The 60,335-nt window shown below is 49.9% G+C and overlaps 2 protein-coding genes and 1 non-coding gene across 3 annotated transcripts; 2 read left to right on the top strand and 1 right to left on the bottom strand.

The window, feature by feature from the left end:
• The first annotated feature begins 5,503 nt into the window (after positions 1–5,503).
• Positions 5,504–9,635, top strand: Brf2 (BRF2 general transcription factor IIIB subunit). The gene is made up of 4 exons (XM_026404684.2): positions 5,504–5,762; positions 6,398–6,457; positions 7,386–7,707; positions 8,898–9,635. Exons 1-4 carry the CDS (start codon positions 5,609–5,611, stop codon positions 9,622–9,624), a joined length of 1,263 nt encoding a protein of 420 aa, XP_026260469.1. The 5' UTR covers positions 5,504–5,608; the 3' UTR covers positions 9,625–9,635.
• A 2,081-nt stretch (positions 9,636–11,716) lies between these two features.
• Positions 11,717–48,179, bottom strand: Adgra2 (adhesion G protein-coupled receptor A2). The gene is made up of 19 exons (XM_026404683.2): positions 47,843–48,179; positions 35,976–36,047; positions 24,646–24,717; positions 24,312–24,383; positions 24,074–24,145; positions 23,646–23,809; positions 22,973–23,186; positions 21,975–22,139; positions 20,484–20,682; positions 19,865–20,014; positions 19,577–19,738; positions 18,635–18,859; positions 18,230–18,446; positions 15,757–15,956; positions 14,894–15,021; positions 14,456–14,579; positions 13,809–13,954; positions 13,243–13,332; positions 11,717–12,998 (listed from the first exon to the last, which is right to left on the bottom strand). Exons 1-19 carry the CDS (start codon positions 48,103–48,105, stop codon positions 11,726–11,728), a joined length of 4,008 nt encoding a protein of 1,335 aa, XP_026260468.1. The 5' UTR covers positions 48,106–48,179; the 3' UTR covers positions 11,717–11,725.
• Positions 25,006–25,080, top strand: Trnaa-agc (transfer RNA alanine (anticodon AGC)). Its single transcript has one exon. It is a non-coding gene; the product is annotated as a tRNA-Ala (tRNA).
• Positions 48,180–60,335: the final 12,156 nt, after the last annotated feature.

The following is a 60,335-nucleotide window of genomic DNA, read 5'->3' as shown; positions in this document are numbered from 1 at the left end:
CCAGAACCTTGCACATGCTAGGCAAGTACTTTACCACTGAGCTACATCTCCAGCCCCAAAATAGCTTCTCTTAATGAAGAAACTCAGCCATATAGGTTTGGTTAAAAAAAAAAAAAAAAAATCCCTGTACAACACTTCCGTAGCATGTGTGAAGCCTGGATTCAATTCTCTGTACTGGAATTAAAAAAAAAAAAAAGGGAAGAGGCTTCTAGGTGAAGAGTCTCCAAGGAAGAAAAGCTTACACAAATGACCTCAGCTTTTCTCTTGTAGAGTCTTTCTTTTGCTTTTGGAATTCTCTGTTTGGTTCCTGCTACTGCCACCAAGCCCAGCCCCATTTTCAAAATCCAGGGACACAAGTCTCTCTTTTGAGTCCCCTTAGTCCAGCTGCTAATAACAGAGCTTTTAAAAAAAATACCAAGAAAGTCAGGGAAATGAAAATTGGGTATATGAACAGCATAAGAAGGAAAACATTTACAAATTCAGAATTTTGAGCTGAAGGAAGTCGAGCCCCAGAAGTCTAGGGGCTAAGTAGTCCCTACCCACTTCCTCCAGGTGGCACAGGTTCTGCTTAGCTGATCTAATGACTTCTTGTGGTCCATTCTGGAGCAGCAGAAAACACTGTTCCTCCCCCTCCACTCTCTAATCCATAGGCTCAGCTTGCAGATTTTTCTAAGTAATATCATAACATGTTTGTAAAAAAGTAAACAGTCAAAACTTCCCCCTACCAAGAGGTAACCACTATTATTTTGACTACTTGTCCTAGAAATTTTCCTCTGATACAAATAGATACACTTTAAAAGGAAGATACAACACTTGTGGCTTGGATCTTAAATATCCCCCAAAAGCCCAGATGCTAATGGCTTGGTCACCAGCCCACAGGGCTTTTGGGATGTGGTAGATCTTCTAGGAGGTAAGACCTAATTGGAGGGAGTTAGGTCTTTAGGGGTTGTCCTAGAGGGAATTTTGGGACCTTGGCCCCGTTCTGTCTCTGCTTCCTGGTGGCCTCGAGGGAGGCAGCTTTACTCTACCACATACTTAGCTATGATCTGCTACCTTGCCACAGGACCATGATCCATAGAGCCAATGGACTAGGGACTGAAACCATGAGCAGAACAATGCAGAAGGGGAAAACAATGTGAGCAAGGAGAAATACCAGAATTTTGGAAGTCCTGGCCAGGTTCTATACTGTGTATCTGTGGCTATCTCACCAGCAAGTGCTAGAGAATGAATGTCCACCAAAGAGCTGAGGTGGTAGAAAGAAAATCCAGTCAGAAAGGCTCCAAGGCCTGAGGCAGTTGCCAGGCTTAGTGTGACAATGAGTCAGTGTATTCAAGGCTCAGAGTGAAACTGGGTTAGAGTCAAAGTTTCAGTCAAATGCACTGAGAGCGCCCAAGGTTGGAGCCGAGTTACAGACCTCAAGAGCAGCCTGACTCTCATTGTTTACTTGCTCTGGATTAGAATGATTCTCCCACTGTGGAATTCAGTCCATCTGGTGCTTCTGACAGTCCCACCCGGAACAGGTATTCACAGGAGTTGGGCCACTTTTTTCTGAGCACCATCCTCAGGATAGGAAAGCCAATCTTTCTGACAGAAACCTGGAATCAAAGGGAAAGTGAGACTGGCAAACAGCTCACCAGAATACACATGGCTAACCAAGGGAGGGTGGGCAGAGGGCTTCCTTCAGGCCATATCTTGCTCTCCTTCCATGCTGTCCTTTTTAATGTACCTTCTAGAAAGGGCCTTGGCCTCAAAGTCAGCATTGCACATCTGGAAGACATCTGGGGCTGCCTTTTCTTTCTTTCTTTTTTTAAAGTTTTATTTCTCAGTTGTTGATAGAACTTTAATTTATATATATGTGGTGCTAAGAATTAAACCCAGTGCCTCACACATACTAGTGCCCTACCACTGAGCCACCACCCCAGCCCCTGGGGCTGCCTTTTCAACAGCTTCCCCGGACCCCCAGCAGCTCTAACCCAGCCCACTGAGCACTCAGCTGAGGGGCATCACTTACACCAACAATCCCTATCATGAAAGACAATAACACTAAGAAGAGTCAGTGGTAGGGCAAAGCACACTGAGGATGATGTGTCTGTCCTGCATTCTTGCCACAAGGCAAATAAATACAAGAACGCAGGACAGACACATTTCCAAATCAATCGCTTTCCTGAGAAAGTGGAGACTGCCCAGACTTAAATGGCTTAGCAGAGTGCGCCATCTTCTGACCTGGATTTTACCTTCCTCCCAGCCTGTGTCTGAGGACAAGGCTCCATTATGGTACCAATACACCCATCTCTTGTGACTAGAAAAGGGAATGACATTTCTACCTCCTTACAACTGCTATTTGGAGGATCTGAGAACTGCTCTCCCACCTACAATGTATATATAGTTGGAGAAAATGGAATGTTGAAGTTCTGTAAACCCCTTATTTTTGATACTGGGGATTGAACCCAGAGGGGCTTAACCACTAAGCCACATCCCCAGCCTTATTTATATTTTATTTAGAGACAGTATCTCACTTAGGGCCTTAACTTAGAGTCTTAGAGCCTCTCTAAGTTGCTGAGGCTGGCTTTGAACTCATGATCCTTCTGCCTCGGTCTCCTGAGCTGCTGGGATTACAGGTGTGTACTACCACACCTGGCCAAAAGCCTACTTTTTAATATTTTTACTTTATTTTATTTTTTGTGGTTCTGGGGACCAAACAACATGAGGCTATACCAGTGGGTCACACCCTCAGCCCTTTTTATTTTTTATTTTGAGACAGGGTCTTGCTTAATTACTGAGATTGGCCTCAAACTTATGATGTTCCTGCCTCAGCCTACCAGATAGCTAGGATCACAGGTGTGTGCCACTGTGCCTGGCTTTTTATTTTTATTTATTTATTTTTTAAAATTTATTTTAATGTAGTTAGGTTCAAGATCTGCACAAAATTGGGAATCAGATAAACATGATTCTATTCTGTTTAATAAAGTAAAGAATGACTTCCGATGATAATTATGTTGCCTTTAGGTACATGTTTCTTCTCCCCAGCAGGAATGTCAAGTGTATATTGTAAAACTAATGGAAGTCCCTGAGATGTACATGTGTTCTCCCATACAAGTGTGTCTTACTATTTACCTGCCAGACAAACAGAAATAAATCGTCACCCAATACCTCACTCTGGTGAGGAAGTCTTGAAGACAGGGGACTTGGAAGGCCATAACCCAGATGTGGCTGTTGTGCTGAAGCCCAATTCTTGTATGGAGTTAGGGCAAGAAATTCAAATTTAAGTGAAGATTAATTAGGGATTATTATGTCCCTTGATTGGGGGAATGTCTTCTAGTATGATAAAGCCCTGTGATAGTGGATAGGTTTTCTCTAAAAAAGGAGTACAGTGGCCCACACCCATGAACCCAGGTAAGGAGGCTGAGGCAGGAGGACTGCAAGTCAGAGGCCAGCCTGAGCAACTTAGCAAAACCATGTATCAAAATAGAAAATATAAAGGCCTGGAGATGTAGTTCAGTGGTGGAGTGCCCTTAGTTTTAATCCTCAGTAAGGCAAAACAATAAATTTTATTCTTGCCCTATGTGATTGTGCTCTTCTGAAGTCCCAGTCTCTCAGGAGGCTGAGGCAGAAGGAACACCTGAGGCCAGGAATTCAGGGCCAGCTTGGGCAACTCAGCAAGACCCCATCGCTTAAAAAAAAAAAAAACTTTATTGCTGGGTGCCATGGTGCAGCACCCAGCAGCTTCAGAGGCTGAAGCAGGAGGATCACAAGTTCAGAGGCAGTCTGAGCAATTTAACGAGACCTAAGCAATTTACTGAAACCCTGTCTCAAAATGAAAAAAAAATAAATAAATAAATAAATAAATAAATAAAAAATTCTGGGGAATGTGGTTCAGTGGGAATAGCCCCTCTGAGTTCAATTCCTTGTACCAAAACCAAACCAACTTTATTTATTTATTTGAGATACTACAGACTGAATCCAGAGCATTACACATGCTTAGGCAAGCACTCTTACCTCTGAGCTACATTCTTAACCTGCCCCATCACTTTTTAAATTTTATTGTGACATAGGGTCTTGCCAAATTTCCCAGACTGGCCTTGAATTTGCAATTCTCCTGCCTCAGCCTCCTGAGTAGCTGGGGGTCACAGAGGTTACCACCTTTCTGGCTTAAAATCTTTACTCTGCATGAATACAATTAGAACTTACCTATAAGAAAATATACTGTTGGGTGGGGGCTGTGGCTCAGCAGTAGAGTGCTTGCCTAGAATGTGCGAAGCCTTGGGTTCGATCGTCAACACCACATAAAAATAAATAAATAAAATAAAGGTATTGTGTCCAATTAAAAAAATAAATATTTTTTAAAACAGAAAATATACTCTTTTGTTGATGTTTAATTTAGACTCAAACATATTCATCATGTCTTAATCTTTGTGCTGCTATAACAGAATACAGGAGACTTTGTAAATTATAACTAACAGAACTTACTTTCTCACAGTTCTGGTGCCCAAGAACTCCAAGATCAAGGTGCTGGCAGGTTTGAAGGCTGTGTCCTCCAGAGGAGATTAATCCCATGTCCTCACATGGCAGAAAACTGAAGGGCAAAGGGACCAACATCTCTCCATTAAGGCCTTTTATAACTGCATTAATCCATTCTCTTTTTTAAATATTTATTTTTTAGTCATATGGACAAATATCTTTATTTTTATATTTACGTGTTGCGGAGGATCGAACCCAGTGCCTCATGCATGCTAGGCGAGCGTTCTACCTCTGAGCCACAACCCAGCCCCCATTAATCCATTTTTTTTAATACTACTTTTTAATGTGAAAATTAAGAACAAAAGGAATAGAAGATAAACCAGAAACTAATGAAAAATATTACCTCTGGAGGTTAATCCATTCTTAAGGGCAGAGCTCTCATGATCTAAACAACTTCCCAAGACCCCACCTTATAACATGTTACATTGGGGATTAACACATGAATTTTAGGGGACACATTCAGATCATTGCACATTTCTACGTGTTGGTTTGAGATGGGCCTTCTTGCACCTTCCAATTTGCCAAAAGCCTCACTACTGCCTATTATTTCACTCCAAAGTCTGTTAGACATTCTTTGCAATTTGCCTGGGGAAGCAGCTCTGAAAAAGAGAATAAAATTTCCTGCTCTCTCACTACATTACCCTTGTAGCAACATACTTTGCACTCCGGCCAAAATTAACATTCGAAGAGAAATGAAGAACCTGCGATTCCCAGTGCTTTAAAAACAGGGTGGTTCAGGAGTGGCAACAATTTCTAGTCTGTTATACGTGTCCATGTACGTAGAAAGTTTCCCAAATTCAAACCCCACATGGCCCATCTCAAACCAACTACAGATAGCAGAGAATGTGAGACGCAGTTCAGACCAGGAACCTCCTCCCTTAACTCGTGTTTCTAACGGAGCCTGAACAGGCGAAGACCGGAAGTGGCGCGCCGCCGTGGGGAGGAGCCAACCATTTATGCCGCAGTCGTTCTGGCCGGAAAAGAAAAGTGCAGCCCTTATAAGGGTCCCCTCCTAGTCTGATAACACAGTTGCTGTTGCGGACGGTGAATTGAGTATCCAAGGCTTCAGCGACGTTGCGCAGGTGGTGAGATGCCGGGCGGAGGCCGATGCCCCGACTGTGGTTCTACTGAACTCGTGGAAGACTCTCACTATTCGCAGAGCCAGCTGGTGTGCTCTGATTGCGGCTGCGTGGTCACCGAGGGGGTACTTACCACCACCTTCACCGATGAGGGCAACCTCCGAGGTACCTGTGTTTGCCCTTTCCTGGGCCCTGGCAACAGCCTGGGGCGGTGGAGGGATTTCTTCTTTTCTCCCCCACTTTCCTAGACGCGCGCTCACTTAATTGTGGGAGAAAACGGCCTAAAGTGAATAAATGAGCTGAGGACATCAGGGACTGCCACTCATCTGTGTTTTCTTAGTACCTGGAATGATGTCTGGCTTATATTGTAGGTATAGTCAATCTTAAATTTAAGTGAAATTAAGGAAGTTCTACCTAGATGCCAAATCAAATGATTGTTGAAAGATTGTGGGTAAATTCTTTAGGAATACAGCACATGCCAGTATCCCAAGTAGTTTTAGCATTGGTGAACATCTCTTTTTTATTTTTCTTTGATTTGTAAGTCCCTGATCAGTGCAGCCCTCAAAGTATTCAGCGAGATGACTGTACCTTCCTCGGTCATTGTGCATTTGATATTGCTTGTGGACACAGAAGACCAAATGGACTTTTACCTTTGCATGCATGGGCATCTTCTGTGAAACAGGGAGCAGATGCACAATGATTTGAATTCTGTTCCCTGACCTTGTGTGTGTGTGTTTGGGGGGTGCAGAATTCTGATGAATAGAGCTTAAGCCTGATATTTGTTGTTCATTATTTTACAGAAGTAACATATTCTCGAAGCACAGGGGAAAGTGAACAAGTTAGTCGCAGCGAGCAAAGAGGTGAGAATCACTTTTATGACATAATGGCTTTAAAGAAAATTATCCTGATGGCCCAGCTCTTCTGTGTGCTTTTTCTGCTTTCTGCATTAAGGTAAAATATAAGAAAATAATAATTAGAAATAAAGGTTGGGAGTCAGGTGATGGCACACACCTATAATGCCAAGCTACTCAGGAGACTGAGATTGCAAGTTTGAGGTCAGCCTGGGCTACTTTGAGACCCTGTCTCAAAATGAAAAAGGGCTGGAGGTGTAGCTCAGTGTCAAGAGTGCTTTTTTTATCCCCCAACCTTTTTTTTTTTTTAAGTGGGGGACTTAAAAAGAAAGGTGGGGGTAGTTCTGAGAATAGGAGAGAGAGAAAAAAAGAATAATAAAGGTTGGGAGTGGTTGTGAGAGCAAGAGCAATTCAGTATAATATTTGGATATGTTTGTATAGAGTATATCTGAGGTAGCCTCAGGGAGTCTAGGTAATACTTTGGCTTTGGGGTTGAGAGTGTAGTTTTGTGGTAGAATGCATGCTTAGCATGCGTGAGGCCCTGGGATCAATTCTTAGCACCAAATAAAGAAAGAACTTTACAAAAAAGCTTTGGCTTGACCATGAATCAAACAAGCCTCCAAAAAAGTGGTGACTTATTTGTGACTTCTTTTTGCAAATGTTTCTGTACCTTTAGAATGACCACATCGGAGCTGAATTGTAGCTCAGTGGTAGAGATCTTACCTAGAATGTGTAAGGCCCTAGGTTTGATCGCCTGTACTCGGGGTTGGGTGGGGTAGGGGTAGGAGAGTGTTCTGTCCATGCAGAAAGGTATATCATTTTTGCATTTGGTATCTGTGACAGGTTTAGCAGAACTGAATGAAACCCTAGCAGAACTTGCTAGGAGATACACACTAGTTCCTTTGACCTTTCTAACTCTTGCTGTGGGTTTTCCTAGGTCTCCGCCGGGTGAGAGACCTTTGTCGAGTTCTGCAGTTGCCACCAACGTTTGAGGATACAGCAATTGCTTACTATCAACAGGCATATCGGCACTCTGGCATCCGAGCTGCTAGGCTGCAGAAGAAGGAGGTGTTGGTTGGATGCTGTGTTTTAATCACCTGTCGGCAGCATAATTGGCCCCTAACCATGGGAACCATCTGTGCCCTATTGTATGCAGATCTGGATGTGTTTTCTGGCACATACATGCAGATAGTGAAGCTCCTGGGGCTGGACGTGCCATCCTTGTGCCTGGCAGATTTGGTGAAGACTTATTGTAGCAGGTACCTGCCTAGGAAGAGACATTGAGATGGGTTTTATCCTTATACCTAAATTCTTTTTAACTGAAGGGTTTTTGTTTGTTATCAGAGCCCAGTTAAAAGGATGTGGAAGAAAACTATCTTGTGCCCACTACTAATAAGATTAATACTGTTATATATTTCTAGAATTTTATAAGTTTCAAATTTCATTGCTTTCACAGCAACCTTAATGATTTAGGAAAAGTAGTTCTTAACCTTGGCACAAGGCTGCTGTGTTGCATTACTCCTGTTACATGCTTTATGAATGGCAGTTCTGGGAATTGCATGGTGTGGGGCATGTGTGGCTGTGTGCATTGCCCTGCCTCAGCAGGATCATCTGTAAGTGGAGCTGAAAGGATATTAGTTAATGGAAGGACTGGGGTTAGAAGCTAAGTCTTTTTTTTTTTTTTTAAGTAGCTGTGTTCTTTTAGTTTGTTTTTGTTTTTCTTTGGTATCAAGGATTGAACTCAGGGGCACTTGACCACTGAACCACATCCCCAGCACTATTTTGTATTTTATTTAGAGACAAGGTCTCACTAAGTTGCTTAGGGCCTTTCTATTGCTGAGGCTGGCTTTGAACTCTAGATCCTCCTGCCTCAGCCTCCCAAGCCACTGAAATTACAGGTGTGCGCCACTACACCCAGATTATTTTTTTCTAATAAGTATAGTAGATTCCCAGCAGCAGCACCACCACTACAATAACAACAAAAAAGTAATGGTTAGGGGTGTACCCCTGTGGTATAATGCTTGCCTAGCATATGAAAGACACTAGGTTTGATCCCCAGCACCTAAATATATATATGTGTGTGTGTGTGTGTGTGTGTGTGTGTGTGTGTGTATAAAATAATGGTTAAAGCTTGATTACTTCCTAGCTAGATGACTAGGGGCTGAGTTTCAACTCTAAATGCATATAACTAGGTACATTTTTATGAAGATGAAATGAGAGAACATTGTAGAGCACTTAGAATAGTGACTGACAGGGAGGTGCTCAAGTGATAGTACCTTGATGCTTTCTTCGACTACCTCTATGAATTTGCTGTCAGTAAACTTGAGTGTTCCCAAGAGGTCAGAATAGCTTTCCCTCCTTGAGTGGCCTGCCCTTCCTCATCCTGACAGAGCAGACTACCCCACCAGCCATCATCATTGAGAACTGACCCTTATTTTGCTTATTTCAGCTTCAAACTCTTTCAAGTCTCCGCATCAGTGCCAGCCAAATACGTGGAAGACAAAGACAAGATGCTGTCTCGAACCTTGCAACTGGTAGAACTGGCAAATGAGACGTGGCTGGTGACTGGGCGGCATCCCTTGCCTGTCATCACTGCAGCTACTTTCCTGGCGTGGCAGTCTCTGCGGCCTTCAGATCGTCTGACATGTTCCCTTGCCCGATTTTGTAAATTGGCAAACGTGGACCTCCCATTCCCTGCTGCATCCCGCTTGCAGGAGCTGCTGGCTGTGTTGCTGCGGATGGCTGACCAACTGGCATGGTTGCAGGTTCTGAAACTTGACAAGCGGTCTGTAGTGAAGTACATTGGTGACCTTCTTCAGCACCGCCACATGCTGATCCGCATGGCCTTTCGGGATGGAACAGCAGAAACGGAGGAGGAGAAGGAGCAGCAGGGGCAAGGGCAGGAGCAAAACCATGGAGAAGAGGAGGTGGGGGATAGTTCCTTAGATCTGCGCAAGGGGAAGAGGCCAGCTAGTCCTGCCCTTCTTCTCCCACCCTGCATGTTAAAGCCTCCAAAGCGGATCTGTCCCGTACTCCCTGTATCCACAGTTACTGGAGATGAGAACATCTCTGATAGTGAAATAGAGCAGTATTTGCGTACCCCTCAGGAAGTTAGGGACTTTGAGAGAGCCCAAGCTGCTAGCCAAGCTTCCACAAGTGTCCCTAATCCTCCTTGATGCACAGCCACTGGAGGTACCTTACTTCCTGACAGCAACTGAATAATAGGCGTGTCAATTTCAAGGAAATAGGTATATACAAGCCCTTGGATATTGTCTTGTGTAAAGGGATCAAGAGTGGTACTACAGTTAGTTGGACTTGAAGTCCTGGAGTAGAAGCTGGGAGGAGTGACTATAAGTGGGAAAGAGTCTCCCTTGGTGCAGATCAAGTTGCATATGTTCACATTCTGTGGGATGTGAACTGGCTTCCTCCTGATGTGGAAATGCCAGCCTCTTTTGCATTAAACACATCGATAGTTTTGCAGGCCTAGTATGGCTGCCTTAGTGGCACTTCTGTGGGGTGGCTGGTACTGTCAGTACTATCCAGCCTCAAGAGCAATAACTGGAGAATTCTTTGCCCCATATCCATTCTAGGTACTGGTGGGTTTGTGTATGGTGTCATGAAATCCTCTACCTCATTAACAAAAGGACTGTGTGTGGACTATGGCTATAGCTCAAAGGGTCTTGCAAAATTTTAATATATTAAAACAAGAGGCATCTGCTAGAAAACATTCTATTGTATAAAACCCGAGCTTTTAAAAACATGTTTTCTTTGGCACTTTTCATTCCCTCCCTCCCCTTTCCCCAGAGTATTGCAAAAAGCTCTCCAGTGCTAAGGCATTGGCAGGGTATGTAAACAGCAGCCAGCATATGTGGAAGAATAATACAAAGCTTTTTTTTTTTTCCCCCTAATATTGTCTGTGCAGCAAGCATAAATAACAGGACACATATCAAGAAGCATGGGTTTCTCCCTTCCCCTGTGTCTTCTTCCACTTGGTGGTCAGGCCAGGGGGATATGAAGACAAGGAGGGGACTTGGACCAGATTTGGGTTCCCTGTTGCTATTCACAAGCCCCAAGGTTCCCTTTACTTCATTTGGTCCTGTAGTAAAAGACTGGTGGTTGCCATTTAGGTTGGGGAAAATATGGGTGCTGAAATTTTAAAAGTAGTGAAGGCACTGGCCCTTGATGAGCTGCAGGAACCCTAGCCATTACCTCTAGGTTGGGTTTGGGCTTCTGAGTCCAGGAGCCGGTTTGACATTTGGGGGTTTCTCCCTACTGTGGAATTGAGAAAGAGATTATGGGGTGACTCTTCCATGTGGCTCATGGAGGCAAGGAGATGTTCTTCCTTGATGTTGGAAGGTCCAGACTGGGAAATAGTTCTTAATTGAACAATAAGTGCTTTTCCAAACACCACCTGCAAATGTTAGGGTGGAGCTGCACTTCAGAGCATTTGTAGATTCCACCCATATCCATGTACCAGCTCCCTCCACTTTCTTAAGCCCCTGAGGCATGTGGCAGAGTCAGCTTCTCAGGTATATGACCTAGGCTTTGTCCTGAGGCACTGCTGCTGAGCCCTGCTCTAGGGTTTGTGTACCACTCCATGGGGATGGTGTCTGTCCCTAATTGTGCACCCCCTCTCCCCTAGGACTAGCTGATTTGCAAAGCTGCCTTTTACACTGCCCCCTCTTTATTGCATAGTTAATCCCAAAAAGCAGCACCTGTTACCTGACACCTGGCTCATCTGCTAGGATGGCTCCCTCAGCCAAAACCTGGGGAGGAAAGAGGCCCAGGATCTAGGCAGTGATCCACCCACCTTGCCAGAAGAGGGCAATGAGGAATAATATGGTTCCCAGGCTACCTCCCTTCATCTGTGTCTCTCTAGTAAGGCAGTGTGGATGGGACTGTGGGGAGAACTTAAAAGCCCACCTGGGCTGTGTGGTGCCCTTCACTCTATTTGTGGGTTACTCCATAGACTGATAAGGCTTTCTCCCTTTTCTGGGAGGCCACCAAGAACTTGTCCATCAAAACTGGCCTGAGCTGGACGGACATGTATCATGCTTGTTTCTAGGATTGTCTGTCGCTACTGCAGTGGTGGCCCTCCAGGCATGTGGCAAACATCTGCCAATCTCCTCCAAGCCTCCACGAGACTAAAGCTGGTGGGCTCACATGCAGCCATCGGGATGGCCACCTCAAACCTGTTGACGTACCGGTAGACGTCTTTCAGGGCCCCGGTATGAGCCCTTGTGACCGGCCTATACTAAAGCGTCCCCCGCCCCTGCCCTAGACGGTGGTTTCGCTCTTCCAGAGGCCTGTCTTCATGCAACCGCCCCCAGCCACCTCTGCGCCTGTCATGTTGACGTCTTCGTACTTGCCCCCCTTGGGGGCGCCGTTCAGGTTGGCTGTGTTGAGCGGGTACGAGCGGCGCTTGCTTTCTTTCTCCAGCGCGCCACCGCCTTTGAGATTGTCGCGGCTGGCGCTGCGGCGCTGACCCGGCCGCCCGGTCTCGGGGAGTGGTGCGACGCTGGTGTCACTGCCCTCGGATGGGGTGAGCATGGGCTCGCCCTCCAGTGGGAGGCCGGCGCCCGGGCTGTTGCGGCTGCTGCCTGGGTAGCTGTCGGAAGGGCTGTTGTGCAGGCTGCCGCTCTCGCTGGATAGCAGCTCTGGCGCCCCGGGGGCCGCTCCTGCACGCAGGGCCTTGAGCCGGTTCTTGCCCCCAGCTTCCCCCGCGCGGTACCCCTTGGCCCGACTCTTGTGCACTCGGCGCCCATGGTGCAAGTTGTTGGGGTGGCGGGGAACAAGGCTCCCCCGGGAGCCCGTGGGCTCTGGCTCCCCTTCCCCACGTGCTGCAACCCCTGCCTCGCACACCTGACTCTGGGCCAGCTGTAGGTTGGTGAGCTTGCAGGGGCCCAGTGGTGGCATGTGGCAGCTGCTGCCGCTGGGAGAGGATTTGAGGGAGGCGGGCCTCTCCCCCAGCACTGGGGAACCGTCCTCTAGGGGGGCGGGCAGGGCTCGGGGTGGGGTGTGGGAGGCCGAAGGCGAGGCAGGAGGACAGCAGGCACGCCAGGAGGCCCTAACGTCCCTACGCCTGGCACAATGATGCGTGAAGACGAAGAGGCCCAGGGCAGAGGCCGCCACCCCATACAGACAACTGCACACTACCCGGGGCAGCCAGCGCTGGGACACTGCCAGAGCCCCGCAGGCCCACATAGCCAGGTACAGGAAATGTGTGGTCATCAGCGCCCCCAGCTGGACTCCCGGAGAATAGAGGACGTCACCGTCCTCCAGGGGCCCAGGAGTCGCCACTTCAGCGCTCCCGGTAGCCAGAAGGGAGCCTGAGTCACTCAGAAGGGCACCGCTGCTCCTGAGTCTGGTGGAACCCCTCATCTCCTCTCCAGGCTCCAAGGAGATCCTGCTGTTGCCTGCCTTTGTGCTCTGTGCCAGAGGACCCCGCAAATGTAGCCCTGCACACAGGAAGTAGATCCAGGTGATCAGCAGAATCAAAGCTACCGGGATGTAGAAGGCTCCGAGGCTAGGACGCCACACCAGCCAGCAGCTGAGGGGAGACACAGAGGCAGTGGATGAGGAGGAGGAGCAGCACATCTGACATGTGACCCACAAGCGGAGGTGGTTGGGGAGATAGGATATGGGAAGCGCAGAGGCAGCTCCTGGCTTAATCAACATGCATGAGTTTAGGTGGGGTCCCTGGCAAGGTAGGCCTGACCAGTTATGCCTCCCTATGGTATAGAGGGCATCCAGCGACCATGGGTAGGTTTGGGGCAGAAGGAAGTGGTGCTCACTAGGGACCGTGGTCCCGGTAGTTGTGGATGTTGACTGCAGCGGTGATGCCACAGATGATGAGTGGAATGCCTCCAGCAATCAAGTAGAACCTGGAGGGGAATGGGGTTTGGAGATCAGCAAGATGGGAGAAGGAAAAGGAGATCCAGGAACTCCGAACCCTGACCTGATATCTTTGTCCCAGCCTCTTTCCCCTTGAATCTTGTCAGAATTGTTTTTGCCAGAGATGCTGGCTTAATAGGTTCCTAGAGGACTTGACCAAGAACAATCTCGCTCTCTCTGACCCTAAACAGTGTAGAAAAGTCCCAGCTGCCACTCAGGTTTTCATGATCCCTGTCCAATGTCTTTTGGAGTTACCTCCTTCCCTGACCTTGTCACATCTGAAAAGCTTGCAAGATGCACCCACTCCACAGCCCGTGTAACCTGTCTGCACCAAGTGCATTGCCTCTTCTGTCTTTGGAGAGTGATCTCCAAGGATCTTGCATCTACTCTGCATCCACCCTGGGAGCTTTGCTACACCAGCCTGAGTCCCTCTCTGGTTGCAAAGCTGACAGTTGAAAGTATGTACCGGAGCATGGGGCGGGGAGCAGGCGGGGCAGGGTCCCCTTCTTGTGGAGGGGGTGCCCTCCAGGTGAGCTCCTTGTGCAGGACTCTGGCCTTCACCCCCATCCAGAGCAGTGTGGACAATGAAGAGTAGTGCAGAGTGATGCCCACCTGCAGGGTCAAGGCACTGAGGCTGGGGGACCTGGGCTGCTATGACCGGGCAACCTCAGAGCCTCCGCCCTGACAGTATGCTCCCACCCCTCCCAGTGTTTCCAGCCCCCACTCCCACAGCTCTTTCTCTTTACCCAGATCATGACCTAGATACTCACTAAGCTTCTGTATCTGTTGCTATTCCCTTTGCTTCCACCCAGGGTTCTCTCCTGCCCCACATATTTTCAAGCACCCTGCCATTGCTGTCTGGCTTGTCCCTAACCCACCTCCATTGTGGATCCCCACTCTCCACTTTGAAGCCCTATCTCTTATTTTCTCTGATCTGGTTCTTACCATGCCTTCTCATTCTCTATGCCACCTCCACCCACCCTCCAAGGCTGGCACAGAGAGAACAGCGGAGCTGGAGCCTATTCCCATGAGCTTCTTTATTGCTGTACATCTCCCTACTCTACGCCTAGGCTGCTATCACTCATCCTGGGGCCCCTAGCCCTTTCTGCTTACCGCCTGGCAGACCATCTGGTAGTTGGTGAGTGTGATGCCCCCGGCAAAGACAGCAGAGGTCATGGCCATGTGGAAACACAGGTTCAGCAGCATGTGCCAACCCTTCCGGGACACATGAATAGAGCTGCCCCAAAAAGAGTCTTTCATTAATGGGCTGTCCAACACAAGGTAGGCCTATGGAGTCTCAAGGACACTGGAAAAGCTAACGGGGAGGGGGGGAAGGCAGATATCTATGTATGTGCATGTGTGTGTGAATGTGACCAAGGCCACAGGACAGAAAGTCCTTAACTCCCCACATAATTCTCCAACCTTTAGATACAATGCTAGACAAGAGCCTGGCTAAGTCATGTGGACCCACCTGAGAAAGAAACACCTTCCAGTCCTTGGTGACACCTGCTCCCATCCCCCCTCACCCTCCTTTCCTGCATCAGCTCCCACCTGTGGTTGAGGATGTAGGTGATGATGGTGGAGAAGAGGCAGAGCAGCAGCAGGGCTGTGCACGGGTACACGACAGGATGCAACCCAGCCCCAGAGCCCCCTGCCTCCCTGGGGAAAGCACTCAGCTCCTGGGAAAGAGGAAATAAGTAAGAGTAACAAGCCAACCTGTTCAGTCCCCGCCCAGGCCATTTTCCTTCTTCCTGAGCCCTGCTAGCATGGAACCTGAGAGTTCGTTGGTGCTGAGTCCATCCAGGTAGGCCCAGATGGAAACATCAGGACATCCACTCTCAGGAAGTCAGCTTTAGGGAATACTGACAGTCTACTGCCTGCCTTCCCCCTCCCAGTGTCCTGCTTTTCTGGGAACTTTTCAAGAGGAAGAAGGTTCTGTCTGTGACATAGCAGCATGCCGGCTGGCTCCATATCTGAGGAAGTCGAATCAGATGAGGAAATGGAGAAGGTTCTGTCTGACACAGGAGCAAGCCAGCTTAGCATCTGAGAAAGTATGGTATGAAATGTGATGAGGGAGGGGATGGTCAGAAAGAGGAGAAAAGTTCCCAGATTTTTTTTTTCCACTTTAAGAATCTGGGTCTCAGAAAATACAGGATGTGAGAGTCAGACTGGGTAGTTTTAGATCCATCTCTCTAGAAAAGGGCAAAGAGGTGACCCTCCCTGGCCCTGAAAGACAGGGATATGGGAGAGGCCAGAGACCCATTTTCCATGAGTCCTGACAGTTATGGGGCTCAACAAGGCTGCTGTCCTTTCTGTATTTCACCATGGTCCCAGGCAATCAGAGGACCCCATCACTACCTCCTGTACTTGCTTGTGCCCTTGCCTTCCCACCTCCAGGCCCCCATGATACCCACCATGAGGACAGCCACGTTGCCCAGGTGCTGGCAGTGTAGGGAGCTGACATTGGGCTGACTGGAGCGGAGCCGACAGCCCTCAGAGCTCCATCCCCCAGGCCCTTCCTGGCTCCACCAAGCTGCCATGGGGTCAGCCCCCTCAGCCCAGTGCCGCAGTGAAACAGCCACAGGCTCAGTCAGGTTTCCCACGCCACAGCCACCTACAGGGGAAAGGGAAGTCTACATGGATACACACAAGGCTGCCAGAGAGGCTGGATCAGTGGGGAGGAAGCTGCAGCTGCAGTAGCTGCCAGAGATGCATCAGACCCCTGCTGGGTGGGGCACTGTTGGCCTTCAGGGCAGAACTGGATGCCAAGTATGGACCTCAGTCTAACTTGGGAGACTAGATAGGGGTGAAGAGGAGATCTACTCTAGGTGCCCAAGGAGAGGTGGTGTTGTCCTCTAAGAAGAGCCAACTTGGACTGGGGTGCTCAGGGGCAGGGAGAGAGAAGTTAATGTGGAGGGAATAAGGATCAGGTGTGTTCATCTACAACTAAAAAAAAATCCTTAAAAAATACAAAAAAGAAAAAAGGTTGGGGGATGTGGTTAAGTGCCCCTGAGTTCAATCCCCAGTACCAAAAAAAAAAAAAAAAAAAAAATCAAGTAAAAGGAGGAGTCTGTTGTCTCCTGAGAGGGAGGGAAAGTTGGTACCATGTCAGGAAAGTGGGTTGGAGTGGACAAGGAGGAGGGCAGGAAGGAGGCAGGAGGGACATGAATGGAACGGGTGCTTGTAAAAGCAGAAGAGGGTGGTTAGCTAAAGGGGTGTGTGTGAAGGTATTCCCAACAAGAGAGAGGGGCCCTGAACAGAGGGTCAAGAAGGAATCTGCCTGAGACACGAAACCACAGACTCCTAAACCACCCACCTCTCTGCACACAGTTCAGTGAGCCCATGAGGCTGCTGACGCCGACTCTGACCTTCCCAAAGGTGGTTCTTATCCTTTGAATCTTGTTGGAAACCTCACTTTTCAGAAAAGCCTTCCCTAGCCCCTAACTAGGTTCAGCTGTTCCTCATAACTAATGCTCCAGACACCCCACATGGCCGTTCACTTCCAATGACTTCTTCAACGCCTGTCTTCTTTGCTGAAGTGTATGTTTCTCCTAGACAAGGACACAACTGTCTGTACTCAGGTGTGTTCTAATCCCAGCCCAGTCTGGCACACGTCAGGTCCTCAGTGAGCATTCCTGGCCAGAATGGAAACGGCCTATTCTAAGAATGGGAAGGGAACCCCAGAGAGGTGACAGCAACACCTTCCGGCGGTGAGAAGGTCCTGGAGCCAAGTCACGTAGGCCCCCGAATGGCACGTGGAGGAAGGCAGTTCCGATGATGGGAAACCACCAAGAATTTCAAGGGGCTCTCTGATGTGCACAGGATGTTGTAAGAAGATGAATCTGGTGGCAGTGTGTGGGCGGGACTGAAGTTGGAGAGAGACTGGAAAATAAGCCCAGAGCCTGGAGGGTGGGAGGATCAGCGGAATGAATCACAGATAGAAAAAAGGCATGGCGGGCCTTGGGGATGCAGGCCTGTAACCCCAGTGACTTGGGAGCCTGAGGCCAGAGGATTCCGAGTTCAAGACCAGCCTTGGCAACTTAGTGAGACCCTGTCTCAAAATAAAAAGGGCTGGGGCTGTAGCTCAGTGTTAGAATGCCCCTGGACTTGATCCCCAGTACTACTGGGGGGGGGATAGGAAAAAAAAAAGGCACGTGGGGTGGGGGGCAGCTGGCCTGCAGGAAGCTGCCTTGGTAGAACCGGCTAGTTGAGGATGGGCCAACCCCTAAGCAAGGCAGAGTTTGGCACAGTGTGTCCCACTCATCAGAGCTCTGCTCACCTTACTCCTCCTGCCCTGCTCTCCATCTTCCCTTACTGAAATCCTGACCATTCCTCAAGGCCCACTGTACCAGTCCCACCTCTGACCATAATGCCAGAGCCATCTTGCCTTTTGAGGACAGGTCTCACCCATGATGTCTCTTCAGAAGACTCCAGGAACCTCTGTTGTTACCCTGGCATGTTACACAGCCTCCTGTTGCTCAGTGAGATGGTGGCCTCTACGAGGACAGGGGCCCCAGCCTAGATGTTTTATTCCCTGTTGTGCCAAGCTTCATACTGAGCTGCAGAAGGTGCTCATGCTTCCTGCCTGGGGCTGTGTGTTGCAGTGCAAGAAGCTCGTGTGTTTTGGTGTGTTGGAGGGAATGGGTTGAGGGGTTATGTTTACAGCCCTCATGAAATGTGACAAACCTGGGATATAAATTCCAGTGTTCCCTGAGCCTTTTCTCCACCAACCCTTCTTTTATGGGACATCTCTGCCCTCCTCTTGGGAAATGGTGAGGAACCCACCATCTTCTGCTAACTCAACTCGGGCAGTAAGGGACTCTGGGTAGAGGGGAGGGCAGAATGAGGGGCACCAGGCAGACGTATGCTGGGAGTTCAGTCCCTTACTGGTTCCTGCAAAGATGACCGGGGTGGCCACACCACGCCTCTTGCCAGGCCCAGCAGCTCCTGGGCGGGAGGTGTTGCCATGGCTGCGGAAGAGGCGGCCGTTTCGGAAGACGAGGAGTTGCAGGGTGCAGTCTGGAGGTACTGGAGGAGCCAGGGCAGCCGGAAGGGATGAGAACAGGCTAGGGGGCAGCTGGATGGAGGCCAGGGCCACGCTGTTCTGGGGGGGACATAGGAGCTCCTTAGAGATACTCAGCATCCTCTGAGCTCTGAGGTCTTCCTACATCCTCCGGCTTCTACTCTCCTTCCCCCTTTCACCTCCCACTTTCCCAGCCCCTGCATCTGCTCACACCACCCACCTCCACCATCTGTACCTCCAGTCCCCACACCTCGGCACCTAGTGCCCACCTTGATGTGGAAGGATGACAGAGAAATGTTGGGCCTCCCGGTGGTGCAGCGGAAGCGGAGCTGCTGATCAGCTGGGGGCTCAGGTTCGGGCAGGGCGTTCTGGCCAGGGCCTCCCAGCCGTCCACCTGACAGTCCTCCTTCCCTCCTCTGAAAGGCTGTGCAGGTCAGGCCCACATAGCTGTGTGGCTTGATGAGGTAGGCCTCCAATGCCACGTTCCTTGAGTTCTAGGGACAGGGAACTTGTCACCCCTCCCACACACAGTGCTGGAGACTGCACATTCCCTCTGCAGATCTGCTCGGGCTGTGCCCATTACCCTTTATTCCTCACGATCTTTTCAAAGCATGCCCAGTCTTACAGGTACCATGGAATGTCCCACCCAACCTGACCACAAGCCTCCTCCCTCCTCCTAAAGCACTGGTACTCCCGTGGTCACCTGGTAGCATTTGCTACTTCTATCGCCCTAACTCAGCTCTAGAGCAGGGTCCATGTCTAACTTCCTAGGTATCTCCTGAAATGCCTAGTGTATATGCAGAAGAAACTCTACCATGGTTGTTAAATCCACCCAAATGGAAATGTCACCCTCTTCTCAGTGACTTCTCTCACTGCATCATAAGTGCTGTGTGCCCTGCTACCAAGCCTTCTTCCTGCTCCTTCTGCTCCTTCCTCCTTCCTCCTGTTTATGTCCACCAGACTAGCCCTCCAGCTCAGTTCCCCACCAGGAACTCTTGTGCAATTTCTACACTGCCACTCGCCCTTGGCACTGCCCCTGACAACTCAGAGCTTAGCCAATTTGGCTGTTCTTCTTAGCTGAAGCCTGGAAGGCACATCTCAGAGAAGGAAGTGCTTCTCTTCTATGAATCATGAGTGTTGGCCCCAGTTGACTCTGATGACCCTCTCAGTGCTCAGCCCCAAGGGAATCCCTTCCACGCTGACCCATTTACCACAGAGATGTGCTGGGCATGGGGGCTGAGGGCAGCACCCCCGATGCGCTCCAGGGCACCCACGATGCCACTGCAGGCCTTGTCCTCGCGCTGGGCCAGCCACAGCAGGTGTTCATCCACCAGCATCAGGTTACTGGCCATGTCCACCATCACCTCCACCAGCTGCAGAGGGGAGGGTGGTCACTGAGTGCAGGAGTAGGTTTGGGGACCAGTGGCTGGGGTGTGATAGTGACCTGAACCAATGATAGGGTGGTGTCTGGGGTCCTCAGTGGACTAGTTGAATCTCACCTCTTTGATCTGGTCGACATAACCCAAAAATTTCTGGATCATCTGAGCCACATAGACTACATCCATCATGTCCGAGAAGCTGGCAGCCTCAGCCGTGTACACTCGCAGCTGGTGGGCCAGGGTCAGCGCATTGGAGGCATTGATGGGCATCTGGGGTGTTAAGGAAAGAAAGAGGATCATCCAGTCTTGTTCTTTCTGCCCTAGAATTGTCCCTAGGGGCCCCTTTATTTGATGCTGGTGCTCAGGACAGTGCCTGGGGAGAGGGTCCTAGAGCACCTGCAAGGTTGGTAAGATAGGAACCACATATAAGGCCATGACCATCCCCTCCCGAGGCCTCCCCCTGCCGGTGCCAAATATCGATGTGTTAGCAGATAAAAAGGGGTGGAGTGGTGGAGGGTGGTCTTGTTAGAAACTCAAAGACAGCACCAGGGACAAGGGGGCTGACCCACAACCTTCCCTGTGCACACCCCTCACTGAGCACACCCTGGACGCAGGAGATACAGCAGAGCAGCCTTCGAGCTGGACTTCCCTCCCCTGCAGGTCATGAGGCTTCAAACTGTCCCATCCCTAGAACCAGAGCTAAAGGGCTGCTCCCTGCCCCCTCCTCTCCCAGCCTCACCAGCACAAAGGTATAGAGCACCCGGGTGATGTCATTGGTGTACAGACAATGAGAGTAGTCCCCTGGTTCCCAGCGGCCAGCTCGGTCACATCGGCGGGAGGCTCGGGTGCCTGGAGCGCCCCCGCTCAGGGGCACCGAGGTAAAGGGATACTGTAGGCAGGACTGGTAGGCTGTGATGCCAGCAAGAGTTCGAGGCCACCTGGGGACAGAGGTTGGAAGATACTGAAGACTCAGGCTCTTTGGGACTCCCCCCACCACTGCCCTTAGAACTGTGATGCCAGAATTCTGGGGCCTTTGGGAAGGACCTAGGAGAGGATGTTCAGTGGTCTTCAAGGTGTTCCCAAGTTCTACTTTCTAGAACTTTCACAGGTGATGAGGAATGCAACTCTGAGTTCAAGTTCAAGTTCCGTCTGTTATTAGCTATGGCCTTAGGCAGGCCACTTACCCTTTCTGAGCCTTAGTACTCTCAGCTATACACGGGGAGAATAATACCTGCCCTGCTTTATAGAAAGGGCTGTTGGGATATTAAGATGTGATACAGTTTGTGGGAAACCTTTGCAAACTATTAATACGAGGAACAAATTTTTTTTTATGGTGCTAGAGATCAAATCCAGGGCCTTGCACATGTTAGGTAAGTGCCCTACCACTGAGCTATATCCCCAGCCTCTAAGGGAGCAATTTTAAAAGCCATTGTGGAGGCTGGGTTTGTGACTCAGTGGTAGAACACTTGCCTAGTGCATGTGAGACATTGGGTTCAAATCTCAGCATCACATAAAGATAAATAAACAAAATAGGGGGGGGAAAGCCATTGTGTGGTTAGGCATGGTGGCACATACCTGTAATCCAAGAGACTTGGGATACCACATATCACAAGTTTGAGGTTGGCCTCACAATTTATCGAGAACACTTCTCAATATATAAATTAATTAATTAATTAAAAGAACTGGAAATGTGGTTGGTGATAAAGTGCCCCAGGGAAAGAAGGAACCCAGGGAGAGGGGAGGGAGGAAAGCTCATTGTGTCTTTTTGTTTGTTTTCTGGGTTTTTTTGAGGGGAGTGTATCAGGGATTGAACTTAGGGGTACTTGACCACATCCCCAACCCTATTTTGTATTTTATTTAGAGACAGGGTCTCACTGAGTTACGTAGTGCCTCGTTTTTGCTGAAGCTGTCTTTGAACTCATGATCCTCCTGCCTCAGTCTCTTGAGCCCCTGGGATTATAGGCATGAGCTATTGCACCTGGCTCCCGTTGTATCTTGTGCAGGACATTGCAACTGGTGATTGAATCTATAAAGATAATGTTTCTCAAGATCCAACGGCAGGACTTCAGCCTGAATGACAAGAGGGGAGTCTTTGGGATCTCCGAAGAGAACAGTGGGGAGCCCTTGGCCACTCTCGGGTGTGAAAGCAGGGATGGGGACTGGGGCAGCATGTGGTGGAAATGTGGCTGGATCTCTCCTGGCAGTTCCTGCAGAGTGGAGCAGCACGAACCTGAAGTCCCCACGGTTGTTGGCAACACGCTCAGCAGGGCAGTAGGAGGCAGAGGACTCCAGCACCACAATCTCCACCTTCTTGCTGGTGTTGCCCTGGACCGTGGACACGGAGCATTCCCACTCGCCTGAGGCCCACACGCCGATGTGAGACAGGGTCAGCTCGCTGCAGGTGGGCAGAAGGCAAGAGCTGGCTCAGTGAGGCACTCTCAGGCCCAGCCCGCCACCTTCCCTCCATGGCCCTGGCCAGTTCACCAGCTTCAGGTTCTTTATTCCTTAATATAGTGAGAGATAGCAGTGCATGCTCTTCTGATTTCGATTGGCCTTACGGTACTGTGTTTCTGAGTTTCAGTTCCCCTATCCTTATTATGGAGATAATCATAACTCTTACAGATCTAACACAAAGATTACACCTGATAATACAGATGAGAGCCACCACAGACACTGTTAATCACGAAAGAAGTGTCAAATGGCTGGGGGTGTGGCTCACTAGTAGAGCATATGCATAGCACACACAAGGCCCTGGGTTCTAATACCAGCAACCCCCCCTCCAAAAATAAAGGTCAAATGTCACTTTTTTTTTTTTCTATTAGGCATTAAATTTCTTTTTTGGGGGGGGAGCGGGGAGTACCAGGGATTGAACTTAGGGGCACTCGACCACTGAGCCACAGCCACAGTCCTATTTTGTATTTTATTTAGAGACAGAGTCTCACTGAGTTGCTTAGCACCTCGTTTTTGCTGACGCTGGTTTTGAACTCACGATCCTCCTGCCTCAGCCTCCCAAGCTGCTGGGATGACAGGCATGCACCACCACGCCTGGCGAGGCATTAAATTTCTAGCTTCTATGCAGACTATTTATGTCTGACCCTTAGCTCTCCATAAACACATGCACACACATGGGAAGGTGACTGGGCCTAGGTCCTTTGGGGGACAGATGGTGGGTACTATGCCTATTGTCACCCTGTGCTGTGGGCTGAGAAGGGGCAGCAAGGCCTGTACCTGGTGATGAAGGTGCAGTCATGAATGAGGCTTTCAGCCAGGAGGATGCCTGCCTGCTCATCACCCTCCACAGGGGCCCGGTTGTGGTACCAGCGAATGTGGGTGTCATTGCCCAAGTAGCTGGCAGAACACTGGAAGGGCAGCCGGTCACCCTGGAACACCACTTGGCGCAGGGATGGGATGAGGTGGTGTGTGTGCAGCTCCAGGGCCCCCTCTGTGGAGGAGACACCAGGTAGCTAGGCTGGAATGCTCACGTGTGAACCTGCATGTGCATGTGAGAATCCACTAGGGCAGTGCTGGGCCCCTTGGTGTGTATCCGCCCTGGGCTAGGAAGAAAAAGGGTCAAGAGAAAGTCTGGAGCAAGTGAGAAGAGCAGGCAGGTTTGGGGCAAAGAAAAGGGCTCCCAGTAGGCATGTTATCCAAGAGGTTGGGACCAGACAAAAACAGGAATAAGCAAACGGCCCTAAAGGACATTTAGAAAAGCAAATGGAGGGCAGCTCCCTGGGGGGCTGAGGGAGAGAGGAAGACCCATAGGACACTGCTCATCACACAGACATACAGAGAGCCAAGAAAGCCCCAAGCCATCAGGGCCATATGTGAGGGACAGGGCTTGTGTCTGGGGTGTGAGGACAGACAGGGTCCCTGTAGGTATGCAGATTGAGGGCTTGCTCACCGCAGCGGAGCTGAGCCTCTTGGAGGCTGCCCAGGGTCTGGGCATGCAAGGCGCTGGGATAGGCACAGAGTGTGTGGTCGGACAGCTGCAGGGAGTGATTCCTGGCCCAGGGCAGCAGCCAGCGGAGGTGGCAGTCACAGGTCAGGAACTCTGTGCCAAAGTCTCTGCAGAGTGGATAGAGGAGTCACGGAGTTGAGTAGAGGGAATGTGGACTCATGGCGTGGGGATGGGACCAAGGCTGGAGAGGGCAAACTTGGGTATGTGTGTGCCACCACCATTACCAAGGGCATGCTGATTCTGGTAGGGTTCCAGGCACTGCTGTCTGCCTACTCATCAGGCTGTCCACAGTGGTCACGATGTTTATGTGACTCCCTCCTGAGCAGAGGAAGGGAGCAGGGGTCTGGTCCTGGGCTAGGAAAGGTACTCACACAATCTTAAGGGCTGGCAGCTCATCAAAGACCCCGGGTTGCAGACTGGAGAATATGTTTCCAGATATGTTTCTGCAGGGGGCAGGGAACAGTGAGACGGGATCTTAGGGTCTCCCTGGGCCAGAGGGGGGGAGGGATGAGAGAAGAGAATGTAGGGACCTGTAAGGGTCTAGCATTGCCTTCTTCCTCCCCAACCCTCCATCCAGCTCCCATCTCATACCCTTCACCCCTTACTCACAGTCGGAGAAGCTTGGGAAGACCCTGGAAGGTCTCAGAGGTGAGACAGCCAATCCGGTTGTTGGAAAGATCTCTAGGGAGACACAGACTGAAGAAGTCAGCTACGTGGCAGCACATGGGATGGCTGGCGCATGTGTGCAGCTGGGGGGACTCGCGTGGGGAGTGGGCTGGGGCCCAGTGCCACAGCTGGCTTAAAATGTCAGCTGAATAGGGGCTGGGGGTGTAGAGAAGAAGGGAGAGTTTGGGGTGGGTAGGAGGGGTGGTTGCTCATTGGATCTGGGGAAAGGGGAGCGGTGGGAGGTGTGTGTATGTGTCGGGGAGAACATGCCACTTACAAACGCTTCAGCTCCCCTAGGCCCAGGAAGGCTCCAGGCTGCACAGTGCTGATGACATTGTTCCTTAGGTCCCTGTGGGAGACAGTGGGAAAGCCCTCACACCTCAACCCCTCTGGGACACCACCTTATACTGGCTTTCTTTGGGGACTTGATTTCCTTCTAAATCTCTTCTCCTCATCACTGATTGGGAAGTTGGATTCATGATCCAGACAGGTCTCCTCAACCTCCTGGGTTGCCATCATGAAGTACTGGTCAGAAAAACATTGCCAGCTACTCAGGCAATGAGGCAGGAGGATTGCAAGTTTGAGGCCAGCCTCAGCAATGTAGTGAGATCTTGTCTCTAAATAAGAAATGAAAAGAGCCAGGAATGTAGCTCAGTGGTAGAGCATTTGCCTAGCAAGCAGGTGGCCCTGGGTTCAACCCCCATGATAGGCAGTGGGGTTGGGGGACAAAGTTAGAACCAATGCAGGAGCCAAGAGACAGGGTGGGAAGGGACTCAGAAGGGCCACAGAGGAGGAACTGGGTAGAAGCCAAGGGTCAAGAGAACCCTGCCTTGGGAGTCAGGAGGCCTCAGCTTCTTACACACTCCATTTCTGAGCTGCCCTGAGGACCTCGCTGCTTTGGGAAGTCTTTGAACATAGGTGTTTAGAGTCTTTTGAAAATCGCTACACAAATGTACAATCTTCTTGAGCCTGGCCATCACGAGGTATTTTATAAGTATTGTATCCTTGCAGATAGATTGCTCCAAGGGACAGGGGAGGGTAGCTGGTGGATAAGCAAATGTTTTCTGCCCTGGTGGGCCTCTGGGCTCTTGGGGGGACCAGTGAGGACTAAGTTGAATGCTGACTCACAGGCTTTCTTCCTGACCCAGATCTCCACTCTGGGCACGGCCAGGAAGAGAGATGCCTAAAGGGCCAGTGGTCATCACCAACCAACACCAGGGCCAACCAGGTCTTTCCTGCCCAACTCAAACCAGGTTGAGGCCCACAGAGCACTTTCAGAGCCTTCCTGATCACTGCCCATGTTCCAACATCCTCTCCGCCCTCACCCAAGGGCCCAGGAGATTAGGAGGCAGAGAGTGAGTAGGTGACTCCTGGAGCAACCTCAACGTCACAAGGGCACAGAAACACACAGATTACGAGAGAGAGCTCAGGTCAACCTGCCATCCAAGGCCCCGCAGCCCTCCAGCCCAGACACAGGCGCAGGGTGGAGGTGGTCTTGGTTCTGCCTGCCAAAGCCTCAGAACCTGTCTGGATTATGGACAGGAGGGAGTTAACTGAGCCAGTTCCCTGCTGGGCAAGAGGAAATGGGTGTCCAGGGAAGGGAGGTGCTGTCCCATGAGGGGGCTTGTTTGTGCACAGTTCCAGTGGTGGGGGCAGACGAACATGGCCAGTTCCCTCTCACATGAAGGACTCAGCCCCCTCCATAATCCTGAGTCCCCTGAAGAAAAAAGAGAAAGCCACAGGAAGGGACCAGCTTCCTAGAGGAAGCTGGAGCTCCCGGAAGGTGCCCCCAGTGCTGGGCACCCATGAGGAATGTGCAAGAGACAGGCCCTCTCAGACGCTGCAGGCAGAGCAGAGGCAGAGTGGAAGTGACACAGGCAGTGTCAGCACCCCGCTGGCCTGGCGCAGTGTGACCCTTACTGCCTGTCCACCCCCCACTGTTTTACGGCCCAGGCCCCCACCCTCACAACCCACCCCTCCGGTGTGGTTCCAGCACGTGCCCCTTGGCCCCTGGTGGGGTCTGGCGATTCTCAGGGCTCTGCCTCCCACCCCCATGCGGGACGGGCGAGGGAAACACATTCCTCATTGTGTCACTTCCCTTCATGGGCTGCCAAGGGGCTGAGGCCGCAGCCCCCCCTCCCGCCCCTTCCCTCTCTGCTCACTTGTGTTTATTCTCATTTCCTCCCCAGGCCCCCCCTGTGAACCCCCACCCACCTGCCCCACTGATGCTCTGCAGATGGGAGCAAGGGGGCCCCTCAGGCCCCAGCCCCTCTTCCTGCCCTCGATTTCCTGCAGCCTGAGCGAGCCATGTGGGGCCTCTCTGAGAGGGGAGCTTCCACCAAGTGTGGGCATTCTTTCCCTCTTGCCCAACGTCTGCCTGGAAGTGGCTTCAGGGGTGACCAAGGCAGTCCCCTGGAGTGCTCCTCTCCTGGTCTTGAGGGGACAAGCTGGGGGTTGCTCTCTGGGCTGAGTTCTGACATCCCCCTGGGCCCTATGGCAAACGATACCTCCTGGTTCCTCAGCGTGAGGGAAGCAACTCTGAGGATGTATGTACCCTGAGGGACAGAAGGAAACGTGACCACAGAATCTGGATGGTTTTTTGGGTCTGCAAGGCCCTGACTAGTTATTCTGAACATTTCTTGTTTAGTGTATCCTTGGGAAAATCTGATGAAGGCCCTGGAGTCCTAACCCCCAAAATGCAGCCTGCCTCACACCGTGGAACCCATGTTAAGGACCCTTGCTCTGGATAGTCTAAGCTGATCCCTTCGTTTCTTAAGTGAGGTCACAAGGATAAAGTAGCCAGTCCAAGGACGCACAGATGTTTCTATGATGTGGAATCTCTCATGCTCTGGCTGCTTCCTCAGAGCCCTGTTCTTGGAAAGATGCAGCATGGGTTAAGTTTACCCTCCCCTCGACCTGGTCTATGTTCCCCCTCCCTGGACACCAGGCACACTCCATCCATGTAGCTGTGTCACTGTGGAGGAGAATGCCCTAAGGCAGACGTGAAGGGAGAGTTCCTGGGAACAGTAACACCCTCTGCCCTTCTTAGGAAAATAGCAGCTAGGGAACTGGAACACGTAAGTGTCAGTGTATGAGCGCAGGCAATAAAATGGAAGATAAATTGGGCATAAAAAAAAAATAAAAAAAAACGTTTATAGGATACCTTCAAAAAAGTAGAAGCCAACCCCAGAATGAGAGAAAATGTTTGCAAATTAGATATCTGATCAGGAACTTCTATCCAAAAGGGATTGTGACTTTGATCTCCTGAAAATCTCAAAGGACGCCATCACTCCTGAAAGGGATTATAGAGTTACATGTATAATACTTCTTGGGATTTTAAAAGATTACAACTCAATAATAAAGACAAATGACCCGGGGCTGGGGCTGGGGCTCAGTGGTAGAGCATTTACTAGCATGAGTGAGGCACTGGGTTCTATCCTCAGCACCACATAAATAAATAAAAGAAAGATATTATGTCCATCTACAACTAAAACAATAGATATTTTTAAAAAAAAGACAAGTGACCCAGCTGAAAAGAAAAAGGGCAAATGATTAAAAAACATTTCTTCAAAGAACTCATGTGGTAATGTGAGCCTGTAGTTCCAGATACTTTCGAGGTTGAGGCAGAAGGATTGCTGGAGCCCGGGAGTTCAAGGCCAGCCTGGGCAGCATAAGACATAGAGACGGCCATAGACACATGAGAAGAGGCTCAACATCACTTAGTTGTAAGAGAACTGCAAATCAAAATCACAATAAGATTCCACTGCATCCACTAAAATGACTATAATAAAAAAAGACAGTTGTGATGCGGGGATGCACACCTATCATCCCAGCTCTCCAGGGAGGCCAAGGATCACAAGTTTAAGGCCAGCCTCAGCAATTTAGTGAGACCCTGTCTGAATTTTTTAAAAATTAAAAAAGAATAAGTAAAAAGAGCTGGGGATGTAGCTCAGTTGAACCCCATAATGGCATTCTTGAGTCCTGGGTTCAATCCCATCCCAGTACTGCAAAAAAAAAGGGGGGGGGACAAATAGCAAGTATCGACGAGGCTGTGGAGTACGGAGATGGAACAGCCACTTTAGAAAATGGTTTGGCAATTGTAGTAACCATATGACCCAGCACTTCTGTTTCTTAGGTATACATCCAAGAGAAGAGAACAAATATCCACACAAGAACCAGTAGATGAGCTGGAGGTATAGTTCAGTGGCAGATCACTTGGCCTCACATGCTCTAGGCCCTGGGTTCAACCCCCCCCCCCAGCATTATCAAAACAAAATAAAATAAAATAAACAAAAAACCCAGTAGATGAAAGTTCCTAGCAGCATTATTCATCATAGCCCCAAAGAAGAAAGCACTCAAATGTCAATCAACTGATGTCAGCCAACTGAGAAATGGGTCAACAGCCAGTGGACTATTCAAATGGCATATTATTAGGCCATAAAGAGGGATGAAGTGCTGATACCTGCTAAAACATGGGTGAATCTGGAAAATATTATGCTGAGTGCAAGAGTCCAATTTTAAAAATGTAACATATTATATGATTCCATTTCTATGAAATGTCTGTAATAAGCAAATCTATAGAGACAGAGAGTAGATTAGTGGTTGCTTAGTGCTGGGGAATAGCCGGTGGAGGAATGGGGAGTGACGGCTAATGATTCAAGGGTTCTTTTGTGGATGATGAAAATGTTCTAAAATTAGATTATGGGGGTGATTACACAATTTTGTAAAATATACTAAAAAACATTGGATTGTGTACTTTAAATGGGTGAAGTTTATGGTATATAAATTATACCCCATTAGAGCTGTTAAGAGTGTGTGAGTTAATGGTGTGTGTGTGTGTGTGTGTGTGTGTGTGTGTGTGTGTGTGTGTGTTTGTGTGCCCATGTTCACTCAGGATGGGGCAGCACCAAATTGGCTCCCTCTGGCCCCCACAGACCTCCCTGCTTGTGGGTTTGAAAACCAAATTATAGGTTTGGAGGCCACAGAGCAGCTTGCCATGGGCCCTAGGAGATTTCCAGGGTTCTTTAGAAAGTGTGGGCTGCTGTGAAGAGAGCCAGAACACCCCTGCAGGTAGAGAGGTTGATGGGGAAAGGAGAAAGGGAGACTCGGGCCCCAGGAAAAAGGATGGTCCCAGCCTCACTCCCATCCCCCAATCTGCGTACACTGTGCCCGTCGCTGGGGCTCCCACAGCAGACAATAGAGGTGCCCTAGAACCTGCCGACCTTCCTCCACGAACATCAGTTGTGTCCCAGCTTCTGTGTGGCATTCCTCCCCAGTTTGGTGGGAATGGGAACTAGAGGGAGGGACAGAGCCCCAGGCCTCACCCTGGGCTCCGCCCACAGATTAATGGAAACCACCTGGCGTGTGAGTGTGCCCGCCCTCCACCCCACGCCCCCACTTGCCTTCATTCCCATGAGCATCTGCTTCTAATGAGCGCCCCAGCACCCGCTGCATACCAGCCCCCGGGGCTCATTAATCTCATTAGGCAATGACAAATCATCCCCGGGTCTGACCAGCCTCCCTCACCAGGCCCTTTCCTCCAGCCTCTGCATCAGCCTCTGGGGGCCTGTGTCCACACAGATCCACATACTCTAGAGCATGGCTACCTAGCTACCTGGGACTCTTCTGGCAGCTTTCTGAAATGTGGCCTCCTTGATTCATAGTCTAGGGGCATCTCACTGTGACCAGGACACCCTCAGACCCCTTGAAAAGTCTTCTGGTGGCTTGCTCCCCCCCATTGTAGGTGCTTGGTGGAGGATCCCGACTGAGGAGGGACAAGAGGAATGAGTCTCGGCCTACTTGAAGTACTCACATTTCTGGCTGGGGGGTATTTGTGGAGTGGTGTGCTGGCCTAGCCTTTGTGAGGCTCTGGGTTGGATTCCCCAGCACTCCCAGGGGTAGGGGGAGCACTGACATACCTAACTGCTTGTACAAGTGCACAAGGCTGGAAAAGTCTGGACAGCTCTGCAAAGGACAGGTGGCCAGGCAACACCGTGCAACTTGGAATTCTTCAGAGAGGCAGGGAACTGCCATTTACTGAACGCTCAGGCTGTCTGGGGCACTGTCAGGGAGTCATTCATAGTCCCATTTTCCAGGCCAGTAACCTGAGGCTTGGAAAGGCACCCAGAGAGTAAACAATAGAAGTAGGATTCACTCCCAAGCCTCCCTACCCCAGAAATCTTCTGGGCATCACACAGGCTTAAACAGACGATGAGGTAGTGGGATATAGATAGAAGGGCTCAGGGAAGGGCCTCATGCATCTCTGGGCCCTTGGGCGCCCTCCCTAACAGCCTCTGATAGGCTCCATTTCAGGTTTTCTGTTCCATCTTTCCCAGCTAATAGAGGTGGGTCCACCCATCTGCACCCCTAGCCTCTCTGGAATGCGCTCACACAATTGTCACCATCACCTGCCTACATTCTTCCCCAGCTTCAGGCAGGGACCTGCATTGCAAAATAGACATCGTGTAGATCTACTGCCCACTCTTGGCCATCAAGGTGCTGCCTCACACACACATGCACACCTGACCCATTCTCTAAGGCCTAACAGTATCGTAATCCCAGCCTCTCAGGAGGCAGAGCCAGGAGGTTTCAAGTTCAAGGTCCTCCTAGGCAACTTTGGGAGGCTGTCTTAAAATAAAAAATAAAAAAGGGCAAGGGATAAAAAAAAGGGGGGGGGGCTAGGATGTAACTCAGTGGTGGAATGCCCCCCCCCCCGGGGTTTAATCCCCAGTTTAAAAAAAGAAAAGAAAAGAAAAAAAAAGCTTGAGGTACTCTGTGCCATGTGGACATCTCATGGAGCAGTTTGAATCTATTATTTTAATTATTAGATTAGATCCCAGCTCTCCCATGAGACATGCTGCTTGTGGACTGGGGTATGTTAAGCTGCTATGTCTCCCCTGCCCAAGCCTAGACATCTGAGCCTGACAGGACAGAGAGATCAGTGTTTCCTGAGCACCAACTACACACCAGGCTGTGGCATCTTATTTGTGATGAATAGGCCCACAGTCTAGGGGTCATCTGGTCCACTGGCTCCCAACCCCGGATGAGCATGAGGATCGCCTGCAAACTGTAAAAAAAAATTCCTAGGCCCCATTTGTCTTAGCATCTCCAGGAGCTGGGCACAGAGTCTGTGTTATTTAGGGCCTCATTCCCCACTCTGGGATGGTGGTTGTGATGGGTCGGTTTGTGTGACAACTTGGCCAGGCTACAATACTCACTGGTTTAGTAAAGCATGAATCCAGCTAGGCACACAACTGTAGTCCCAGCTACTCGGGAGGCTGAGGCAGGAGGACAACTTGAGCTCAGGAATTTGAGGCCAGCCTGGGCAACATGGCAAGATGCCATCTCATAAAAACAAAAGCCAGGCATGCCCAGAATCCCAACAACTCAGGAGGCTGAAGCAGGAGGATCACAATTTCAAGGCCAGCCTCAGCAATTTAACTGTCTCAAAATAAAAAATTTTAAAAAGGCCAGGCAAGGTGGTGCATGCCTGTAATCCCAGCATCTCAGGAGGCCGAGGCAGGAGGATTGTAGGTTCAAAGCCAGCCTCAGCAATTTGGTGAGGCCCTAAGCAACTTTGTGAGACCTTGTCTCAAAATAAAAAATATTTTAAAAAGCGAGACGTGGCTTGGTTGTTAAGTATCTTGGGTCAGTAAACATACACATACAATAAACAAAACCAAACCCACTAATCTGTAAAGGTATTTTGCTGTGAAAGTATTTTGTAGATGTGGAAACCTACAATTAGTTGAAATAAATAAAAGTGATTATTCTTTTTTTTTTTTGGGGGGGGGGTACTGGGGATTAGGGGCACTCAACCACTGAGCCACATCCCCAGCCCCATTTTGCATTTAATTTAGAGACAGGGTCTCACTGAGTTGCTTAGTGCCTCACTTTTGCTGAGGCTAGCTTTGAACTTTTTTTTTTTTAAGAAAGAGGAGAGAGAGAGAGAGAATTTTTTGTTAATATTTATTTTTTAGTTTTCGGCGGACACAACATCTTTGTTGGTGTGTGGTGCTGAGGATCGAACCCAGGCCACATGCATGTCAGGCGAGCGTGCTACCGCTTGAGCCACATCCCCAGCCCAAGCTTTGAACTTTTGATCCTCCTGCCTCAGTCTCCTGAGCCACTGGGATTATGGGAGTGCGCCACGTGTAATTATTCTTAAAGACTGTCTTTGACAATGGAAGTTGACGATCAGTTGAAAGCTTCAAGAGGAAAAACTGCACTTTCTCGGACAAGAAATATTGCCTCGGGGCTGGGGATGTGGCTCAAGCGGTAGCGCACTCGCCTGGCATGCGTGCGGCCTGGGTTTGATCCTCAGCACCACATACAAACAAAGATGTTGTGTCTGCCGATAACTAAAAAAAAAAAAAATGTTAAAATTCTCTATCTCTCCCTCTCTCACTCTCTCTTTAAAAAAAAAAAAAAAAGAAAGAAATATTGCCTCAAGATTGTGGCAACTCCTGATTTGCTAGTCCCCATGATCATGTGAGCCAGTTCCTTAAAACACATGTGTATGTATGCGCGTGCGTGTGTGTATGTGTATATGTATATATAGATAGAAAAAATCAGTAAGGAGGCAATCAGCCAGGTTGCAGACTCAGCTCCTTCATCCCTGCAGTGGTACCCTGCTGTCCTGCTGTGTACAACACACACCCTGCCCAGAGCCCCTCTTCTGAAAGCCTGGCCCCACCCACATCTGGGCTCTGAACCTTCTAAGCAGCAATGTGGATATCATACACATCCAAGGGTCAAGGGATTTTAAACCAATAATACTCCTTATAGATCACCCAGCCCACTGCCCCGCTCCTGTGTTTTCACAGTGGGGAAACTAAGGCCCTACGCCTGGAGCCCATGCCCATTTCTAATCACCCTGACTTTGATGCCACCACTTCTTCCCTTGCTGTCTGCCCACTCACACTGTGCTTCTTTCTCTTTCTTTCTCTCTCTCTTTCTTTTTTCGCAGTGCTGGGGATTGAGGCTAGGGTCTCGCTCAAGCTAGGCAAGTACTCCTTCAATGAGCTCCATTTCCATCCCCTCATGGGCCCAAGCTGGCCTTAAACTCCTGGATTCAAGCAATCTTCCTGCCTTAGCCTCCCAGGTAGCTGGGACTCCAAATGTGTACTACTGCACCTAACTTGTCCTTCTGTTTCTCAGGCTCACCAGGACCCAATGGGCTCCACGGTGGCTGTTCTCTCCATCCTTCCTTCCAGATAGCTTCCTGGCTTCTATCCCTTCAGGTCCCCATCACCTTAAGAGCAAGTCTTCCTTGTCCTCACTACATAGAGCAGCATCCCTGTCCCTTTGCTTTCTATCCCCCCTTACCCTGCCTTGTTTTTCTTTGTATGCGTGTCCTACGATATGATACGCGTATTCGCTATTTTCTGGGTCCTATCGGTAGAGGGTAAGTGGCTTGGGGGAAGGCACCCAATGCCTGGAACAGAGCCTAGCTCACAGAGCGGGCTCCTCAAACATCTGTAAAATGAAGGAAGGGATTCATAACTTGAGGTTAAACCCTGAGATCTGAGTTGGGAATTCCGGCTCCACTGCCCTTTCTCATGCCCACAGTCCTCCCACTTCCCATGGCTCAGCATTGAGACAGATGCTCTCAGGAGTCTCTTGATTGTCCTCCCAGGTTTCTGATCCCTTCCCATGCTTTGAATGCTCCTGCTGTGTGGTCTCCTGGGTCTACGGTGCTGGCCTGGGAGAGGAACCTAATTCAGTACATTGCATGGGTGAGAAGGAGAGGGGTTATCTTTTCATTTTCATTAAAAAAAAAAAAAGATATCCTGCTCAGATTGAAGGATAGGAGTAGGAAACAGACTAGTGAATGGATGGGAAGGGAAGAATTGTGGCCACCTGAGACTCAAAGCAGCACTCACTGGCTGGTGCTGAGAAGGTAGAGGAACTTTGAGCCAGGTCTGGCCCTCTGGGCAAAGGGTTGGAGAGGCAGCTATAGTTCACTTCCTCCAGAAGACCAAGCCTGCCTAAGGGAGGATCCAGCTCCCAAATGTTTAAGGGTTTGTGGGAGGATAAAAACTTTCCCAATTTACTGGCAACCAGTGAAGCTTGATCTAGCAACTCGGAGGCAGCCCTTTGTCCTTGTCAATATCATACGGCTGCAGAGCAGCTGGTCAGAGGGACCTGGGTTCAGAACTGTGCATGTACCCACTGTCACCCCCCAAGACTCTTTCTGGCCCCCAGCCTGCCCCAGATGGCAATTTTCTGCTCTGAATGTGGACTTGGCCCCTTTTCTCTCCCACCACCCTGCTAGGTCATCCAGCTCCCTCTAGCCTGGAGAGTGGGAGTTTGGGCACAGAGCTTTCCCTTCCACTGTGAGCTGGGTGGGATAGAGGCTACTTCCCAAGACAGCCATCATGTTAGAGATCTAAACTCCATGCCCTGTCGAAACTGCATCTCCATTACACTTGAACACCCCAGCCTTTTCTGGTGCCTCCTTTGAACTTGACAGAAAGAAACCCCAACTACTTAATGCTAATAATGTCTATGGCGTTGTCTGTGGTCTCCACTAGACTGTGGTCTCTTTGGCGCTTCCAGAGCATGAGCACCTTCACACCTTTTGTATCTCCCTTTGCATTGACCCAAAGTTTTCAGGCAAAAGAATAATAGAGGGGGCCAAGGACCCTGCCCTGTTGGAAGAATTTGGAATGCCTCACAAGAGGGGAGAGAAATGGAAGAGGAGGTTGTGGGTTGGAGAGAAAGCAAAAATCAGTCTCCAGGAGAGACAGGAGGTGCAGTTCACTTCTGTGAAGGGAACAAGGACCCAAAGCCATAGTACAGGCTGAGGATCCCAGAGCCTGGTAACAGAACAGGGAATTTGGAGCAGTTAGTCTAAGCCTCTCATCTGGCAGGTTAAGTGGCTGAGCCAGGTGTCCCACCAGGGACTTACCCCACCCAACCCAGGCCCTTAGGAACACCTTGCTGTGGCTGAGGGGTTGGGCCTTCTTCATTCCCCACTCCTTTCGCACACAATCTACCATAGCCTTGAGTGCCTTCCCAGTAACTTTACTGGCTGCCACCAGACCTCGAGGGTCCTTGGCCTGGGAGGAGGCTCTTGGGGACTTACAGGCAGCCTGAAGGACACTGTTGCTGATGCAGCTTTAAACTCTGTAAACCCAGGCAGGGCTGGGGGAGGAGGCTTAGAAATGATCAACTTTCCCCACCCTCAGCCCAGGACTCTGCCCCCTTGGGGCTTTGTTTGTTGATTTGTTTTTCAGAAGGAAAGAGGCCTCAGTCACATTAAGTCTCCCTCAGCCCTTTCATGCTGGGCCCCCAGCTGGGAGGAGGGGGCCAGCTCAAGGGCTCAGTCCTCTCAGCTAATTGCTCATTAAAGAGCGTTAATGAGCTTCCCTTAGCCCCATCCCTGCCTAGACCAGTGAGAATTCTCTGGGTTGATGCTGGTGAAGGAGCTGCTTGCTCTACCAGACCAGCCCTGCTCGGTCCTCTGTGGTCAGGTCCTGGGCAGGACCAGGCCATGCAGGTTCTGGGGTCATTCAGTAACCAGCGTTCCTTATCCTCCCCAGAATGACTCTTCCACCCAGCGCCAGCATCCCCTATGCCTGCCCCACCATGCCCAGCACTTACAACTTCTCCAGCAGGTACAGTCCCAAGAAAGATCCATTGCGGAGCCCAGTGATCTTGTTGTTGCTCAAAAGCCTGAAGGGACAGGGAGAACACAGATAGAACGTGGTGTCAGACACGGGAAAGTGCAGATGCCCTGGGGTCCTGGGCTCGCTGTTAGAGCCGTGCATTCTGTGTAAATGGGGACCCCTAGAGTTGTGCATGGCAGATACCGAAACTTCCACTCCCTCTGTGCAGGTAGGTTGAGTGGGTGTGACATCAGATTCCTCTTTCCACTTTGGAACCTCAGGTTTGACCACATAGTTCCCCTGTTATCCCTTCTCCGCAACATCCAGAGCAGAGTGGAATCAATTGGGACAGGACTTGGCTCCAGATGGAAGAAGCCCAGCAGGTCTGGACGTGATGGATGCCCTTCTTGGGTTCTCCAACACACTCTCCTGAGAGCTGAGGACCCTGTCCATAGATGACCACTCTGGACTCTCAAGGCCCCCAATTCAGAGGGCCTGAGTGCCCAATGGCTGGGCTGCACTGTACCCTTGCTCCCCAAGTCTGCCTGCAGATCTGGCAGACAGCTGACAGAGCCCTAGGTCTGGAAGAAGCCCTGGCCTCAGCCTTTGCCACTGCCCCCTCTGAGTTGTTTGTTTATTCAGTTTTATTTAAGGGAGGAGGAAATAGGCACCCCCCCACCCCAGGCTCATCTCCGCCCACCCACTCAGTCTTTCTCTGCCAGACTCCCTGCCAGGAGGAGGGTGGGCCAGACCAGCCAAAGGGCTCATCCCTCCACTTAATTGCTTATTAGAAAGCTTTAATGAGCCTCTCAGCCCAAACACGCCTGCCCTGGACTGCAGCAAAAGGGTTTCCCTTCTTTCCTATGCTCTTACTGAGGGAGAAATGACCTGAAGTCCTGAGGTTCAGTCCCTCTCTTGAGTGGGCAGCCTAGAGAGATAGTAAGGAAGAGGAGAGGGACCAGGCAAAGCGGAGCTGTCAAAGAGATTCCAGTTTCCTGAAAGTGGGTGGGTGAATCTACCAAGAAGGCATATCCATATCAAGAAGGTAGTGAGGGGGCTCCAAACTTCTGGCTGCTCTTGTTTGTTAATTTATTTATTGTGGGTGGTACTGGGGATTGAACCTGGGAGTGCTCCACCACTGAGCTACATCCCCAGCCCTTTTTATTTTTTATTTTGAGGCAGGGTCTTACTAAGTCGCTGAGGCTGCCCTCAAAGTTGCAATCTGCCTGCCTCAGCCTCGGAGTCACTGGGAGGACAGGTGTGTCCCACTGTGTCTGGCAAGAGTTTTTAATGGAAGATTTTTTTTTTTTTTTTTGGAAAGATCATTGAATCAAAAACAGTACTAAAAAATATTCTCCCACTTCCAAGTCCCCAAGATTAAAACCTGGGACTCTGGTTTCAGAGTAGTCCAGAGGTGGTTTTAGGGGTGGGGACTCCCTGCATTCTTCAGACCCTTCAGCTATTAGTCCTAACTTCTTTCAGATCAAATCCTTCAAATCAGAGCTGGCCCATAGAAATACAATGTGGGCTGTAGATGTCATTTTAAATTTTCTTCTAGTCATATTTTTTATTTTTTTTTTATTTTTTTTTAATATAAAGCATATTTATTTATTTATTTATTTATTTTTAATATTTTTTTTTTTTTTTTTTTTTTTTAGTTCTCGGCAGACACAACATCTTTGTTGGTATGTGGTGCTGAGGATCGAACCCGGGCCGCACGCATGCCAGGCGAGCGCGCTACCGCTGAGCCACATCTCCAGCCCTAGTCATATTTTTTAAAGGTTAAAAATTAACCTTAGGGGCTGGGGTTGTAGCTCAGTGGTAGAATGCTCACCTGGCACTGGCAAGGCCCTGGGTTCAATCCTCAGCACTGCATAAAAATAAATAAGTAAAATAAAGGTATTGTGTTCAACTACAACTAAAAAAAATGCTAAATTTTTTAAAAATTTAACTTTAATAAATATTTACTTAATCCAATTTATCCAAAATATTATATTTTGATATATAATCAATATACAAAATTATTAATATTTTCCCTTTTGTGTGTATGTAGTCTTTGTAATCTGGGATGTATTCTTCTCCAGCACATCTCAATTTAGATCACTCATATCACAAGTGCCCATGTGCCTTTGTGGGGTGGGATGGGGGCAGAACCAAAAATTAGAGACCAGATCTAGCTCTGAAAGTCTTGAAATGCAATTTTTTTTCTTGCTGCAGGGACATAGCCCTGAACCCCACCCTCTGACCCACTCCTAAAGAGAGGCAAAGAGTATTTCATCCTTCTCCCCAGTGGGCCCCTGTCTAGCTGCATGCTAGCTCCTGGACAGGCTGCAGGCAGATGGCTACATGATGCCAGTCCCCAAATACCCAGAATTGGATGGTTTGGTCTTTACCACCTGGAGCAGTTTGAGAAAATTTATTTTAAACTTGGCTTATCCAGAGAGTGGCCACCTCTGTGTTGTGGGTTAAGTTCTCAAGTGCATGGGTCTGGGGATTTTATTTTTTAGTGGTGCTAGGGGTGGAATCCAGGGCCTGGAACAAGCTAGGCAGGTGCTCGACACTGAGCTACACCCCAAGCCCCTGGGTCTGGGAATTTTATGGGCAGATGGGAAATTGGCAGTTAGAGGGCTATTAGAGGCGTAGATGGACACATGCCACCCAGCTTCATCCAGTGGGAAGGAAAATGTTCCCACCGCTCTAGGCTGTCTCATGGGAAGAAGACAGACAGGGTGGTCACACAATTGGGAAAGCAAGGAGAGAGCTTAGGTCCCACAGTTCCATCCAGCTGTCCCAGAAACAGTGTCAACATGGATCCTCTTTAATTTCCTCACATAAATACCTCCTCAGCCTGCACCATCCTATTGCCTTACTGCCTCAGAGGGAGCCAGCCTGGCGGGTCCCCTTCCAACCGCACTAACCCTGCAGGCCCCACAGAGTCCTGGCTCTCCCAGCCAGGCATCTTCAGTTTCTCCTGCCCCCCCTCCGCCCCATGCCCTCCCTCCTCCTTCCACCCCCAACCTCAAGCAAGTTTTTCATGGGAAGGAGGGTTAGTCCCTGGAGTCCCCTGTTCTCTACTCCAGAGTTTGAAACCTGGCCAAACAGAGGGGGCACACCAAGTCCATTCCTGAACCGTCTGCCGGCTGGGGTCCTATTTTAGGGAAGAGAAGCGGAGTTACCACTAATGAGACTGGAGGCCAAAGGAGCGAGTGGCTGGCGTCTACAGAGAAGCCCTGTGGCCTCTGGGCAGCCGCAGGAACTCACCAGATACCACCCGACATCAAAGGTGACCCTCCAGGAGTCACGTGGGCATGCTCTGTGGGGCATGGAGCCAGCACGCGCCTGCAATAATCGTTTCTCACATGTGCAGGAAGAGTCGTGCATGTCAGTCCCCCTCCCCAAACCAACCAGATGAAACAACCCTGTCTCTGGATCTGGGGATGTACACTCAGGAGTTTGACTCTAGAGCCTCAGAGGGTCCAGACCATCGCGAGGTTCCTGAAGCCTGGGAAGGCTCACCCACCTCCAGCCGGAGGCTTGGTGGTGTTTAGAGAGATGAGCAGTGAGGGGTGGTGGTGCTGGTCTACTTGCTGATATCAAAAAGACCTACAAAATAATCATTCCTTCTAAAATGTAAGTGTCGGGATCTCCAAAGGGAATGCCAGAAGGCCCGGCTTCAACACACACCCTCAGGCTAAAGACTGCCCTGCTGTGGTTTCCCTTCCCTTTGAGGTTGCCCATCATGTCTATTGAGCCTGACTACAAGCCACAGAAGTGTCTGAGAGGACATGCAAGTTGCCTTGCTTACTCCTGCACTTCCCTACCATCTCTGCCTTGCTTAGAAAAGCCTATCCAGTTGGCCCCAAACAAACTATTGGCCCCAAACTTCTATTATACCTGCAGGTAATAGAAGAACCCAGGTAGGGGCTTCCTCTCCCGCTCTGAGAATGCCCCTGAACTAGCCTAGAAGTTGGGCCATCTAGGTAGGGCCCAAAGTCAAGGATCAGGTCAAGAGGAAAAATAGTCTTACAGTGACTCCTGCTTGTCTCCTTATCTCAAGCCTAGCTTCTTCGGAAGATCTTACGTCCTTTACTCTTATCTACCCTCTCTACAAGGGCACCTTTACCCCATCTTGGTGGGAGGAGGTAGATCCAAGGAACTGGGGCTTAGATGGGAAGGATTGACCTTGAGCTTTGAGAAGGTATCTGGAGGAGTAAACAGAAGAAAAAGTGCTACAGGTGTTTGTGGAAGGTGATGAGTGTGCCTTCGAGGGGGGGTGTCCTAGCACTCTTGTTAGAGAATGAGGAATACAGTTTGTTGTAACCATCCACACCAAAGCTTTCATTCATTCATAACTCACACCTCCCTAGGTGGAGGGAGAGGTGTCCAAGAGGGTGGAACACATTTGCATTTCTCTTTCTCTCTCTCTCTCTCTCTCTCTCTCTCTCTCTCTCTCTCTCTCTCTCTCTCTCAATCTCTGTGTGTGTGTGTGTGTGTGTGTGTGTGTCTATTTGCCGTAGTTCAGTAGTAACTCCCAACCCATCTGAAATAATTCCTCCACACATGGCCTAAAATTCCAGCACTGGGGAGCCAAACTTTTGAGTGAGTGAAGACAGTAGGCTTTTTTTAAAATATAAATGGACCTGGTTGGGCATGGTGGCACACCCCTGTAATTCCAGCTACTCAGAAGGCTGAGGCAGGTTTGTAAGTTCAAGACCAGCCTCAGCCACTGGCAAGTCCCTGTCTCAAAATGAGAAACAGAAAGGGCTGAGGATGTAGCTCAGCCACAGAGCACCCCTGGCTTCAATCACCAGTACCACACACACATGAGTAGATATAGATAGAGCCATACAGATATAGACATAACTACACCTATGTATAAATTAGATCCTTAACCTTTCCTCCCTAAAAGTTCTATGTGGAACCCTGATCCTGCACAGTTTTGTGAGCTTATATCTTGGTCCTACTGTGTCTGTAGGGCTCATTAGGGCAGGGAGTAGGTTTCTCACCTCCTGGCAGAGGCTGGAACACACAGTAGGCACTGGCTGAGTGAGTGGAGGGAAGGGGTTCCAGGTTCTCCTGAGTCAGGGGACAGTTTCTTTCTACCTTCAGTCCCTACCTAGCTCTGCACCCCCCATTCCAAGAAGAGAGCATCCGTCCTTTTCCATGCTAGCCTGGCTGGGTGGTCCAGCCCTTTGTGATGCTGCTCCCTTAAGGGTCACATTTGTTTTGGGTTGTCCAAGTCCCTTTAGGAGAGGGGGATAAATCACCTGGATATACAATGTAGAGAGACCACAGGTCTCACAATCCCGGGGTCAGTCTGATTTAAATGCTCTGTTGCAGTAATTTTGTACAGTGGTCCCCCTAAGTCACTTGTACTTGTTAGGTCATTATTGGGGGGATCCCCTTTTCCCTGACTCATGTAATCCTCATGGAGGAAATTAGTGTATCCGCTCTGCTCTGTCCCCAGGGACAATGTCTCTGATCCGTCAGTGTGGAGCTGGATGGCCTGCCTGTAGAGCCCTGTGCTGTGGGCTCTGCTCCTTCCAGGGCAGGTGTGGTAGAGCATGCGCTCTGGGTGGGAAAATCTGATTAAACCCATTGCTGCTAAACCTCTCAGCCAGGTCTGGCAACCTAGCTTTTATCAGTACTACAACATCTTGATCTCCTTCGTCTGCTAACTTTTTCTGTTTCAGCAACCTGACTCAAATAAAGAAAGGGCCAATGCTATTTTTTGAACCCTTTGAAACTCCAGTGCTATGAGCCTCTGGGCCCCTGCTGCCTGCTGCAGAAGGACCTTTGGGGGTCAGGATGGAAAGCCACCCCAGACCTGAGAAGCTTCAGAGTGCCCCAGTCCCTGTCCTATCTCATCAGTCGAGAGTCCTTTTTTTTTGGTGTGGCTTCTTTATTTCCACCTGCAGCGGTGACTTCTCAGTCAGGAGCCCTGAGCTCTAGATGCGGATGTCTGACTGCATGGCCTGGGACAAGTCAGCCCCCTCTCTGTGGATTTCCTGTTCAGTAAAGAAGGGTCTGGACTGTAGGACCTCCCCCCCCCCACCCCCGCATCTTTGATAGCCTTCTCATCCTGGACTGGGTCTCCTGAAGTCCTAAGTCGTAGCATTTCTCCCTCCCCACACAATTCCCGGCCAGACAAGGAGCCCTGGCAGGGGGAGGGGAGGGAGTGGGAGGAGGGGGCTCTTAGACCTTCCCTCCCTTTCCAGCTGGAAGATGTCTGGCCCCTGGGTGCAGGCTGGAGCTCCCTCCTCGGGCCACACTCTCCCTCTCCACCCCCCTTGCCTGCTCCTCGGTGACAGATGGGTTCCCCTGCCCCTCACCTGGCCCCATCCATCTTGCACACCCCCTTGATCCCCCATCTGGGCCCTCCCTGGCTCCCAGAGGAATATGGGAGCTAAGGCTGGGGGAGTGGGTCCTGGGAGGCTGCCCGGTTAGCTCACTTCAGTCTGTCTGCCTTCTTCCCTCCTTGCCCTCCCCTCTCCATAGCCCAGTCCTAAAAGCAAAGGAATGTTCTGGAGTTTGGGAAGGATGCCCCCCCCCACCCCTAGGAGGGAGGAAGGGGAGGAGGCAGCTTCGTCCTGTCAGTGTCTGAGCTCTAAATAGAACACAGCGGCTGGGCTGGGGGAAGGAAAATAAACAGCCCCTCTCAGCGGCCCTTCCTAGCGGTCACCAGAGTTTCCTTCTGGTCCCTCAGTCCAGGGCCATTTCCCTCTGCTCCTCTCCTTTCCCCTTCCCTCCCTGGGCAGCCTGTACCTCAGGGTTGACAGAAGAGTTAGGGGTACTGCAGCAGGCTGTGTGGCATTAAGGAACTTTCTTCCCCTCTCTGGGCTTTGGTGAAGAGAGCAGCCAAGCCACCACTGAGTGGAAGGACCTGGATCCATTCACAAGTAGCTGGAACTTTTTCTCCTTCAGAAAAAGTTCTTATCCCAATGACTCCCATGTGGGATAAACTTAGAAACACTCTCTCTCTTTAAAAACATGACCCCCAATTTAAGGGTCAATCTATGGTTAGGTTCAAATTACACTGGTTTGCCCATGCCTTGGGGGAATATTCTCAGACTCACCCCGGGGCTAAGAGTTGCCACTCCCCCTCCCCAGTCACTGAGGGGCATCCACAGCAGCCAGCAGGAAGGGACTTCCTTGGGACTGAGAGGAGTGGCTGGGTTCTTGCGCATATTCTGAATATTTCAGTCCTAAGTAACCCATTCTGGGTCCTGGGCCCTCTGGGAGCTGAATTCTACGTGCCATCTCTGGAATGCAGCATGATGGCCTCTCCAACCTCTCTGCTACAGTAAGGACTGGACCTGCAAACCCCAGAGGGCTCTCTGCCCAGTGCTCTGAGACGGGATCACAGAACCTAACAGCAGGGGGAGCCCTAAGGGCGGGGTTCCCAAGGCCCCACAGGAGGAGATGGCAGAACTCCTAGAACCTGGGCTGCTACCTCTAGCCCCTCAAGCATATAGATGGGAGGATTCTGGAGATACTTGGAATCCTTCTGGGTCCCTCACTTCAGACAGGCAAGGGGTAGGGGGCTCTAAGAGCCCACCTGGGGTGCTTGAACTGTGACCCTGCACCCCAAGAGGGTAAGGCAGTATGATGGAGTCTCCCAGCCTCCCCTCTCTTCTCGGTCTCCAGTCTCTTCCCCCTTTTCTTTCTCTTCCCTCTCTCCCCCTCCCCCTCCGCTCTCTCACAAAAGCTCTCTGTACACAGCCACTTCCTCTGGCTGCTGTCTCTGAGCCCAGGCCTTATGAGAACCATATGGGGGAAAGCGGGTGGAAGAGAAGGGGGTGGGGGAACATGGCTGGGTCTGCCCCTCCAGCCAGCATCTTTCCCCTGCCCCTGGGCCGTGTGCATGGCCGTTGGCACACTTTGCCCCCAATTCCCCTAACTGGACCCTGGTGGCTGCAGTGACTGCGTCCCCGTCCAGAACTGGAGGTCCAAAAGGACAGAACTGCTCAAGAGCCACCTCCCCGAGGTGGGAGCACTGCATAAGGGCCATGAAGTGGCCTCCTTACCCGTCTCCCATCCTTCCCCACCAAGACCACCGAACTCCCAGCAAAAACACACAGCCACCTCTGGGCACATCTGTGGCAGATTGCCCCTTCTCCCCAGGGCAGGCAAACCCCCTGCGATGGGATGCTAAGCAGGTTGAGGGAATATGAACTGCCCTGTCCACGCCTGCCTCCTTCTCACCAGTCTGGAATGTTCTCAGGTTGAAAGGTCTTTGGTCCTCCTGGAAAAATCTGGGATTTTAAAGCCGTGTTTGTGTCCCAAGTCCAGGTAAGTGAAGAGCAAGGCCCTCATCTGACAGGGAAGCTAGGAGAGCTCAACTGGTTAGGTCAGACTCCAGCAAGCTGTGAGACCATTATTCAGGCCCTGTCCCTCTCCAGCCTCAGTGTGCTAAGCTGTAAGATGTGGGGGCTGGACTTGCTTATCTCAAAGACCCTTTTCAGTAGAGACAGTATAGGAATTTATGACACTGGCTGGCGTCTTCTGAGGGGCTGCTCAGATGCCCTGGGAGGTCCGCAGAGGAGATTTCCTTCTGGAGTTATCTATTATCAGTCCTTTCCTGGAATTCCTTATTCTCAGACCCCTCTCCTCCTCCCCCTAATTCCCAGAGCCGAGAACCAGTGGGCAGGCCCTCAGTTGCTGCCCAGGAGTCAGGGGAGGCTCACCCTGGGCTCCTATCCACAGCCAGGTTCTCCCTGGGACATCTCTCTCCGGAGGGGCCCTTGAAGGCTCCTGCTCTGGACAAGAGCATTTGTGCCCACAGCTGCCCTGCAGACTGAGCTGTGAGACTGGGGGTGGGGTGGGACAGATGGATCAGGAAGGAAGCCAAAAGCTCCACTTTCCTGGAAAACTGCAAATGAAAGTCCATGAAAGAAAAAAAAAAAAAAAAAAGCAAAGGGTCGGGGAGAGGGGGCATGGAGTCTACAAAAACAGAAGGCAGAAGTCGAGATAACAGGGTGGAGGAAGGGCTTCCAATGAGGTAAACAGGACTGTTCACTCCTCTGAACTGAGAAGGGAGCCAGCCCCCTTGCAGACGGGACCTTCTCTGGCACTTTGAGTCCCAACACTAAGTGTCTGTCAGGGTTCCCAAGATGGAATCCTGAGGTCCCCGAGGACTCCTGTGACTGGGACCTACCTGCAGGCCCATTCTGGAGGAAAGGAAAGGGTCCTAAGTTGGAATGTAGGGGATGTTAGGGAGGGAGGACACTGCACAATGCAAAAACAATGGGCTCATGTCTTTTATTTGTACCAGGTGACAAGCTAAAAGGCAAAAGGGAAATTTTGTGTGGAAAATAAATTAGATTAGAGGAGTTTGGGAGGGTGTGGCAGTATGATGGAGTCTCCCATGATTTTTGTTGTTGTTGCTGGTTTTTTTTTTTTTTTTTTTTTTTTTTGGTCTTTTGCTTTACTGCCAGGCAGAAGTGGCAACCCCTTCCCAGCCCTTCATTTCTATAGGGCCTGCATCCTGGTACCTGGCACAGGGCAGCACACCTGTAATCCCAGTGGCTCAGGAGGCTGAGACAGGAGGAACTCTAGTTCAAAGTCAGCCTCAGCAGAAGAGGGGCACTAAGCAACTCCGTGAGAGACCCTGTCTCTAAATAAAATACAAAATAGGGCTGGGGATGTGGCCCAGTGGTTGAGTGCCCCTGAGTTTAAAAAGGGCAGGAGGGGGGTGCGGTGCAGGGGATGTGGCTCAGTGGTAGAGCACCCCTGAGTTCAATTCCAGTACAGCAAAAATTTAAGAAAGAGAAAAAAGAAGAGAAAAAAATCCTTGTCCTACTTCTGCTGAAGAAGGACTCCCCCCCCCCCTTTTCCCTCCAGAAGCCAGCTGGGGTAAGGAGGGCACCACCAGGATCAGGATTATGTGTCTGGCTGGGGTTTCAGTCTCACCCAGGCTGATGGGTTATTGGGCTCTCAAGGAATTTCCTTGCCTGCCTTGTCCCTGTGGGGATGTGAAGTCAGGTTTGTGGGCCCTGTTCCTTTGAAAAGTGTCTTCAACCAGCCAGGTCAGTGTCCTAGGAGGAAAGAGGGGAACCTTCCTCTGGGGAGGGTTGGAGATGGGAAGGTATGCTAGGAGTCCTATCTGCTGTCACTCTGTCACAATATATTCTCACCAAGGTTTGCCCCACTCTCTCCTTGGAGTGGCGTCAATGGGAATTAGCCATGGCTGGAAAGCATTACTTGCCAAATCATTCTAAGATGTACTGCAAAACCACCTTTGGACCTCCCCCCACTTTCTTTCTGCTTTGGCTGTGTTAGGATTCCCTAATCCCCACCAACAGGCATCCAGAGACAAGGTCCACATATGTGAGTGCATTCAGCCACAGGAGCTCGTGCACAGCCCCCATCTCAATCTCAGAACTGATTATCATTGTGCGGCTCCGCCTCACACTGAGACCAGCCCAACTATTCCACACAGCAAGCAATTCTTCTCCAGAACTGAGGGGGCCGGTGAATGCCCAGGCCTGCGGACCCTTAAATACGGCCGCACACCACCCTCTTGCGTGCCGGGTTTGGGATCTAGCAACTAGTGCCTTTCTGGCATTGCCATATCCCCGAGTTGGGATTGGACAGACACACTGCCTCCACCCCAAGGCATACACGCATGCACACACCCCAGCTGGGGAAAACTCAGGCCAGGCGGCCAACGTCACAGGCTGACCAGTTGTGTCCTGTCAGGAAGCGGACAGCCTCTGAACTCACCCAACCAGAGGCGTTACTGTATTGTTCTGGACACAATCGAATAGACGGAGCCAGCCCCAACTCCCGAGCAAGGGCTGGTGGAGAAACGGTCGCCACTGGGGTCAGGAGGACAGGAAAGGGGAAGCGGCTTTTAGGCTAGATCAGGACGGGAAAGCAAGGGACCGCACCTCGGACCAATCCTCAACTCCACGGCCTGCGTGGAGGTATGAGCACGTGGTCAGCGCAGGAAATCGCAAAGATGGGAAGGGGTCGCAAATACTCCTGCGGTTGCCGGGACTTAAGATCCCACGGAGGAGGCTTGGGCTTACATTGTGGAGCAGCGGCGCTTGTAGCCGGTAAAGCAAGAGTCCCTGGTTGAGATGGGAATCACAGGAGTCTGGGAGGCATGCGCCTCCCCTCTTCTTTTTTCGTAATCCTTGCGCAAAGTCAATCAGAAACAGCCAAATCTCCATTTATTTCCAGGGAAGGGAAAGAACAGGCAGGCGCTCAGGACCCTGCACAAGCTCACCACACTGCACTCAATGGGAAAGGGACCCAAGAAGAATTGGGATGCCCGGGTCTCATTCAGACCAGAGCGCCCGCATTCCAAGAACGGATTTTCTGAGTGTATCCTCCCGCCTGCCCTATGCAAAAGGACTGGAAGCGGGGCTGGAAGGCTCTGGGAGCGGATCAAGTACCCTCAGTTTGAGAAGGCAGTACCGCCCCAAAGCCCGGGAGACTCCTGCAGTACCGCCCCAGACGGGCTGCGATCTTAAGGACCTACTGGGCCGCGGGCGGCATCTTTCCTAAGCTTTCTCGGCCCCCACCCTCTTCAGGTCCCTAAAGTCCCTAACACTAGCCTAGGCTGGAAACAAGGGGCAGGGACGTCCTGCCAGCGTGCATTCCACTTCACCTGTGCAGGTGACCTGCAGTGGGTGCCTCTCTCTGGGGCATACCTGATCGCACAAGCCCCTTCCTCCCTCCGCGGCCCCAAAGTTCCAACTTTCCCCCCACTTTTCCAAGCTTTCCCGCTCAGCGCTTGGACACAGGCCTTTCCTGGAGTCTCTGAAGTGGCGGAATGGCCCCCTTTCTCCTCCTCCCGTCTGGCCTGCATTTGTCCTCTCGTCCCGGCTCGTGCCAGTGGTGTAGGGTACTCACAGGGTAACGGTGCCGTTTGGCAGAAGGCCAGGCTCCGGAGGCTCTGGAAGGTCCCCGCCGCCGCACACCACCCTCCTGCGTGCCGGGTTTGGGGTGCCGCCGCTCAGTCCCTTGGGCCGCTCCCCCGAGCACTTGCAGCTGCGGATGGGGACCGGGCAGCCGGGCGCGCCCTGAGTCTCGGGCGCCAGGAGCAGCAGCCACGGCAGCAGCGGCAGCAGGAGGCGCGCGGGCGCCCCCCGCATCCTGCGTCCCCTGGCGCCCATCAACCCATCGCCCCGCGGGGACCCACAGCGCTGGGGCCAAGCTGCGAGCCGGCGGGAGGGACCCGGCGGTGCGGGAGGCGTGCTCAGCGGGGGCCCAGGGCGCCCGAGGGCGGGGCGGGGGGCCCTGGGCGGAGGCAAGCCCTGGGGTCCCCGCCGCCGCGCCCCGGGGGCATGTCCGGCGAGCGCCCCGCCGGGGAGGACGCGGGCGCGGCTGTCAGCGCAGCTCGGGCAGCCCCCGGCGGCGCGGCCCGAGTTTCAGGGCAGTGCTCCTGGGCCGGTGAAAGCCCGGCCGCTGCGCGTCCCCCACTCGCTCAGCGTTGGGCTGGGACCTAGCGGATCGCGCCGGGATCCTGCCGCCGCCGCTGCCGCCGCTACTCCGTGCCATGGATGGAGGCAGCTCGGCGCCGTGCTGCTCCCGCCGCCGCCAGCCCCCGCGCTCTCCCCTCCCGCTTCGGCACTCCGCGAGGCCCTAGCGCCTCCAGATGCTCAGCCAGGCAGCTGCCCTCTTTGCAGTGTGAGCTGAAGAGCTGGCTTGAGACCCCCATGTGTTCCCAGTGCCCGCCCTGAACCCAGACTCCTCTGCCTCCCTACTCGTTCCCCCGGGCTCGAACCTTTCCTCTCTACAACTCGTCTCAGACTTCTAAACCAAACACCATCACTTTCCACAAAACCCTCCCAGGCACCCTGCAGACCTATGCGTACGGGGCTTTCATTGACCTGTGGTGTGACCTGAGATGTCTGGTGCTCCATGATTTGGGTTGAACTTTGCTCACCACTCTGAGGTTTCCACTGGCCTCTGACATGATGGGCCAGTCTGGAGGTTGGCTCTCACTCTCACAGCCCTATTGGGGTCACCGCAGGAGAATACAAGACAGAAACAAGGAGGTAGCAGACCTAGACCTGGAGCAGTGACCTTGCCCAGCGGGGAGTACATGTCATTAGGCTAAAAGGAGGTCAAAGGTCAAGGCAGATCCTGCTAGATCTGGCCTCCTCCCCTTTCCACCTCCGTGTGTGTGTGTGTGTGTGTGTGTGTGTGTGGTGTATGTGTGAGCGGGAAGGGGGAGGGGGAAAATGAGAAGAAGAGTTATAGGGATCTGTGCCAGAGTGTGGGTCGAGCACTGTGCAGTAAGACAGGACATCCAATGAGTCTAGCTAGGCTCAGCTCTGTCTAGGGTGAGCTCTGTCTCTTATAAGCTGTGTGACTTTGGACATAACTCATAATATCTCTGAGGTCAAAATGGAGTCCTGTCTGCCTCCTAGAAGGATAAATTGTTACAGGAAAAGGAGGAGAGGAGAGAGAGGGGACAGCTTTGGGCAGGGTCTGATCTGGTCAACTGGGGAGGAGGGTGAAGAGTGCCTGTGGGTGTGAGATGGACTACAGTGCAAACTGGAGAGGGGGTTGGGGACAGAGGGAAAGGGGAAGAGTGGCCCAGGGTGGCTGCCTCAGTTTCCCCACAGAGGATGGCCTTTCTGTCACTTAATGATGTCTTTGCTGCCAAGAGGCCAGCTGCCAGGATGAGGCAGGACTCCTGTCCCCCAATCATTACTGCAGCACCAAAGTGTCCCCTAAGGCGACCACTTCTTTTCACGATCTTGGCTCTACTTTTCTAGTACCACTGTGGCCTGCCAGCCAAGTCTCCCACCCCCTTGCAGGGAAGTGGCTTCTCTCCCTTGCTGGTTGGCAGCAGATACTGGACCTGACACTGGCCTCTCCACTCTCCCCCCCCTGGCTCCACAAGTCTCTCCCAGTTGCAGGCTCTGGTTCCTTGAACTTCCAAAGATAAATAAATAGTGATTGCAAATGGAGGAAGGGAGAAGAGGAATGGACTCCCCCAGCAGGAGCCCTGGAAAGCCTGGCTGAGACTGCATTCCTCAGGAAAGGGTCGAGCAGAGCCACAGCCCACAGGCGGGGCTGCCCATCCAGACCTCCTGTTCTTGCAAGGAAAGCTCAGGGAGAAGAGGAGGAAAGGCCTCTGGCCTGGGTCACACAGCTTCTCTGTGACTTCCTTTTGCTAACTGAAGACACTGGAAGTCTGGAAAGAAATTCTCCAGTTTCACCCACTCTCTGAGGATGAATAGAGGCCAGATGACATTGGCATGACAAGGAAGGGAGGCTTTCCTATGGGTGGGAATGAGGTGCCAAGGGGAGAGATTCACAAACACTCCTGCCTCGATGGACTTCACATTTGGCTTCTGTACACACGAGAGGTAAATGGAATAGAGGCCACTTTCCCATTTTGTAAATATGGATGAGGGAACCAAGTCAAAGAGCTTGGAGTCCAGGGGTGGAGGCTGACCTTATATTTTTTATTTCTTTACAGCACTGGGCATTTAACTCAGGAGTACTTTATTACTGAGCTACATCCCAATGCTTTTTATTTTTTGAGACAGGGTCTCTAAATTGACCAGGCTGGCCTTGAAATTGCAATTCTCCTGCCTCAACTTCCTCATTAGCTGGGATTAGGCATGTGTCACACTGGATGGACCTTACCTTCTGATTCCTTTCTCAGTGCCCTCTGAGTCACTCAAAGACTTTCCCATAGGATGCTTCCTGCTATCTGTACTCAGAGGGGTGGAGGGGAATAAACAAACTGCACATCAAAATCTTACTTTATTTTTTAAAATTAATTTCTCGTGGATGTACACAATGGTAAGATTCACTGGGATATATTCATATATATACATAGGAAAGTTATGTCAGATTTACTCCACTGTCTTTCCTATTCCCATCTCCCCTCCCTTCCCTTCATTCCCCTCTCCTTATTGTGGGTTCGTGTCCACAAGTCAGAGAAAACATTTGACTTTTGGATTTGGGGGATTGGCTTATTTCACTTAGCATGATCAAAATCTTATTTTAAACTGGGCACAGTGGTGCATGCCTGTGGTCTCAGCTACTCAGAAGGCTGAGGCAGGAAGAATGCTTGATCCCAGGAGTTTATGGGTAACACAGTAAGACCCTGTTTCTTAAATAAAATAAAATAAATAAAAAGCTTCATAGTTTGAAGTTTGAGATAGCATAATTCAAACTTAGTTCCTGACCTCAGAATATCTGACTAGGGAACTTGACCCACAATTCTTTTCCTTCCTTCCTTCCTTCTTTCCTTCCTTCCTTCCTCTTTCTTCCTTCCATCCTCTCTTCCACCCACCTCCCTTTCTTGTGTTAGGGGTTGAACCCATGGCTTCATACATTCCAGGCTCTATCACTAACCGACACCCTTGTCCCTTTAATATACTTTAATAAGAGGTGATAAACTCTTCAGTGGAGGTAAGGTACTATGATAATAGAGTAAGGCTGAATTAATTCTGACCAGAGCAAGGAGGGTACTTACCAAAAGTGTAAGTCCAATGAGGGTAGAAATGTAACCCATCTTTTTTATTAGATCTTATTCCATAAGGTCTGGGGGTTCCCTTGTACTGTCTTCTGAAAAGAAGCTTGGTGCCCTTATCTAAGTTCTTTTCCTTATTTTTTCATTTAATATAATGACCTCAGTTCCATCCATGTTGCTGCAAATGACAGGATTTCATTCTTTTTTTTTTAGAATTTTAATATTTATTTTTTAGTTTTCGACAGACACAACATCTTTGTTTGTATGTGATGCTGAGGATCGAACCCAGGCTGCACACATGCCAGGCGAGCGCGCTACCGTTTGAGCCACATCCCCAGCCCCAAGATTTCATTCTTTTTAATGGCTGAATAATTTCTTTTTAAATTTTTAAATGGCTGAATAATACCACATTTTCCTTATTCATTCATCCATTGATGGACACCTTTCTTGATTCTGGTTTTCTTTTTGGTACTCAGAATTGAACTCAGAGGCTCTTACCACTGAGCCACATCCCTAACCCTTTTAAATCTTATTTGAGGCAAGGTCCCATTAAATCCCTTAGGGTCTTGATAAGTTGTTGAGGCCTCAGCCTCCAAAATAGCTGGGATTAGATTACACACAGGTGTGCACCACCATGCCCAGCGGATTCAAGTTTTCTATGGCACTGTAGGGTAACCATCGGTTATTGATTATAATAGTCTATGACACATTTTTGTCTTTTGTTTTTGGCACTGGGGGTTGGGAGATTGAATTCAGGGTACTCTACCACTGAACAAGATTCCTAGCACTTTTTATTTTTTGAGACAGGGTCTTGCTAAGTTGCTGAGGCTGGCCTAAAACTTGCTATCCTTCTGTCTCAACCTCCTGAATCACTGGGATTACAAGTATATGTCACCATGCCCACCTGTATTTCTGCTTTGATTACCCTGATTTGATCAATATACATTATATAATGCAACAAATTATTATACTTTACTCCATAAATATGTATAAATGTTGTGTCTCAAAAATATAATAACTATTCTTATTTGAACAAAAAAAATTTTTTTTTTTCAGTACTGGTGATTGAAGCCAGGGCACCTTACCACGGAGCTACCTTGCCTGTCCTTTTTTTATGTTGACTCAGGTTCTCACGAAGTTGCCCAGGCTGGCTTTGAGTTTGGGATTCTCTTGCCTCAGCCTCCCAAGTGGCTGGGATTACACAGGCCTGTGCCACCTCACCCAGCTAAAAATAGAATTTTTTAAAAGTCTGTCTTTGTCAGGTGTGACTGCAGCTGGCCATTTGACTGAGTACTGACTATGTGAGAGGCTCTAGTTCAGTACATTTTACAAGACTTAAGTCATTTAGTCCTCACAACAAGATGAGGACAATTATTTTAACAGAAAGGGAACCAAGGAGTGCGGAGACATCTGAACAGTCACCTCCCCAAGTATATGTATTGGTAAATGAGAGAACTGGGATTTGAACACAGGCACTCCTGGGACCGGTATCTACTATTTTTTTTTTTTGCCCCCAGTGGTGGAGATCAAACTTATGCATTCTAGGCAAGCACTCTACTACTCTCAGCCCAAGGTCCAAAATTTTAACAGTCATTCTCTAGAAATTCTTGGGAGGAAAACAGCTCTCAATTCTCCAACAAGTTACATTTCCCTTGAGGTTTGCTCACTCTGATTCCCTGGCTCTCTCTGAACCAGATTTTTAAAGATGTCCACTTCTAAAGCAGAGGTAGCAGTAGAGCCAGAACCCCCTTTACTTAATCCCCAGCAGAGCCAGGGAAGGCAGAAACTTTCCAAAGGAGCCTCACTATGAAGCCAGGAGATAATAAGGTGGTGTATAAAGAACCCAGGAAGGGGGCCGGGAGCATAGTTCAGTGGCAGAGCCCATGTTTAGCAAGTTTGAGGTCCTGGGTTCAAGTCCCAGCACTACACCTATAATCTTAAGTACTTGCAAGGCTGAAGCAGGAGGGTTATAAATTTGAGGCCATCATGGACAATTTAGTGAGACTCTGTCTCAAAATAATAAAAAAAAAATATTGAGGATGTGGCTCAGTGGTAAAGTGCCTTTGGCTTCAATCCCCAGTACCACCACAAATAAATAAATAATTAAAATATGATTTTAAAAAGGTAGTGGGGGTGGCTGGGATGTAGCTCATTGGTAGGATGCTTACTAGCATTTGCTAAGCCCTGGGTTCAATCCCCAGTCCTCCCAGTACTGTAAAAACAAACAAACAAATAAATAAATAAATGCAAGTAAAATTATCACTTTGAAGCTGGGGGTATAGCTCAGTGGTAGAACATGTGATTAGCATGTGTAAGACCATGGGTTTGATCCCCAGTACCAAAACAAAAACGAAAGAAAGAAAGAAAGAAAGAAAGAAAGAAAGAAAGAAAGAAAGAAAGAAAGAAAGAAAGAAAGAAAAGAAAAGAAAAGAAAAGAACCCACAAAAATCAACACATAGAGGTATCTGACATAGAGGTATCTGAAACTATAATGGCATTTTCTCAGCATCAGGCCCTGGTCCCTCCTGGGATCTGTCTGAGTGCCCCACCAGGCTGGCTGTTCACCTTTTGATTCTTAGGTTTTCTAACTCTGTTCTGTGAGTCATTGCTTTTCAGAGGCAGAATCCTAACAACACAGACTGGACAGTGCAAATACGGGGTTTCTCCAGGTTTCCATTAGCGCAGAACCGTAAGGAGAGAGAGCTGGTGATCCTTCCCTACCTCCCTTGGAGGATGGCGCTACTGGGTCACCCTGGGACCCTCTTCCCTGTCCTGTACTTCCCTGTGCTGAGCTGCCTGCCCGGTTAGAACATCTGCACTGAGTGTTCCTGTCAGAGAAAAGCACATGCCTCAACCAGAAGGAACGGATCAGGATTGTGGGAAGCTACCCAGATAAATATCTGGGCCTGCAAGGACTTCTCTTTGGTGATCGGATTCCACCACATATAAAATACTTGTGTATAGTTTAGACTTTCCCACAGGAAAGGGTCATAATCTCTGTTGCTATTAAAGTCCTACTCTCCCCCCTACCCTCCCCCCAAGACACTGGGAATCGAACCCAGGGGCACTCTACCATTGAGCTATATCCCTAGCCCTTTGTACACAACACTTTTTTTTTTTTTTAATGGTGATACTGGGGATTGAACCCAGGGATGGTTTACCACTGAGCTACATCCCTGTCCTTTTTATTTATTTTTGAGATGAGAGTCTTTTTAGTTGACAAGGCTGACCTCCAACCTGGAATCCTCCTGCCTCAGCCTCCCCAGTCTCTAGGATTACAGGCCTGTGCCACTGCACCTGGCCAGATTTGGTTTTATAGACAAAAAAGGACTGAGGAAAGCAGAAACAGAAAAAAGAAAAAAAAAATAGTTGATTCAAATTACTTACCTTGTAAAGGTTAAAGCAGAGGGAATTTCCTTATCTTTCTGGCTAAAACTGGCCTGTTGGAGGATTTGGGTATTATCTTTTCATGCTCCTGATTTCTCAGAAGGCCAGATAGAGCAGCTTAATTCCAGTTTGGTGACTGGAATGAGTGACTCTCTTTTGGTTTGGTCTGTTGGGCCTAATGCAGGAGCTCATCCAAACCAACACCTGTACATTTTTATAACTGTAGCTACTTTGAGAGACTATAGTGGGATTTTTATTCTGTATAGTATATTACAGACATGTATTTGATTTTTCTCCCTGGCCCCTGCCCCAGAGATCCTAAAACTCAGAATTCCCTTAATGGTAGAAATGTTCTAGCTTTATTTCCCCCACAGTCGACCCACTGCTATCACTTGTCCTGGCTAGGAGTGATTTTTAATGAGTCCCTTTGTGTCATATCTTAGTTTATGTTAATAGGGTGACTTAAGATGCAGTTCCTAGATAGCTTCAGTATGGGGCTTGCCACCAAAACCAAGTGAGTGCAGGATGAGGACTTTCTGTCTCACCTACCAACTTTTAGGAAGGGGAGTGGGAAGCTGGAGATTGAGCTCTACAAATGCTGTGTGTGTGTGTGTGTGTGTGTGTGTGTGTGTGTGTGTGTGTGTTACTGAGGATTAAACCAAAAGGCACTGAACCTCAGTGTTTTTCATTTTTTTTTTTTAAAATCTTGAGATAAGTTCTTGCTATATTGCTGAGATTGTTCTCAAACTTGAGATCCTCCTGCCTCAGTCTGCCCTATAGCTGGAATTACAGCTGTGTGCCCCTGCTCCTGGCTCTCTAAAAACTAGTGAACAATGAGATCCAGAGACCTTCCAGGGTGGTGAACACATAAAGGTTCTGGGAGTGTGGCATGCCCAGAGAGAGCATTAGAGCTCTGTGCCCTTTGCTCCCCACAGATCTCACCCTATGCATTTCATCCATTTAGCTGTTCCTGAGCTCTACTTTTTGTGTGTGTCCTAGGGGTGGAACCCAGGACCTTCTGCATATTAATCATGCATTGTAAGATTGAGTTACACTCCCAACCTAGAAATTCTTTCATTTCTCTCTCTTTCTCCTCCTCCTCCTCCTCCTCCTTTTTTGGTACTAAGGATAGAGCTCATAGAGCTACATCCTCAGCACCCCCCTACCTCCTTTTGAGCCAGGATCTTCCTTAAACAGCCTTGGTTGGCCTCAACCTTGTGATCCTCTTGCCTCAACCTCCTGAGTTGCTGGGACTAAAGGCCTATGCCACAATGTTGGCTTCTTTCATTTATTCTATGACCTCCCTGCTTGTTTCAATGCCCAACAAATAATTAGAGACATTATTTCACTTGACCAAACATTACTAAGGTCTTAGATTGTGTTTAAAAGGTGTTCACTGAGCATCTACTATGTGCCATATGCTGTTTCAGGTTCTGAAGGAACCAAAAGACTGTCTGTGGTTTCATGAGGATTAACATTACAGCAGAGGGGGATAGACTGTAGTAAAAAAAAAAACAAACCTATAGGCATGATCTGGTAGGTGAGGAAAAGATCAAGGGAGCAAAATCAAACAGGGCAAGGGATGACAGATGAAGGGAAGGCCTGTCTGATAAGCTGCCCTTGGAACAGAGTTCTGAAGGAATGAAGTAGCAGGCCACAGGGATTTGGAGGGACGGAGCAGCCAATGGGGAAGAGGCAGCCAATGGTAATGAGGTGGGAGGGAGCTTGGTGTGCTCAAGGAGAGTAAGGGGGCTAGTGTGGTGGGAGGGGAGGAAGCAAGAGGGAGACAAATTAAACTCGGTGTCACAGTGACAGATTAAGTTGGAAAAAGACTTTGATTTTCTCTGCACTAGAGGAGAAGCTAAGAGGGTTGAGAATGAACATAATGTGATCTGAATTAGATTTAAGTGGCCTCTCTATTGGAGGATCAACTGTAGTGGGACAGGTAGGGGAGCAGGAGATGGCGAGGAGCCAGAGCCACAGTCCAGGGGAGAAATCATGGCATCTTGGGCACGGAAGACGGTGAGGGAGGTGAAGAGAGGTTGGATTCTGGATATAGTCTGAGATCAGGATGTGAGACTATGGAATACTTACTTGGTTTTGCTCCCATTTTGTGGCATCAAAGTCCTAAAATCCTTGGAGTCTGAAACAATAAGTGTCTTTTTGTAGGCTAACGTGTGGATGGATGGACGGCTGGCAGTCTCTACTAGCTTGAGGTTGGGGGCTGGACACAGGAAAGACCAGGGCAGGATTAGAGGGTTGGGAGGAGAGAGGGGTTGAAAGTGAAGTTGATCACCTATGGTCAATGATTGAATCAATTGTGTCTATGTAAAGAAGACTCCATAGAAACCAAAAAGGACAGGGTTTGGTGAGCATTTAGGTAGCCAAACATGTAGAACACGTAGGAGAGGGCGTGGAAGCTGCATGCACTGTGCCCTGTACCTTGCCCTGTGCATGGACAATCCTTGAAAGATCCTTTACAACAAATCAACAAGTGTAAGTAAATGTTTCCCTGAGTTCTATGAGCCACCCCATCAAAGTAACCAACCTGAGCAGGGGATTGTTGGAACTCCGTTTTATGGCCCATTCTCAGAAGCCAAAAGTGTGGCGGGGCCATCTCGGGTGGGGGATGGAGACCTCAACCTGTGTGATCTGATGCTATTTGCAGGTAGACAGTGTCAGGTCTAAGCGGAATTAGAGGACACCCAGCAGATGTCTGCTGTAGCATTGCTTGCTTACAGATGGAGGGACATCCCCATGTTTTGGGGGGGGGTCTCAGAATTTTTTGTATCAGAGCAGAGAAAAAATAGTTTGCTTTTCTTCTCATGGTGTCAAACAGGATTTTCTGAACCATATATTAAGACACCTTTGTCAAGAACAACCCCTAGCCAGGAGTGATGGCTCATGCCTGTGATCCTAGCAACTTGGGAGGGTGAGGCAAAAGGATCACAGTTCAAAGCCAGCCTTATTGGGGCATGAGCAACTTAGTGAGACCTTGTCTCTAAATAAATAAATTTGAAAAAAGGGCTAGGAGTGTCGCTCAGTGTTTAAGCCCTTCTGGATTCAATCGCTGGTACCCATAAGCAAGCAAGCAAACAAACCAACAAATAACCCCAAGATTTTTGGGTGAAGGTATAGAAGAGTAAATTGCATCCTGTATGGTAATGCATCCTGTAATCCCAGTTATTCTGGAAGGATGGCAAGTTCTTGCTCAGTGAGACCCTGACTCAAAATGAGGAAAAAAAAAATGAGTGGAGTTGCCATTTATCAAGTTGGAGAACACTCAGAAAGAAGAAGATAAGATCTGGGGAGGAAATCAAGTTTGGCCTGCCACTCTGCTCAGTGCAATGAAGACGCGGCTGCTGCCCTCATGGAGTTGACAGTGCAGTAGGAGAGGCAGCTATTGAATGGATAAGGGCACTGATTGATAATCAGAAATTATGGTAAATGCTTTGAAGGAGAAGGGAGCCATTAGAGAGAATTAGTGCGGCAGAGGGGGCCCGTGGTTTCTGTGGGGTCAGCAAAGGCCTCTCCAAGGTAACAGGTAAAATTACCTGAAGGATAAACAGCTTGTTAGCCAGGTAAGGAGAGCGGTTAGGAGCTTCCTTACATCTGGGCAGCCTTAGGAGAGCCTTATGTTGTTGGAGGAAGTCAAGTGGGAGAGTGGGTGAGTGTGGGGTGGGGACCAGAGGTGCTGTCTCCTCCTCCCTCTCCTGCTGGTCTTCCACTCCTGGCCAGGAGCAGGAAGCACCTCTTCCAGCTCCTGGTATCCTCTGAACCAAGAAGCTTAGATCTCTCTCGCTCAGGGTCTTAGATGGCTCAAGACTCAGGAAGTGTCCCCATCCTCAGTCTCATCAAGCCCTGAAAGAAGGGTCTTTGGGTTGGGGGGGGAGACTAAGAGGGCCATGCCCATAGGGGACTGGCTTGCCATCTGTGACCTGTCCTAGGGCCAGGTGAGGGACTGTTTCCTCATAGCCTTTTCTCCCCAGAGACAGTGGAGAAGATGAGGCCCACCTGCTATAAGATTATTCAAGTCCCTGACAGGGAAGAAGTGACTCTAGCCAACAGGGGAGGGTATGTGAGTGAGGGTGGAGGAAGGGAGAGGTGACGGCAGAGGGGAGAGAAGGAGGCCTGAGGCCAGAGCGTTTTTTTTGTTTCCCTCAGTGCTGGGGACCAAGCCCAGGTCCTCCTCACACACATGCGAGGCAAGCAGTCTACCACTGAGCTGCATTCCCAGACCTTCATATTTTTTTTTTTTTTTAAATTTGAGACAGGATTCTGCTAAGTGGCTGGGGCTGACCTTGAATTTATAATCTTTCTGTCTTGGCCTCCTGAGTTGCTGGGATTACAGGCAGGCACCACTGTGCCTGGCCCCAATCTCTTTTTAAAAAGGCAAGTTCTTGCTAAGTGGCTGAGGCTGGCTTTGAACTTGCAATCCTCCTGCCTCAGTCTCCTGGGTAGCTGAGATGACAGGCATGCACCTCCATGCCCAGCTTGAGGCTAGCATTTTCTTTCCTTTTTTTTTTTTTTTTGACATGGGGATTGAACCCAGGAGTGCTTTACCACTGAGCCGCATCCCCAGCCCTTTTTATTTTTTATTTATTTTTTATTTTTTAAATGCTTTTTTTTAAGTTGTCAATGGACCTTTATTTATTTATATGTGATGCTGATAATCATATCCAGTGCCTCACACATGCTAGGCAAGAGCTCTATCGCTGAGCCACAACCCCAGGCCCCTTTTTTTTTATTTTTATTTTTTAAAAATATTTATTTTGTAGGTGGACACAACACACTGCCTTTATTTTTAGGTGGTGCTGAGGATCGAACCTGGGTCCTGCCTGTGCTAGGCGAGTGCTCTACCGCTGAGCCACAATCCCAGACCCTTTATTTTTTATTTTGAGACAGGGTCTTCCTAAGTCCTTAGAGCCTCCCTAAATTGCTGAGTCTAGTCTCCAACTTGCAATCCTCCTGCCTCAGCATCAAGAGCTGCCGGGATTACAGGTGTGCCTCACCAAGTTCAGCAAGGCTCACATTCTATGCAGGTATGTGGTTGTGTTTCTTCACGGCTGTGGAAAAGGAAAGAAGAGCCACACTCACTGGGACACTGAGAAGCACTGCGTATTCTGGGATTGTGGCTCAGCGGTAGAGCACGCGCTGTTTCACTGACCCTTCCCTCTGGTCCACGTGTGCTCGTGTGACTGTTACTTTTTCATAGATGAGGACTGGAATTCAGTGTGTGTGTGTGTGTGTGTGTGTGTGTGTTGGGGTTGGGGAGAGTCATCCTCCTTTTGGGCTTCGCCTTCCTCCTCTCTGTGTTACTCAGGGTCGCTCATGGAGGAGCTGGGCTGGGGCCTGCTCTGCTGATGCCTCCTCTCCATGCTACCTGCTACCTTGCACAGTAGAGGTGAGTGTGGCGAGTTGTGGACCGTGGCCTCCCTGACCCAGGCCCAAGGCTCCCACCTCAGCACCCCTCACACCTCTCAAGAGGCCTGAATCAGAAATGAAGCAAAACAGAAG

Source organism: Urocitellus parryii, chromosome 14 (genome assembly GCF_045843805.1).
Source record: "Urocitellus parryii isolate mUroPar1 chromosome 14, mUroPar1.hap1, whole genome shotgun sequence".
NCBI lineage: Eukaryota > Metazoa > Chordata > Mammalia > Rodentia > Sciuridae > Urocitellus > Urocitellus parryii.
The sequence above is the reverse complement of the archived record's forward strand: the minus strand, read 5'-3'. Positions and strand labels throughout refer to the sequence as shown.

Bases quoted from the DNA above. Each gene is read 5' to 3' on its own strand.
- Brf2 (XM_026404684.2), top strand. From the start codon at position 5,609: ATGCCGGGCGGAGGCCGATGCCCCGACTGTGGTTCTACTGAACTCGTG. The intron at 5,763-6,397 runs GTACCTGTGTTT...ATTATTTTACAG, and splicing joins CGATGAGGGCAACCTCCGAG to AAGTAACATATTCTCGAAGC. The intron at 6,458-7,385 runs GTGAGAATCACT...GGGTTTTCCTAG, and splicing joins TAGTCGCAGCGAGCAAAGAG to GTCTCCGCCGGGTGAGAGAC.
- Adgra2 (XM_026404683.2), bottom strand. From the start codon at position 48,105: ATGGGCGCCAGGGGACGCAGGATGCGGGGGGCGCCCGCGCGCCTCCTG. The intron at 36,048-47,842 runs GTGAGTACCCTA...CTGTCCCTTCAG, and splicing joins CCAAACGGCACCGTTACCCT to GCTTTTGAGCAACAACAAGA. The intron at 18,447-18,634 runs GTGGGCACTAGG...TGTCCCCCCCAG, and splicing joins TGTCATCCTTCCACATCAAG to AACAGCGTGGCCCTGGCCTC.